Consider the following 70,785-nt stretch of genomic DNA (forward strand, 5'->3'; position numbering starts at 1 on the left):
CTTTTTTTCCTTCTCCTCACATGTCTCATTCAAGAGCTCATTTCTCTGCAACGCATCCCAGGAAACAGGCTTGGCCTTCCCAGATCTTCTACCAATAACAGAGACTTAAATCTCTCTTACACTTTCTTCTGCAAGTGTCCCCTGGGTGAGCCCATGATGTTTTAGTTTTCTGTTGCTGGAGATGTTGTGTTCCCAACGCAACTGCACTTTTTAGGCAGAGGTTCTCCCGGGTCCGTTGTTCAACAGGCCAGAGAACCACCCTTCTCCTGAACTAAAAACTTTCCAGGGGTCCTTCTGCTTTTGTGCATCTCTTTCTGTTATCTGTCCATCCTCAAAATTTTCTTGGAAGGGAATGAGAGCAACAGAAGACTCTAATGAAGTTATTGAATTAAGGATTATGTCATTAAGAAGTTGGTGTTCCAGAAGATGCAGCTAAGAGTGGACAAGGAAACTTAAAGGACTTCAAATAGGATTTCTTTGGCCTTTCAAACAGTCCACGCAAATGCAGGATTTGGAGCGTTCATACGCGTTTTTATTAATTCAACCATTCTGTGCCTTTCCTTTCAGGAAAGGACCTGCATGTTGTCAGAGATGAAGGCGTCAGTGGTTGAGGCTTGCTTAGCACACTACTCTTCCAATTCTGAAGTGTTCACGCAGTTAGGACAGCTCTTCAACTGAACAGTGTAAGGCAGAAGGAGAAGACAAGCACAGCTTCAAACCCAGCCCTGTGGGGACCAATTGTAAATTTGCAATTGGACTTTCTTCAGATGACCTAGATGTTGCTGTGTTATTTTAGAGACGTTCTCTGGATGGAGGCCGGTCCTTGTACACACGCAGATGGAAGCACGGTTGCCAAAAAAAGCCTGCAGAGAGAACACGTTCCTGGTTTAGTGTTCCCCTCCAGCCAGAGAGCACCAAGGCAACCCATTCCGCTTCTTCGTGAGAACGCAGAACAATTGTGCAGCCCTACAACTAGAACCACAGTGCTGTTGTGCCTATCACCACCAATCCGGTGAGGCTGTAGAGAAGAAAAATTCCGTGGTTAGAAACTAAAGGAGCAAGTCAAAGACACATGTTGCAGGTGACCAAGCTTGGGCAGCAGGGAAACGTAGAAGCAAAACCAATAAACAAGATGCTCTTTTTTTCTCCTGCTGTCGTGCACACGCAGGGTTGCAGCCCGGCTGGGACATCACCAAGTGGTGGAGGGTGACGTCAGCGAGCCAGGGACTGTGACATCGCCGAGCCACGGACTGTGACCTCGCAGCCTCGCTGCTTATCTGCGGGCGCCGGCAGAGCCTGGCTCAGCCTGGCTCGTGCCTGGACTCCTGCCGAGCAGCCTGCGAGGCGTGGACGTCAGAGCGAGGCTTCTCCTGGTGCTGGGTGGTGCTTTGGGGGCTGCTGGTGGCAGCTCTTGCTCCCATCCCAGAGCCATCCCCCGTGTTTGCCCAGCCCTGCCTGCTTCAGGCAGCCGGGCACCGCGGCACACACTTGCAGCAGCGCAGGTGAGCTGTGCGGGAAACGTCCCCGGGCTGGCTGTGGTGTGGCCGATGGGGCTTGCAGAGTCGGCAGGGTGTCCTGCTCCACTTGCCCGGGCATTCCTCGCTCCCTTTTCCTCCCCTCCACGGGACAGACAAGGACCGTGGCCTTTTGCAACTTTTGCAGTGCTCAAGCCCTTTGGCAGCACCGGGACCAGCCAGGGGAAGCAGCTGTTCCTCCTCAGCTCTCCCCAACGCGCTGCACAGCACAACCATGGCCAGCGAGACAGCGTGGAGCTGCCCCGTCTGCCGGGAAGCTCGGAAGGCCGTGGCCTTCGTGCAGCCCTGCCGGCACCAGTTCTGCCTGGGCTGCATCCTGCGCTGGGCTAAGAGGACATCAACTTGCCCACTCTGCAGAGGCCAGATGGAGGAGATCAAGATCTCTGTGCAGGGAGATGACTGCCTGTGTGTCAGCATGTCCCCAGCACAGCCAGCCCTGGCCAGCACCCAGGCAAGCGCAGCTCCCAGCCCCCCGGTCAGCAGCAGCCGCTCTGGCCCCGCGGGGTCCCCTCTGTTCTTTGTGATGGGGACGCCGTTCCCGGAAGAGCAGGGGGCTGTGCAGACGGAGGACACGGCGGCCGTGGACGGGCTCCTGCCCCACGTCTGGGCAGGGCTTTTCCGGCAACACCAGCACCTCCTGGAGCCCGTGCTGCCCTGGCTCAGCCTGCAGCTGGACGCCATCTATGAGGAGCAGTGGTGGCTGGCGGTGGCAACACAGAGGATGATCCTGTACGCCCTGTGCTGCCACGGGCTGGACGAGGAGGCCCTGGTCCAGCGCATGGAGCCCCAGCTCCAGGAAAATGCAGCACCGCTGGTGCGGGGCCTCATCCAGGCCATCGTGGAGCGCTGCAGCGAGGACACCTGGAGGCTGCTGTGCTCCTATGGGGCTGAGGAGGAGGACTACGGCCGTGCAACCAGCCCCAGCCCCAGTAGCTCCCGCGCGGGGACTCCCGACCCCAGGCTGGCCCCCACCAGCCCTGCGGGCTCCGACGTGGAGGATGAAGCCAGCCCGTCGGAGGCCGCCCTGCGCAGGGCTCCCAGCTGCCTTCCATCTGCGCCCGGGCCTGCGCAGCAGGAGCAGCCCCAGCAGGAGCCGGGGCAGGTGGCGCTGGCAGGTCCCTCTGCCCAGGGCTGCAGCCGCAGCCCCTCCGCTGCCGGCCGGGGCACGGACCGCTCGCCCGGGGGGCCCCGGCGCGCCCCAAAGAGGAGGAACCCCGGCCCCCAGGACTCTCCCCAGCCCCGCAAGAGGCCGCCGCGCCGGAGGCACTAGCGGGGTTCCAGCTTCCCTTAGTGGAAGCAAAAGCAAATAAACTTCTGTTTCCTTGACACAGTCTATGGGTGCTGCTTTCTCCCCCTTCTCCTGGGGCCTTTCCCTGTCCCCGCGCCAACCGTGGCTGGCACCTGCCTGCTGGGGGGCACGGCCATGGGTCCCCACAGCCCCAGGGCCATGTGGGTGGTGCCACCTCCCCAGGAAACCCTGATGCAGACGCACACCCACAGCGAGGGCAGAGCAGGTGTGAAGTGCCTACAAACCCCATCACACACATAGAGGAGCCACAGGGATGGTGAAATCTCTCTCTCTCTTGTCTCTTTCTTTCTTTCCTTCTTTCTTTACTTCCTTCCTTCCTTCTTTTTTTCTTCCTTTCTTCCTCTCTTTCATTTCTTTCCTTCCTTCTTCCTTTCATTCTTCATTTCTTCCTTTCATTTCTTCCCTTCTTTCTTCTTTCTTTTTTCCTTTCTTCCTTTATTCTGTCTTTTCTTTCTTCCTTTCTCTCTTCCTTTTGTCCTCTCTTCCTCCCTTTACTTCCTTCCTTCCTTGCTTCCTTCCCTCCTTCCCTCCTTCCTTCTTTCTCTTTCTCACTTTCTTTCTCTCTCTCTTTCTTCCTTTTCATTTACCAATTAGGCAAAGTGCAAAATAAATGCCTTTTTTTAATGGATCCTAACTATTGTGTGTACTCTTCCACCCAAGGGGACCGAAGAACCTGAGTCACCTCTGCCCTCACGCATACCTCTGTGCAGGACTTGACTCTCCACCAAAAAGTTCATCTCAGAATCACAGAATCGACTGGGTTGGAAAAGACCTCAGAGATCATCGAGTCCAATCCTTGGTTCAACTCTAGTCCGTTTACTAGATCATGGCACTAAGTGCCATGTCCAATCTCAGTTTAAAAACCTCCAGAGACGGCGAGTCCACCACCTCCCTGGGCAGCCGTTCCAATGCCTGACCACTCTCTCAGTAAAGAATTTCTTTCTAATATCCAGCCTAAATTTCCCCTGGCAGAGTTTAAGCACATGCCCCCTTGTCCCATTGCTGACTGCCTGGGAGAAGAGACCAATCCCCATCTGGCTAGAACTTCCCTTCAGGTAGTTATAGAGAGTGATGAGCTCACCTCTAAGCCTCCTCTTCTCTAGACTAAACGACCTCAGCTCCATTAGCCTCTCCCCATAGGTCTTATATTCAAGTCCCTTCACCAGTCTTGTTGCTCTTCTCTGGACTCGCTCCAGCACTTCAATGTCTTTCCTGAACTGAGGGGCCCAGAACTGAACACAGTACTCACAGTACTCCCATTCACCAGCACTCTCTGGGCCCGGCCCTCCAGCCAGTTCTTAACCCAGCGTAGAGTGCACTTGTCCAAGCCACGGGCTACCAGCTTTTGCAGGAGTATATTATGGGAGACAGTGTCGAAGGCCTTGCTGAAGTCCAGATAGACCACATCCACGGCTTTCCCCTCATCCACCAGGTGAGTCACCTGATCATAAAAGGCGATCAATTTAAAAATTCGCATGCTGCGAAGTGATGTCACAGAAGCAGCATACGTTTCTCCTTGTTCATGGTATGGAGCCCAGCAGAAAGGAAACCATAAAGCTGTTTCCTGGGGCTGCCATAGTTTGCCTCTGGATAAAAGACAGAAAGAGAAAACATCAGCAATTCTTTCCCTGTGAAAAGCTGATTTGCCACGCTGGAACTAGAGAGAAAGTCTGGATGCAAATCTCTGCCCCAGGCTTTGAATCTCTCTGTTTTCAGTGGTCAGCTCTGAGTTTTTTTGAGAGGCTCATGCAGGGTTGAAACAGACCCATGGCAGGTACCTGCTCCAGACAAATTTCCTGCCACCTGGCACTGGCTGTTCTGATGCCCTTTGATGGAAAGCTCACAGCTGCCACCTCTTTGGACCAACTCGGGATTCTCTGGGTGCTGTCTTCTGACACAGAGGAGTCAATATCTCTTGTACACCTTGTAGGCTCGTGATAGGGAAATGAAGTACAGAAATGGAAAACAGCGTATGGAGTACACCTCCAGCGTGCCACGGGAGCTGTAGAGCTCTTGGAGCCATCGCTTTGTGTCGTAGCTGTGCTTTCCTGGGGGTTGCCCACCAGCTCTTCAACATTCCTCCAAAAAGTGTTTCCATCAAACAGCAGCCTATCAATATGTTAAATGAAAGTCTGAAAGCATGAATGCCTGAGGAAATTGTGTTAGGAAATGCTGGAGAAGATGAAGGCAGCATGTGCATGGCCCGCCTGCCAGCAGCATGGCTGGTACACAGAAACCCTGTGGCCAAAGGCTGTCCAAGGCGCCTTTGGTAGAAGTGAAATCCTTTGCTCTGCTCAGTGGTGACAGGATCTTCGGTCCTGGTTCAGATCACAGAAGGAAATGCTGGTGATGTCACACAACTCCCCTTGACTCGCAATCCCACTTGGTTTCTTCCTCAGCGCTGGATTAACGCTCCTGAAACTGGTGATCACTTGCATACGTATCACCACAGTCCTCAGAAAGTTGTGAGGGCGAAGAATCATGGACTCCACACAATCCAATATGAATTCAAGCGAAGCCGTTTATTACCTGTTATAACTCTCCTTAAATATCTTTTTGACCTGTCCACGCGCTATCCACGCATCAGAAGGGTGCTTGTAATTGCTCAATAGCTGCTGTTCACGCGCCGCAAACTAATAGGTGATTGGATTATACAATTCTTACGTAAGCTCTAATATTAAACAAAATGTATCTATATTATAGCTGACTTGCTGACTCTTTTCTTCACTAGACAGTCTTTCTTTTGTTTTACCCAAGGTTGTATAAAGTCACGTAAGACACGTAGGCTGCTCGACTTTTGCTCTCCTGCTGAATACATAGGCCTCAGAGGCCTGTTCAGTTCAGTTCCATACAATGTCCATTAACTTCAAGAAAATCACTCAAATGTCCCACAATTCCCCCTTTTTGTTTCTGAGCCAACCATAGACCTTTCACGGATTTTTCTACTGTACGTTGTACACATTGTAAGATACAAGGAATAAGCATTAACATTACTAAAATAACTATCAATGTGATTAGACCATTTTTCAATTGATCCTTAATCCATCCTGTATTACCCCAACCATTCAACCACTTGTCTAAACCCCAATCCTCATAGGTTAACTTCTTGGTCATGTCATCTAACCTTCTAATTGCTTTGTGAATTGATTCAGAATGATCAGACAAATTCATGCAACACATCCCATCAAAGTCTTCACAACCATGTCCTTGCGCTAACAACAAAAAATCTATGGCAGCACGATTTTGAAGCGTAGCATGTCTAATTGAATCTGTGTCTGCTAAAAGTCCAGATAATGCTAAAGAAGTAGCGTTAGTCTGTTTTGCTAACCAGCATCCTGATTTGTTAAGTGTAGTCAAAGCTTGTGCTGCTGCAACTCCAGGTGCAAAAATAGAAGACGCTATAGTTTTATCTTTTCCCCAGAATTGTATATTATCTTTACAATCTTTATTATAGGCATGAATGCTTCTTTTTCCTCTCTTATGCATTAAAATGCTTGATGTATTTGGAGTCAATAGAGTCAATCTCCCTAAAGAACATGGTCCTCCTTTATGTAGGAAGGAATTCCTTGCCAAGCTCTATCTCCACAAATTAGAAAAATTCCTGGGGGTAATTTCAAAGGAATATTGGTAGCCCTAGATACATTTGGACTGGTGTAATTACACCAAAAAGTCTGATTGTGATATACAGATGATGAAGCATTTACCACTTGCACAAGAGAGATGTTTTTCCCTGAATAATTGAAATACCGACAAAAATCCATTTTTACTGATCCTAGTAACTCAATTTCTTGAGGTTCCAAACCTCCTTGTGGTAGTTCTTCAACCCAGATGTCCCAATTATCTGTCACATTTTTACCATCAATCAATTGTTTCTTATTTCCAGGAATAGGCCAAGTATCTAGTGGAACTCCAACTAAACATGTTGAAAAAGGATTGCTCGGAGATGCAGTAGCTAAACAGATTGAATCTTGACCTGTCATGTTGGCTAAAGTTATCCAAATATTAGTCTTTGGCTGAGAAGGAAGCCAAAAAGCATCACTTATGTTTAGCGCTATTAGAGTAATGCCTACTATGCATTGCAAAATCCATAACATCATTGAACTCTGTATGAATAAATGAAGCAATTATATTATCCCAACAGGTTAAAACCAGTCAGTCTTAATTTTCCCCCTCTATGTTAATTGTATGCTAGGTATCTAAGCAGTTTCACCACTAGATGACGCTGCTTCTGCTTCTTGAGTCTTGTTGCTGTTTCTGACTTCTGTGCTCTGAGCAGTGATTTCTAGCCAGGGTTTGATCCACTTTGCCGGAACCCAGCGCGATCCTGATCCTGTAACGACACAGGCATATCCCCGTCCCCATGTTATCAAGTTCCATGGACCTTCCCATTGTCCTGTAACTCCATTTTTTACCCAAACTTTTGCTTGTCCCTTTTTGACTTGTTCTAAACCTCCTGTTAAACCTGCACCGTGAGTTACCATAGGAGGAACCTTTTCTCCCTTGGGTAACCTAAGGTAGTTCACAACATATATAGCTTTTTGTAAGCGCTCTTGAGGTGCTAGGTTAACCTCCCCCTTTTTTTGTTTTTGCAACAGCTCTTTTAAGGTGTGATGTGTATGTTCCACAATAGCTTGCCCTGCTGGTTGATGCGGTGTCCCTGTCGTATGGGTAACACCCCATAAGGATAAAAATTGAGTGGTAGCCCGAGCAATATAGCCAGGACCATTATCTGTTTTAATTTCTTTTGGAATACCAAGAGCCGCAAAAGCTGCCCTTAAATGTTTTTGAACATATTTGCTAGACTCTCCTCCCTGAGCAGTAGCCCATATAACATGAGAAAAAGCATCAACCGAAACGTGAACATACTTGAGACGTCCAAATTCTGCAAAGTGTGTGACAACCATTTGCCAAACCTCTAAAGGTCCAAGACCTTGTGGATTAACACCTCCTGAAATCCCATCAGAGCAATTTTGACAATCAGCACAGGACAAAACAATGTTTCGTGCATCAATCTCAGGAATATGAAACTGTTTCTGTAAAACGCTAGCTGATGGAAAAAATCATGTCAGCGACGAGCTTGAACACATCTGTCTATAGAAGGACCCGTCCAAGCAGGTGCAACTAATCTATCTGCGCGCTGACTACCTTCAGCTAAGCTACTAGCAATGCCTGTATGACTTCTGATATGAGTGATAAAGTAACGATGTGTTCGCTGATTCAGTAAATCCCATAAATTTTTAAATAGTCTGTACTGTAGTAAAGTGTCAATATTCTTCAAAACTGCTCTTTCTAATCGCAGTACAACTCCTACAACATAAAGTGAATCACATACCACGTTCACAGGTTGTTTGTCCCACATCTTAAAGACTTGAATTACTGCTTGTAGTTCTAAGAGTTGAACTGAACCCTCTAAATCAGTTAGCACAAAATCTTTCCATTCTCCCTCTTCCTGCCATGTTATTGCAGCTTTTTGTGAAGGACCTCCTGCATCTGTAAAAACAGTGACACCTCTTACTGGATTCAGAGATAGAAGAGGCATTCATTCTATTTGAAATGTTGGCAACCACCCCATAAGCTTATGTGGGGGGTAATGCACTCTAATTGGTCCTGAGTAATCTAACACCGCAGACTGTAAAGCTATAGAATTCTGTAATGCCCATTGTAAATATTCAGCTGAAAAAGGTATGACTACATAATCTGGTTCTTTCCCGCTTATTTCTACTATACGAGATCGACCTTTTATTATCAGTTGTGCAAATGCTTCTATTCTGGCAACTACTGATCGTTTGGGTTGAATTGAAAGAAACAACCACTCCAAAATTCTGAGTGGATCAGATTCTTTTGCCCACTGCATAATCAAAGCAAAAGGATCTGCCGAGTTATAAATAATCATTAATCCTAATTCTTGTTCTGGATCCCATCTGTATGTATAATGATTGGAAATTTTTTGCATAATGTTAACTAATGCTTGTTGTACCTCAGCATTTGCTGAACGTGGAGCATCAACCCCACCTCCTCCCTGTAATAATTTAGCAATTGGCAGTAAATCATCATTTGTGATACCACAACAGGTACGAATCCAATTCAAATCACCCGTAATTTTTTGAACATCATTTAAAGTCTGAATGTTAGTCCTGATAGTCGATTTTTGCGGATGAACTGTAGCCTTAGTAATTTCCCAGCCTAAATATTTCCAAGGCTGTGTTTGTTGAATTTTTTCTGGTGCAATTTTTAAACCTCTGGTTCCTAACTCTTATTCTAGTTCTGTAACTATCAATTCAATTTGAAGTGATTTTCCAGGAATCAAAATATCATCCATGTAATGATATATGATCAATTCTCTGTGTTTGTCACGTAGAGGTGCCAATGCCCAAGCAACATATAACTGACACATAGTAGGTGAATTTTTCATGCCCTGAGGTAAAACAACCCAATGATATCTTTTCATAGGCTCTTGCTTATTAACTGATGGAACTGAGAAAGCAGATTTTTCATAATTGTCTTCATGTAACGGAATGGTAAAAAACAGTCTTTCAGATCTATTACTAACACATCCCATTCTTGTGGAATCATGTTAGGAGATGGTAAGCCAGGCTGTAGTGCTTTTAATGCTTCTCTAGCTAAGTTCATTGACTGATGTAATACTGGTGCAAGCAATCTAGCTTGTCTTTGTACATCAGCAAATTCTCCCTGACCTAAGAGCATATCTATTGTTGCTGCTCGTAATGGATCTCCATCCCCTCTTTCTAGATTTTGTAGTACTGCTTGCTGTACCAAATCATACCAACACGTTCGCCACAGTAACTGCTGAATTGGTGTTAGTATCATTTGCATCAACGTACACAAATCTGAAGGAGTAATAAGATTAGTAGTAAAAATATTGTCAATAAATGCTTGAGTAGAAGGTGACTGTAGCCCATGTTCTTTTACCAATTTCCTAGCCTCCTTAAGTATTTCCCAAGGAGAAGAAGCCCAATAGTTAGGTTTCTGTTTTCCATCATTCCCTGTACCCCCCAATATCACTGGATACGCGGATGCTAAAACTTCCCCTTCAAGCAATGCTTTTTTATAACACCCTGCCACCTCATGGTAGGATTACCACCCACAGCACCCTTTGCAGCTCCTGCACCTCCCCCAATTTCCATACCTCCCGTACTTCCCACCGCCCCCCCAGAATGCTTATCAGAAATTTTCTGTTCTAGTCTGTGTATTATCATGTCTTCTCTGTTCAGTTGATCTTCTAAATAGGCTTGTTGAATCTGTTGTTGTTTCTCCAAACCTTCCAGTATCTAAATAAGCTCTTGGGCCCATTTAGGCTTATCAGGAAACCCAGAATGAATCGGAGGTTCAGCAGTAGGCAGTGTAGACGGCGGCAAAGGAGGATAAAACAGTTTCTTCTTTGTCGAGTCAGTCGGTGTATTTTTATCATTTCCATGTCCTCAATATGTTGACTCTGTTTTTTCTATGATTCTTCTTCCAGGGGAGGTGCAGACGGTTCCTCTGCCAGCACTTCCTCTGGGAGTGAATATTGTGTTGGATCACGAGCAAAATCTTGCAACTTAATCGGCATTTGAGCTGGAAATGCCTGTTTTGAGTCACTAAGGCTCATAACAGTCTTTTCTTCTTTTATAGGACTTAATGCAGCAAATGCGCCTTGTGTAACAGTCTTTTCAGCTTTTAACTGTTTCAGTGCAGTAATTATCAGTTGCCAGGCGGTTACAAGGCCAAGAATATCTTTTTCTCCACTACTAACCGCCTCCCACAAAACGGTTCCCACTTTTTCCCAAGTTTCTATCTGAAAAGCTCCTGATGGATCAGCAGGAAACCCATTGTCCCTACACCAAATTAATAGTCTTTTGAGGTTACTCTCCTCATACTTCACCCATCTCCTAGAGAGGATATGCGAGAGGAGACGCAGTATTGCTTCTTCTTCTTTTGATATATTCTGCCCCATCTCCTCTCGCCCCCGGCTGCTCACCTCTTTGGGTGTCCGTTGCGCAACGATATCGGATCCTCTATTCCTCCTCCGTCACTTCCGCAGCGATCATTCAGGAGGAACGCAGCCCACAGACTGCGTCCCGGCACGGTCCAGCCACGCCGACTCCAGCCAGGGCTCGCTCCTCACAGCAGTCGTCCCCTCAACGTAAATTCTCCTTTTAGATCACGTTGGGGTCACCACTTGCGAGGGCGAAGAATCATGGACTCCACACAATCCAATATGAATTCAAGCGAAGCCGTTTATTACTTGTTATAACTCTCCTTAAATATCTTTTTGACCTGTGCACGCATCAGAAGGCTGCTTGTAATTGGTCAATAGCTGCTGTTCATGCACCGCAAACTAACAGGTGATTGGATTATACAATTCTTACATAAGCTCTAATATTAAACAAAATGTATCTATATTATAGCTGACTTGCTGACTCTTTTCTTCACTAGACAGTCTTTCTTTTGTTTTACCCAAGGTTGTATAAAGTCACGTAAGACACGTAGGCTGCTCGACTCTTGCTCTCTTGCTGAATACATAGGCCTCAGAGGCCTGTTCAGTTCAGTTCCATACAATGTCCAGTAACTTCAAGAAAATCACTCAAATGTCCGATAGAAAGTAAGGAATCTTTCTACAAGGCAGAATTCTTTTTGCAACAGATACATGAGAAAAGACAACGACCACACTGTCCACAAGGAACGTTCTTCTTCCTAGCTGGTTTTCTCTAGAAAAGTGCTCAAAAAACACTGTGAAAAATGGCACCAAACTAGAAAGTGAGGAGTAACAACAAAAAAAAAGATAGAGGAGGAGAGAGAGAGAGCGAGCACTTGGAATTGCAAGTGGAAGCCCTCTTTGACTTTGTGTCGTAAGGATAACTTTCTTTGTATTGTAAGCATAACTCCTTCGTTTTGCCCGGTGAGCTTGTCATTTATCTCATGGCACTGAAACGTCCCTGACTTCAATGGATCTCACCTCGATTTGTACCTACACCGGCAAAGAGATCACAAATGGCCTGGGCCCATCCTCCGTTATGATGAACGGCAACTGCACCATCTAGCAGTGGCAGCACCTCATTTTAAGGATTCTGCATGCATCTTGAGGCAAGCCCAACATTCCCCAGATGACCCGCCTGAGCCTTTTACTTGATGTCTTTAATGACACCTCTGGGAAACCTTCTGCAGAAAAGCAAGGAGCTGCTGAGGTGAAGAGGATGAGAGGTTTGGTTTGGTATGGGTGCAGTTGGCTGGGCATCCCTGCTCACACGGAGCCTTTAACCCGCAGTACCTTCCTGAATTTGCCAAGTCAGAGAAACCGCTCCTCAAATCCTACAAGCCCTGCCCTGATAGAGAACATGGCCTCTGTGCTTTAGTCCTCTCTATCTATCAGCCTCCTTCTCTCTCTTTTTTTCCTTCTCCTCACATGTCTCATTCAAGAGCTCATTTCTCTACAATGCATCCCAGGAAACACGCTTGGCCTTCCTAGATCTTCTACCAAAAACAGAGACTTCAATCTCTCTTACACTTTCTACTTCAAGTGTCCCCTGGGTGAGCCCATGATGTTTTAGTTTTCTGTTCCTGGAGATGTTGTGTTCCCAACGCAATCGCACTTTTTAGGCAGAGGTTCTCCCGGGTCTGTTGTTCAACGGGCCAGAGAACCACGCTTCTCCTGAACTAAAAACGTTCCAGGGGTCCTTGGCCTGAAATTCTGCTTCTCTGGATCTCTTTCTGTTATCTGTCCATCCTCAAAATTGTCTTGGAGGGGAATGAGAGCAACAGAAGACTCTAATGAAGTTACTGAGTTAAGGATTATGTCATGAAGAAGTTGGTGTTCCAGAAGATGCAGCTAAGAGTGGACAAGGAAACTTAAAGGACTTCAAATAGGATTTCTTTGGCTTTTCAAACAGTCCACACAAATGCAGGATTTGGAGCGTTCATACGCGTTTTTATTAATTCAACCATTCTGTGCCTTTCCTTTCAGGAAAGGACCTGCATGTTGTCAGAGATGAAGGGGTCAGTGGTTGAAGCTTGCTTAGCACAGTACTCTTCCAATTCTGAAGTCTTCACGCAGTTAGGACAGCTTTTCAACTGAGCAGTGTAAGGCAGAAGGAGGAGACAAGCACAGCTTCAAACCCAGCCCTGTGGGCACCAATTGTAAATTTGCAATTGGACTTTCTTCAGATGACCCAGATGTTTCTTTGTTATTTTAGAGATGTTCTCTGGATGGAGGCCTGTCCTTGTACAGACACAGATGGAAGCACGGTTGCAAAAAAAAGCCTGCAGAGAGAACAGGTTCCTGGTTTAGTGTTCCTCTCCAGCCAGAGAGCACCAAGGCAACCCATTCCGCTTCTTCGTGAGAACGCAGAACAATTGTGCAGCCCTACAACTAGAACCACAGTGCTGTTGTGCCTATCACCACCAATCCGGTGAGGCTGTAGAGAAGAAAAATTCCGTGGTTAGAAACTAAAGGAGCAAGTCAAAGACACATGTTGCAGGTGACCAAGATTGGGCAGCAGGGAAACGTAGAAGCAAAACCAATAACCAGGATGCTCTTTTTTCTCCTGCCTTTGTGCACATGCAGGGTTGCAGCCTGGCTGGGACATGGCCAAGCGGTGGAGGGTGACGTCAGCGAGCCAGGGACTGTGACATCGCCGAGCCACGGACTGTGACCTCGCAGCCTCGCTGCTTATCTGCGGGCGCCGGCAGAGCCTGGCTCAGCCTGGCTCGTGCCTGGACTCCTGCCGAGCAGCCTGCGAGGCGTGGATGTCAGAGCGAGGCTTCTCCTGGTGCTGGGTGGTGCTTTGGGGGCTGTTGGTGGCAGCTCTTGCTCCCATCCCAGAGCCATCCCCCGTGTTTGCCCAGCCCTGCCTGCTTCAGGCAGCCGGGCACCGCGGCACACACTTGCAGCAGCGCAGGTGAGCTGTGCGGGAAACGTCCCCGGACTGGCTGTGGGGTGGCCGATGGGGCTTGCAGAGCCGGCAGGGTGTCCTGCTCCACTTGTCCGGGCGTTCCTTGCTCCCTTTTCCTCCCCTCCACGGGACAGACAAGGACCGTGGCCTTTTGCAACTTTTGCAGTGCTCAAGCCCTTTGGCAGCACCGGGACCAGCCAGGGGAAGCAGCTGTTCCTCCTCAGCTCTCCCCAAGCCGCTGCACAGCACAACCATGGCCAGCGAGACAGCGTGGAGCTGCCCCGTCTGCCGGGAAGCTCGGAAGGCCGTGGCCTTCGTGCAGCCCTGCCGGCACCAGTTCTGCCTGGGCTGCATCCTGCGCTGGGCTAAGAGGACATCAACTTGCCCACTCTGCAGAGGCCAGATGGAGGAGATCAAGATCTCTGTGCAGGGAGATGACTGCCCGTGTGTCAGCATGTCCCCAGCACAGCCAGCCCTGGCCAGCACCCAGGCAAGCGCAGCTCCCAGCCCCCCGGTCAGCAGCAGCCGCTCTGGCCCCGCGGGGTCCCCTCTGTTCTTTGTGATGGGGACGCCGTTCCCGGAAGAGCAGGGGGCTGTGCAGACGGAGGACACGGCGGCCGTGGACGGGCTCCTGCCCCACGTCTGGGCAGGGCTTTTCCGGCAACACCAGCACCTCCTGGAGCCCGTGCTGCCCTGGCTCAGCCTGCAGCTGGACGCCATCTATGAGGAGCAGTGGTGGCTGGCGGTGGCAACACAGAGGATGATCCTGTACGCCCTGTGCTGCCACGGGCTGGACGAGGAGGCCCTGGTCCAGCGCATGGAGCCCCAGCTCCAGGAAAATGCAGCACCGCTGGTGCGGGGCCTCATCCAGGCCATCGTGGAGCGCTGCAGCGAGGACACCTGGAGGCTGCTGTGCTCCTATGGGGCTGAGGAGGAGGACTACGGCCGTGCAACCAGCCCCAGCCCCAGCAGCTCCCGCGTGGGGACTCCCGACCCCAGACTGGCCCCCACCAGCCCTGCGGGCTCCGACGTGGAGGATGAAGCCAGCCCGTCGGAGGCCGCCCTGCGCAGGGCTCCCAGCTGCCTTCCATCTGCGCCCGGGCCTGCGCAGCAGGAGCAGCCCCAACAGGAGCCGGGGCAGGTGGCGCTGGCAGGTCCCTCTGCCCAGGGCTGCAGCCGCAGCCCCTCCGCTGCCGGCCGGGGCACGGACCGCTCGCCCGGGGGGCCCCGGCGCCCCCCAAAGAGGAGGAACCCCGGCCCCCAGGACTCTCCCCAGCCCCGCAAGAGGCCGCCGCGCCGGAGGCACTAGCGGGGTTCCAGCTTCCCTTAGTGGAAGCAAAAGCAAATAAACTTCTGTTTCCTTGACACAGTCTCTGGGTGCTGCTTTCTCCCCCTTCTCCTGGGGCCTTTCCCTGTCCCCGCGCCAACCGTGGCTGGCACCTGCCTGCTGGGGGGCACGGCCATGGGTCCCCACAGCCCCAGGGCCATGTGGGTGGTGCCACCTCCCCAGGAAACCCTGATGCAGACGCACACCCGCAGCGAGGGCAGAGCAGGTGTGAAGTGCCTACAAACCCCATCACACACATAGAGGAGCCACAGGGATGCTGAAATCTCTCTATCTCTCTCTCATCTCTTTCTTTCTTTCTTTACTTCTTTCCTTCCTTCTTTTTTTCTTCCTTTCTTCCTATCTTTCATTTCTTTCCTTCTTTCTTCCTCTCTTTTATTTATTTCCTTCTTCTTCCTTTCTTTTATTTATTTCCTTCTTCTTCCTTCCTTCCTTTTTCTTTCTTTCTTTTTCTCTTTCTTTCTTTCTTTCTTTCTTTCTTTCTTTCTTTCTTTTCCTTCCTTCCTTCCTTCCTTCCTTCCTTCCTTCCTTCCTTCCTTCCTTCCTTCCTTCCTTCCCTCCTTCTGCCTTTTCTTGCCTTTCCTTTCCCTTTTCTTCTGAGGAAACTCAGCTTAAGAAAACGCTTTGAGAAACAGATTTTCCATAAAATGTTTCGGAATCAAGCACGGGCCATTATGATGTGCTTTTTCAGAGTTATCAGAGTGGGCCTCACCAAGATAAAGGAACCGATCCTGTGTCTGCAGTGAAACAGAAGTCACTGAACTTTATGTAAGTCTTGCGTGAGTGAGGACTCCAGGACGTGGCCCCTGGTCCTTCAGACTGACTCTGTGTCAGCCATCGCAACCCGGCCAGGCAGAAAGGGTCCCAGGGCTGAGGGGACGATCCAAACTCTTTCGTTCCCAGGGAAGCCATGTGAGGAATGGGCCACACAACAGGCATGCTACACAAATCATCACGCTGTTCAGGACACGGTGTAAGTGATTGTGTAAGGAAATGCTCCAGACCACTTTCAGTTGCCTGCAGACAGCTCACCTATAGGGAAAATCACTGCACAGGGGAGGCATTTGGTCATTTGTTACTTGCAAAAATTAAACATCAACAAGAAGTTCAAAATCAAACATGATTAAGAAAAGCGACTCAAAGCCCCGAGTATGAATCTGCTGGTATTTGTGAAAGATGTCTTTAGTCACTGTGCCTTAAAGATCTTATCACTATGCCTGAGATTCTTGCTTTAGTGTGAGAAAGAGTAGGAGGCTGCGCCTGCCTGAAGCCTTGAAATACAGGTGAACGCAGCAGACCCAGTGATCTTCTAACCAGGGCTAAACTTACCAGTGCCTGCGTCCCTGCTTGTGCATCCCCGCTCCTCTGTCTGGGAGCTTAGGTGCTAATTTGGAGATTGCCTAGTAAAGAGGTAACTAAAATAAAACTTGCTCTTTGCAAATGCATTCTTGGCCTCTGACTCTTCTTGTGACGTGCCTGTGTTTGCGCACACAGCATCTTACTCTTCATCAAGTGCTAATCATAGGCTCATCAGTTGTACTGCCAACATGTCCACCTGCTGGTTTCACTATATTCTACCAGTTTTACTCACTCCATTGGTAGAACAGAGCTGAAGAAGAGCTGAGAAGGATCACAACTTCTGAGAAAGTCCCAGAGAGCAAGATGCTCCAATTCCATCATGACGCACTGAGGTTTAATAGATAACACCTGCCCTCTTTGAAAATCTAATCAGAAATGCTGCACATAATTCCAATGCAGAAGCTATCTTTCCTGCTGGCAAAGATACACAAATGAGGGAGACACCCAACCTCTGATTTTTATGGACAACAAGTTATTCGCAAGCTTTAAAAATTGTTTTCAGGCACAAAGACAACACTGATAGAGAGAGAAACTGGTGAATTTCATACGTCCTTTTTAGAACCCTGAGCTTGGAGGCTGAGCTTAAGTGACTGGATGGCTAAACCCATGAAAGAGGTGGCGGCCACAATCACCTGCAGTTCCAGAATGAGGAAACAGGGTTGCTTACAGTATTGTCACTGCAGTTCCTCTTGCTGATACTGTAGTGCGTTTATAAACTTTCTGGATCTGGAATCAATTCAGACTATCAACAGGCTGAGGCTCAGAGTGCTTTACCTTTCTGTTAACAACTACTTTACTCCTGTGAGGTGTCCTACAGGGAACAGCTCAGATAGACAGACCTTCACTCAAGCATGTCACAAATTCCATTCTTAGAAGCTCTCCGGCAAAAACACCTCAAGTCCATTCATTGTTCATCTTCAAGAGAACTGATAAAAGTATCTGGTCCAAAGGAAACCCCTCACTTGTTTCCAAAAGGTTTGCACTAGTTCAGGGCAACAGACACAGTTCTCTGTCCCTTGGAGCCTTCTCCAGAGTTGGATGCCCCATTATGGAATCTTATTCTAATAAGAATAAGAAATGTCCAAAGAAATGCACTGGACCCCTGTTGCCCTGTAATGGTTGTGACGAAAACAGTCTCTGACTGGTGGAACATCTTCAGTGAATATAACCGGATTCTTTGGGATTACATTTTTTCATCAGAGAAGTGTTTTCTGTACTTAGGTAAGTTGCGGTCAACATTCCAAAGGGATGCTGAGAGTCAGAAGAGAGACGACAACCCATGAAGCCAATCCTGCATGTTTCTCATATACTGCAGGATCAATTTTCAATCGCAAATCCACTCCTGCAAAAACTCCACCAACAAATCCATTAACTACACAGAGTATTCGTCTACTTAGGTTGACCGCAAAAAATGGGCTTCCTTGTTAGAAAACATCAGTGCTGGTGAGAAAAAGAAAACAAAACCCAAAACAAAACTGAAGAACCCCCCACTGTTTGATTTTATCAAGAATTTTGTTCTTCGGTGTTTGAGGTCAGAGACTGTAGGAAGACAGGACAAGAGCACTTGCTATAATGCTCACCAATAAACCATTGCTTCTGCTGGCTGATTTTTATGCATAACACTTTCTGATAGAAGTTCCGTAGCTTTTATTTCTCTCCCTCCTCTGCTTCATAACTGAGGGTGAAAATAAACTCTTGCATTCTTAAGAGAATTGCCCTGTGACATTGCTTGGGGAAAAAGATGGGGCTTCCAGTTGAGGGTGGCAGTTAAGTATCTCTGGCAGTAATCACTGTTTTACAGTTTTTCACCTCCACTCAGTCTCAAATTCCTGCTAAACAAGTTTATGACTGGATATTGAAGTTTCCCACTGCTACAATTTAAGTATAAACAGATTAGCAAATGCCATTCCAGGTGCTGAGACACACAGTGGGCCACAGCACGACAGGCAAATTTAGTGGAAATATCAGCTAAACACAGAGAAAATAGTGGAAAATATCATCTGAACGGTTGGGGTTTAGTGATGTAAATTTCTCCAGCTGCAGTATCTGGCCCTATATCCCTGAATACACTTTTAAACTTGAAACTAATTAGGGAGTTGTGAGTCACATGCCTCCTTACAGCATCTGCCCAATTTGTGAAATAACACAGTCACTAGAACCAGAAAGCAAAAGGAAATGTTAATTTGATCTCTACCTCTTGCACAGAGCAACACTGATTCATTCATCCTTGTTCATACATTCCCCTTCTTTCCTTATAGTGGTTCCTTCAGGGAAATGCAAGACTCACAGAGACTTGTAATGTTGTTGTAACTCCAAACTACATACAGATGCGACCAGTTAGCAAAACAAAGGGAAATTGCTGCAGTGAAATGGAGGGCCTCATCCTGAAAGCCTGAGTCATGCAAGATCTCTTACCACTGAACTCCTACGAGATTATTAATCATCACAGTCTTCTTGTTTGGGCTGTGCTTCAATCCAAAACCTTAGAGTAAGAGCAGGAATTCTGTCACTTCTGCCTTCTGAGGTGGGCAATTCCCACTCACAGCCTGTCCAGAGGTGGGAGGAAGCATCCATGACTTGGATTTATAGCCCCTCCCTTGACTGTGAAATAAATAACTCAGGCTTGGATTTGTCATTGTGATAAGAACCAGTGACAGATTGAAATAGCCTTTTGTAAGCCAATGCTGAACAGCAGAAGGTTGCAGTAGCCTTTCTGGACGACAGGAGGGAAAGAGACGGGCGGACTGCAGGGAAAAGTGATGTCCTATTGAAATAACTGTTATTACTGTAACCAGAAAAAGAAAACAAATAGAGTGATTCACCAGTTCTCTTGTCAATGACAGCGGGTGCATATGGACGCAGCTGTGTAGTCCTTTGTTTCTGAGGTACGCAGTGCTATTTACATCTATATGTTTTCTTCTGATGCTACGGACATCACTGCTGTGCTCATTCACAAATGGAAATCCAAAACATCCCTTCTCGCCTCTGTTCTGCTACACTCCATAGCAACAGAGCATCCCTGCACTTGGCCAGCCTCGTCAGGGAGGTAAGTGGCAACCAACAGCTACACGAGTGTATGTATGGATCGAGGGTAGGATGGCAGTGAAATGGTCAAAAATCCTGACATGCCCGCAAGGCAGGGAACCAGGACACGCCGTCAGGTCAGCAGCACTGGCCCTCGACCTGTGATGTTAACACTCCCAGAAGCAAAGCGCTGCTTGGTCCATGCTGAGGTGAGGGGATTTCACACCCTCTCGTCCATTTTCTCCCAGCTGAGATCCACACTGGCATTTCACCTGTTGAAAGAGATGCAGCAGTCACATCTCAGTTCCACTCTCCAGTGACATCATTTGATCCCTCTGGGTGCGTTATTTCTCAGGGCTCATTCCTCACATCCTACAAACACCATCGTATAAAATCATGATGATCCCTTCATCCCCCAACATCAAATCTCCAAACAGGGACACACACAGGAATTCCTCTTTTCTCCCTCTTTGCCTTCAGGCTACTTATTTCTTCCTGCCATTGTCTTTAGGTTTTATACTCACAGGGCAGCTCTTGCACCCTCTCCTTTATCCCCACCTCCTGTTGCATTACTGCCCTCCAGACTTGTTCTGTTTTCCACTGCATTCAACACTCTCTTCCCTGTACACCCATGCTTCCCTATCTCATCCTTTCCTCCAGCCCTCTCCCTGTATTCCCTGACAACTTCCAGTCAACTGGGACTGCCCCAGTCAGCCAGGACTGCTGATGGGAATGTGGCTTGGTGAGCACCTCCACCAGCTCCCTCAGCACCGTTGGGTGAATCTCATCTGGCCCCATACACTTGTATGTGTCCAAGTGGTGCAGCAGGTTGCTAACCATTTCCCCTTGGATTATTTGGATTTGGATTTGGATTCTGCTCCCTATCCCTGTCTTCTGGCTCGTGGAGCCAGATACCTAGAGAACAGCTGGTCTGACTATTAAACACCGAGGCAAAGAAGGCATTTAGTACCTCAGCCTTTCCCTCATCTTCTGTCACTGTTGCTCCCCATGTCCACCAGCGGATGAAGATTCTCTAGAGCCTTTCCTTTGTTGCTGATGTATTTATAGAAGCATGTTTGTTTCCTTTTACAGTAGTAGCCAGGCTCAGCTCTAGTTGGCCTTTGGCCCTTCTAATTTTCTTCCTGCATAACTTCATGCCATCCTTGTAATCTTCTTGACTAGCCTGTCCCTTCTTCCAAAGTCATATATTCTCCTTTTATTCCCAAGTTCCAGCCAAAACTCTCTCTTCAGCCAGGCTGGGCTTCTTACCCACCGGCTCATCTTTCGGCACACAGGGACAGCCTGCTCCTGAGCCTCTAAGATTTCCTTCTTGAAGAGCGACCAGCCTTCCTGGACTCCTTTGTCCTGTGGGACTGCCTCCCAAGGGACTCTGCCAACCAGCCTCACAAACAGGTCAAAGTCTGCCCTTCGGAAGTCCAAGGTAGCAGTTCTGCTGACAATCCTCCTTACTTCTCCAAGAACAGAAAACTCAATAATTTCATGATCACTATGTGAAAGACCACCTCCAACCAATACATTACCCACGAGTCCTTCTCTGTTGACAAACAACAGGTCCAGTGGGGCACCTTCCCTAGCTGTCTCACCAAACAGCTGTGTCAGGAAGTTGTCTTCCATACACTCCAGGAGCCTCCTAGACTGTTTCCTCTCTGCTCTGTTGTATTTCCAAAAGACATTTGGTAGGCTGAAGTCCCCCAGGAGAACAAGGGCTAGCGACTGGGATACCTCACGCGGCTACCAGCAGAATATTTCGTCTGCCTCTTTATCCTGGTAGGGTGGTCTGTAACACACGTTCACCAGGATTGTGTCTTGATGGCTTTCCCCGATTCTTACCCACAAACACTAGTCAAGCTATCATTCCCCTTGTCAAGCTCCAGACAATCAACACTCCCTAACATACAGGGCTACCCCACCTCCTCTCCTTCCTCACCTGTCCCTTCTGAAGAGTTTATAGCCATCCAATGCAGCACTCCAGCTGCGTGAGTCATCTACAGATGGCAATTACATGCTAGTTTTTCTGCTGCATGATGGCTTCCAGCGTATGCTGTTTGTTGCCCATGCTCCAAGCATTTGTATAGATGCATTTGTATAGATGCATAGATGCATTTGTATAGCTGCAGTCCAGCTGGGCTACTGATCCTGCCACCTTTTCGCAGCAAGAAGCCCCAGTTCCTTTGTGATCATTTTCAGGTGCTTCTGTGGTTTCTAACACATCTATAACCATTGTGTCTTTGCTACCACATGACTCTCCATCCCATGCCTCTACTGAGACAGCTGACTGAATGCGCTCGGTAGCACCTCATCCCCCAAATGCTCACATGCCACGACTGGGTTGCCTCTACCACATCTGGTTTTCTCCCCTTCCCCCTTCAAATCTAGTTTAAAGCCCTTCTTATGAGCTCTGCTAACTCCTGTCCAAGGATCCTTTACTCTCTTTGAGACAGGTGTGTTCCATTTGTTGCCAGCAGGCCAGGTGTCATGTAAACCAACCTATAACCAAAAAACCTGAAATTCTGCTCATGACATTCAGGACTATGATTCTATGACACCAGTCCCACAGCCAGGTATTGATCTGGTGGGTCTTCAATATCTTTCTCATCATACCCTGCAACTGGAGGAAAACACTACTTGTGCTCCTGATTCCTTAACCTGTCATCCTAAGGCCCTGAAGTCCCTCTTGACTGCCTTTGGATTTCCTACTGTAGTCTCATCACTGTCTACCTATCATACAATGCAATATTGGTTAACCAGACCATATATTTCTAAATTTCTGTTCTAAATGTATAGAAAGTATTCTTGTATTGAGGAGAGCTTTCTAACAGTTAGTTACTTTTTCTGAAATCTAGTATTTTCTATACCTGCAATTTATGCACAAACCCCCAGATTATCATGTGAAATAATGGCATTCCTAGTTTGTAGAGTAATTACAAGAACTTTCTGAATGAATCAATGCAAAATTGAGTCTGCAGGGAGAATGCTACTCTTTGTTCAAAGCTATTCTAAGCTGTTATGGACTCATCAATAAAATCAAAGTCAGTTTTATTGCTTCTTTTGCATAATCCAATCCATAATGCAGTGAAACAGATGAAAATGTAATCATTTGAGGCTGCTACTGCTGCTTAAGGAAACAATGATCCCTGGCAAGAACAGGCACTGGAAAGATTTACAAATATATGAAAATGAAAGACCCCCAAGAGATGAGTGAGAACAGGCAGAGTGAAAAAACAAGACCTGAGAGAAAGAAAATGGACAGAAAGCTGACATCCTCAAAGGCAATTGGTACAAAGAAACCTGAAAAATCTTCTAAGTGCCTGGCCCTTTCACAAACTCTGTGGGTGGAAACATGTAACTGAACATAAAGTTTTGTTATTAAGGCTTCTAACCTGCCTATGCGGAGAGTTTATTCTTACTGTCTGACTAACAGATTTGTTAGGAAAGCACCTACCCAATGCATTCTCTGAGGCACTTCCATATTCAAAAGAGCATGAGCATCTCCCTCTGCTCAAGAGGACCAAAAGGACAGTCAAACTCCAGTCCTCACAAAGTTGCTCCTAAGTATGTGAATTCCTTCCTTGTCAAACACATAGGATAAGTACCAGTTTTAGGCAACTCACTGGGAAATGAGTAGTTTTCATCAGTAATTCTCTGCTCACATCAGGATATGCAGAAGTCAGCTTCTGCTCTGGGAACAGAAAGTCTTGTGCATTCTCTCCATAAAATGCAAAGTCACCCCCTACTGAAAGAACAAAAAAACCATTCACAAATAAATAGCTGTCAGGGTTGTTACATGGAATTTTTATTAATAGGTGTGCAATGAAAACTCTATAAATTATGAATGTCCTTGACAGAATGCTGCATCTCTCATGCATAAAGATGCTGTCAGTAATAGGCAGTGGTTGGACACTAGTGGTACAGGAATGGCACACATTCCGCATGATTTAGAACTACCTGACACTGGAAATGTTTAAGACAGATGTCCCTTTTTAGTATATTGTCCTCCTCTGTGTCAGGGAACCTTTCAGCTTGAATTCTTGAAGGCCACGGCAAACAACACAGAAAAACAGCAAACCCAAACCACTTGATTCTGTATTTATATATAAGAAATAACACAGCAACATCAGATTTTTTTTCCTGACTGACTGAGAGAGTAACTGCTTCTCCAGCAAATGGCTCACTCACTTTATTTCCAGTGCTTTGACTATGTGGCACCTGATTACTTTGTCTTCTGAACATGAAATGAAGTGCCAAAAGGGAGGAAAAATATTTACATTTTTATTAGTTTTGAAAGATTTGGCTTAGTGGAGCAGCACTGAAGTTTGATGTGTCATTAACTTTCCAGCTGTGACAAGTGCCCTGAAATATTTTGGGGGTGAAGATGACTGCAAGGCTTGAAGGCAGACTACCTAGTTACAGTGCAGACAATGTCCAAAGCTATGGCAGAGGATGTATACATAATACATGTGTTTATACACAGCATTCTAAATATGGTCCAGCTGATTTCTCAGCACTATCAGTATGACCAGGAGTAATCTCACTGGGCAAACAATTATTCTAAACAGCTGCCTGCATGAATAAAATAAAAAAGGTTGATATGCGATTACAAGATTTCAATGCTTGTTCAGCAAACACATCATCATAAAAAGGTGTTGAAAGACAGTCACTATTACTTTTGAAATGTATTCCCTCCAGAGAGCCAGCATGTAGTAAACAAACATCAGGTCATTTGGCCATCCCACCACACAGCATGAGATCACTGTCCTGCTAACTCAGAGCGTAAGTATCCACATGTAACAAGCAAAAAGCAGGTGCGAATCCCTCAGGGATGAGGCACAACTTACAGCAAGTGAAAGCTTTGGCTTTAATGAAAGTGTGGTGTTACCACAGTGGGAGCCCTGGTACACCAATGCTAATGGAACAGGGAGCTGACGCAGTGGAACCCTGCTTGAGAGTGAAGCTCAATGGAAAGCACCAGCGGGGTGGATAACAAAACTTTCACTGATTAACATATCACACATATCATGCAATGTCCCGTTTTGCTCACTAGCAAACTTGCTGTAATGCAGGTGCTGTTGTCCAAATTCTGAGTTCTGAAGTTGGCCATCACACTGGTGCCTATGCAAAGATGGGTGCAGATGAGGAGGAAAGTGAACTATCCTGGGTTACCATCACAACGACACAAAATGTGCTTGGGACTCTATATAAGATGCAAAGAAGCAAACCATCCCAGGTTACCATGACAAAGTGCTTCGGACTCTACATAGGCGGACAGGGGACACAAACTATTCTGTGTTACTGTAACAAAATCTTCTCACACTCTGCACCACACTGGTCTCTAGTTCTTCTCTTCCTTCAGAACTTCCTTAACTGTGTTCTGAGTAGACGAAGAATCAGTCAGCACTGCTGTGTATAGGTAGCACATCCCGAGATAAGAGATATTTTCATAAGCTCCCACCAGCTGCCCACAATGGATACTACGCTATAAAAGCCGCTACTGCCTTTACTTGGTTAGGTTCTGTCTTTAGAGGGGAAGGACACTTCTAATCAGACTAAAACCAAACCCTGCAATTTGGTGATTTCTAGAAAAAACAATGGCACAAGGAAGAAAATTTTCAGAAAAAGTTAATAATGAGAGTAACACTTTGATCTTATTCTAAGTTTCATCTTTTCTAGTCACACTGCTTGCAAGGACTGTCTTTCTAATGGATCTCAGCTTTACAATCACCAGGAAAAAAACTCTTTGTGAGCTTTTGACTCTACAAAAAGAAAGCAAATAGTCACTTTTGCCATATGAGGTCTGGCTTCTGGTGTGATAAGGACATAGGCAGGCACTGCTTCCTTTCATGAGGCATATACTTAGCTTTTCTGAATATTTTTTTAATTCAGGCAGTTGAAAGAGGAAAACATCTACCACTGCCTAAAAAGCAAGCAAAATCTCTAAACTGCATATTTCTGCAGAGTTGTGAAAGGCATGTAGGTACTATACAGAATAAAGAAAAGGTATTCTAAAGGGCCAGAATATGCTGAAGAGACTGTTATTCTTTAACACTTTTGAAAACAGTCTCATGCCTCTTAAGGTTACCACTGAGTAGTCTTCTCTGTCCTAACATGCACAGCAAAAATCTGCTCTGCCCAGGGGACAAGCAAGCACTATATACCACACCTAGATATTAATACATGACAGCATGACATCCTCAAACCTTGCATGAAAGTAATCATACGAGAAGATGAGCTGTCTCTGGACTAACACAGATCAGATTTTTTTTTGCCTTGTTTAGGCTTTTACGTAGAGGTAACAACAGATTGATTTGAGCCTTTCCATCTCCTTTTTCCACTATCAATGAATGTTTTTGGACCTACAATGACATCCCAAATAACCCTTTATTAAATTAGCAACCCTTACAAGTAAAAAGCAAAGAAGAAAGGGAAAAGTTAATATCTGAAGCTAAGCATTTTGAAAAGTTAATATGAAATGTACAAGCAAACATTTTTTACACAGAGAACATGAATTATATTTAAAATTTGCCATAACAGAACAATAAGCAATTTTAACAAATTGCCTGCAGTTTTATAATACATACAAATGCTCAACAGTCAGTGACCTTTAACAACAGCACTCATCTGCCACCCAGTGTCCATTTGCGTTTTTTCCTGTCTTATAAAACACACAATATGGAGTCTGCAGAAGACCAACAGTACTATTTGCCAAGATGAATTCTACATTTTTATTTGTGTTCTATTGGAATGCTACTAGCAAACTAGACTACTACTAGAAATAGGAAAATCAGGGTAAAGAAACTAAAGCAATATGAGCAATCCTAACAAATTATTCAATGAGTTTAGTCAGAAGAGGGATTTTTTCTACTCAAGTGTGTACCCAAGAATAAATGAGAAGTGGTGGAGTAGAAGGAAGTCGTGTTGGAGAAGGTCCTGAAATTTATGAGAGAGAGAAAACTGGGGGTCATGGCACCAACTACTGTCTTTTCCCATCTCAAATTAACTAACGTGGAAAAATATTTACTTGCCTGTTATCTGAAGACACAAGCTGAGTTACTTTAAACTTTATTACATTACCTGGAAGATGAAAAATAAATTATATCAGTGTGGCTGAATAATTAGAATAGTTTTACTGTTTGCTCCTAAAACTAACTTTACAGGAAGGGATGGAGGAAGAACAGCAAATAAAACAGAAGAGTGGACAAAAGACAGAGGAGGAAGAAGATAGATGTAGAGCTAGTCCATTATAACTGACAATATTCTACTTTGGTTCCTGGAGTATTTATTCTAATATTATTAATATTAGAATAAAGACACACAAGAAAGAAGTAATGGCACAAGGTAACTCTCTGTGGTTGACACCTGGTGGATTTACAGGACAACAGGACAGTCAGTGGCTTCTGGTTTGACCTTCTATTGACCTTACAGGAGTGGCTTGGTCCAGAAGGACAAAAACTTGCCACTCAGCAAGGACAAAGGAAAGCTAACTGAATAAAGGCTAAGGGATGAAAACTTTTTAAAGTAATAAAACACCTGCTCCTCTAGGTATGACTGAAAAGTCTGGCCCAAGGTTACTTGCAGTGATGAAACAGAATGTAGACAGATCATTGTTAAAACATATTTTGTTTTCTCTCCCCCTGCTCGCCTAAAAACAATAAATAAGATTTGGGGTTCTAAAAGACTGCCTAGTTATTAAGCTCATGATTTGTCACAGACTACAAAACAAAGAATCACTGACAGAAAAAATGAAAAGCAGAACAGTTTGGTTAGTCTGGTGTTACACTAGGTGTCAGAACACAGCCTGGCCTAAGAATGGAAAAATCGTGTAATTCATTCAAGGGTCGGTTGTAGAGCCTAACACCCAAATGGGTCAGTTCAGAGCAACACCTAATGGGAATAATGTGTACCAGGTCACGTACTTCAGAAAGACAGCCAGACAAGCAGACAGACTGACAATGTGGATACATGGGCCCACTTTGTCATTTTTAGTTATTCAATTATTCAAGCACTTAAAAAACATACTTACTTTCAAACATTACAGTTACTGCAGCAAGATGTATGGCACTTTAAAACACCTTCAGGAAAACAGTAAAAAGTAAACTAATCCATTATAACACTAATTAATTTAACAATCTAGCATTCATGGGAAGATTTTAATATCTATACAAAATAATTCCCCTATTATTTGTCAAGCTGCTACTAGGCAAAATCAAACTTAACTAATACTATGTCTGTTTATTTTAAGATGTCATTTACATTTTTTTAAGTTCTGCAATATTTTGGGGAAAATACTTTAGAGCTGAAATTGCATATTTATCCATGTCTGCATCAACTTCAGAACAGTCTGTATTTGTAGGAAAAATTGCCATGTTTACAGTACCATAAGTGCGGCTGTGTGAACTGTAAAATAGCAGGACCACAAGTACAATTAATATATTTACATTCGGAAAACACTTGAGATCTTGGCCAATCCTACAGGACACACCCCAAAAGAAAAAATTAAAAGCCCTAACTGCAAGCACCTTGATGCATAGGTAATCTTCCACAGGGATTACAGACAAATGAGAAGGTGTGAGGAAGCTTTCCTGTATGTTTCTATGTATTATGTAAAGATTGTCTGAATATCTTATGAAAATACAATGTATTAAGATACATATATCAATTTGATACATATATCAAATGTCTCTTAAGGGAAAAAATTCAAATGCATTTGCCTGTATTTAGCTCCTGTTTTAGTTACAATGAATTATGTCTTATTCAAAGAAACTCTTCTTAGGCCTTGGAGTAAAATTCTGACCCCTTTGAAATAGATGGAAACTTTACTACTGATTTTATTTGGGCACTCATGCCAGACATTCTGCCTATCTAAAGAAGCTGCCCTCAGCTGCATCCCACTTATTTTATCAGTATTTGCTTTTTTTTTCATTTCTCTTGAATGTGCCAATATCTTTCTTCAAACAACATCAGTGTTTTCAGACACTATTTTAGCAACAGTCTTTTTTGAGAAGGCTGTGCAAAATCATGTTTTTCCTAAGAAAAAGTATTGCTTTGTGCTAGTCAACACCTGCTAACAAAGGTCATAGGCACAAAACTGCATAACTGTCAGGTAAAACAAATGGTTAACCTATCTAACAATATCTACTTCATGATAATTACTTTGATGCTCTTCTTATAACTAGGTAAATGTAAGAGAAACTACTCTTCTACAGAAGTGGGCTTTTATTGCAGAGACCGAAGAGTCATGTGTTCAGAGCTGTGTTCACCTTGAGACAGGCCAAGTGCCTTAATGAAAATTACGCTTCGTAGCTTGCAGATGTATTAACTACGTAGCTTTTCAGTTGTGTCAGCAATAACCATGAGGGAAAGGGAAAGGAATCAAGTCCTCAAGGAAAGGCCTTTTGTGAGCCAGATGCAAAGAATTTTAGAGAAACAGACATGTGGAGAGTGTGGTTTAAAAAGGACTGGAGAAGAGTCTGAAAGAAACGGATAAGAATGATACTGTTCCTCTAAACTTTGTCTATTCCTGTTTTGAAATGGCATCAGCATGGTTTTGCTTGTAAATAGACATAGTCATTCTGCTTTAAGTCCATTTTTTAAAAAACAGTTTTCAAACACAAAATAGCATTCACCAGAACCATAACCAAAGAGCACAGTTCAGGAAAACCACGCTGAAGACTCCTGTCCTCACTAGTTCCAGGTGTTAGTGTGCCACGTAAAATGACAGGAAACCCATTTGTCTATCATTTATTTGGATCTTCATTTACATCACATCTGCTGTAATGACAAAAACCTTGAACACATGACAGCCACGTTAGAACTGAGGTATCACATTCCTTCCAGAACAATCATATCTGAAATGGAATAAATTCAATTATCCTCATGTACACTGTTGCCATTACTGAGATTAGGTAAGAACTGTCCATGTGAGAGATGACCTCACATAACAACTGCTGTCAAAGCTCCAGACCATAAAATCCTAAAGAAATGTTAAAATCTATTCCATTCCAGGAATGGGCCTAACACTTCATCTTATTATGTTGAAATGTATGTGCGACAAGAATAACCTATCAGTTACAAAGAAAAATAAGTTTCTGCATTAATTACAGCTTGTACAAGACTTGAGACATCAGACTTTCTAGCCCGAGGCATCTAACAAGTGAAAATCACCTTTTCAATGCACATTTTCTCATGAAAGAAGAGAGGAAAAACAGGAGGAAGGCAGTCTGTCTCTTTGTGTTGATCCAAGATGTAAGCACTGAGAAAAACATGTTTCTCAGGCAGAAACACACCAGGACATGTAACCTAAGGAAAGAAAAAAATAGGTTAATGCGAGACTCCTTAGTCCGGTCTTACACATGTGTCAGTCCACGCTCGTGGGACCCTATCTCAGAAGGGACTGAGTAGGCCCTTAGCTTCCCTACTGATAACCTAAAATAGGTGCAAGATTAAGACCTATCATCACGAGCTCTCTCATTTTGTATTACAGACTTCTCCTTTTTATCATCTCATGTAACAGGGACAGATGTCATACCCTTAGTATTACAAACAAGAGAAACATTTGATACCTACAAAGAAATCAATGACTGAAACCCACCACTTTTTTCTTATATCTGAAGACAACACCTGTTATGAACAATGTATTAGTATTACCCATTTGCACAAGAGTAGTAATCCTTTTCATCAAACAAACATCATAGAGCAAGAAAAACATCACCTTTAAACTAACCTTTTCCTTGTGTATTCCTTCTAGCAAACTTTATACCTGTGACCCGAAAGAACCTGTCAGTGTCCCTGGTTTGGAGGAAGAGCTAAATAATCCATGGATGAGAAAATACAGCTAAAAGCAGTGTACGTATTAATCTCCCATGGGGGCTATTATCACTGCAAAGGTAGAGTCTCATTTTTCGTTAACTTCCATTTACAGATGAGAACCAAGCTGTCAAAAATCAGAGAGCTCCCTGGGAGCTCTTAGAACTGAAGGTGCATTCACAGATGTACATACACAGAATGTTAGGGATTGGAAGGGACCTCAAAAGACCATCCAGTCCAATCCCCCTGACGGAGCAGGAACACCCAGATGAGGTTACACAGGGATGTGTCCAGGTGGGTTTGAATGTCTCCAGAGAAGGAGACTCAACAACCTCCCTGGGCAGCCTGTTCCAGTGTCTGTCACCCTCACTGAGAAGAAGTTTCTTCTCAAATTTAAGAGGAACCTCTTGTGTTCCAGTTTGCACCCACTGCCGCTTGTCCTACCATTGGTTGTCACTGAGAAGAGCCTGGCTCCATCCTAGCGACACTCACCCTCTATATATTTGTAAACATTAATAAGGTCACCCCTCAGTCTCCTCCAAGCTAAAGCGCCCCAGCTCCCTCAGCCTTTCCTCATAAGGGAGATGCTCCACTCCCTTCATCATCTTTGTTGCCCTGTGCTGGACTCTCTCCAGCAGTTCCCTGTCCTTCTGGAACTGAGGGGCCAGAACTGGGCACAATATTCCAGATGTGGTCTCACCAGGGCAGAGTAGAGGGGCAGGAGAACCTCTCTGACCTACTAACCAACCCCCTTCTAATACACCCCAGGATGCCATTTGCCTTCCTGGCCACAAGGCCGCAGTGCTGGCTCATGGTCATCCTGCTGTCCACAGATACTCACACACAGTACACCTACACACATCTCCTCATGTATGTGTGATATTGTATGGTGCGGCAGCTCAATCTCCCGGAATACCCGCGGTGACAAGTTGCTATCCCCGCGCCGCTTGTCTGGCCTCCCCTGCCGCCTCGCTCTGCCCGCAGCCTCGCCTGGGCCTGCAGCTCGGCGATCCCGTTCAGCGGCCCCGCGCGGCGGCGCCGGCCCGAGCGGATCCCCGGCCCGAGCGGATCCCCGGCCCGGCCCGCGCTGCCCTCGCGACCGCGGCGCCCCGGCCCCGGCCCCGCCCCTCTGGCGGCGGCGCTCGTGGTGCCCGCGCGCCCGGCAGCGCCCCTCACGGCAGCGCGTGGCAGGGCCGTGCGCGCGTCATCTTTCTTTTTCTTTCTTTCTTTCTTTCTTTCTTCCGTGTATTTTATACGGAGATACATATGCAGACACGCGCAATGTCGGAGTGTCCTGCGGCAGCCCCCAGGGGGTGTCCGGCCCCCCGCCGGCACGGAGGGGGCGCGACACGCGGTGCTCCGAGCAGCGCCCGGGACCGCCCCGACCCCACAACCGCCAGCCCCGCGCGCTGCCGGCGGCCGGGCCTCCTCCCCGCGGCGCGCGCCGCGCGCAGCAGCGACGCTGCCGGGGGCGGGGGCCGGCGGCCGGCACGGCCCAGCTCTGCTCCGCCCGGCGCTGCCGACACCCACAGGCCCCGCCCGGCCCGTCCCGCCCGGCACTCACGGGCCCGCCCGGCACTCACAGGCCCGCCCCGCAGCGCCGGGGGCGGGAGCGCGGCGGCCCGCTGAGGTTGCCGGAAGTGGTGCGCCGCCTCACTTCCGGTGAGGTGCGTAAGCGGCGGGGCCGGCGGGGCTCGGCGGCGGGGATGGCGTTGTGGCTGCCGCGCTCCCGGGACGGCGGCGCTCCGCCGGAGGAGGACGAGCAGCGGGGGCAGGCTCCGGCCTCCCGGCAGCGCCTGCCGGAAGTGCAGGTACATGCGTGTCCCCCACCCCCGGCGCCTCGCTGGCGCAGCTCCCCGGCCGGCGCGGAGCGGGTCGGTGCTGCGGGCGCCTCGGCTGCCCCGAGGCAGCCGCTCGACCCCGCCGCGGGGAGGCGGCCGCGGCGGGACGTGAACCGCGGCGGAGGCCGGTGGTGTCGGGGCGGGAGCGTGCGGAGCGCCCGCGCCCCGCCGGGCCGCTCCGTCGCGCTGCCGTGGCGCGGGGGCCGCGGCTGCCGCCGCCCCTCAGCAGTTCCACATGTGACAGGTGATGTGGCAGGAGTTGCGCTGGAGTTACCCCAGCGTCCTTGTGTCTGAAAGGCAGGTCTGTAGGCAGCGTGCTTCTCTGCTGGTGAGGGCTAGTCGGCGTTCTATAAATACGTTGCCAGGAATTCTAGATGCTCTTGCAAGAAGCTGCCATTACGTTGGGTTTCCAAATGCTGCAGTTCCAAAACAAAGTTGGCCCCAAAACTTTGATGTATATGCATTAAAGTTTCCTTCAAATAATCTTTCACAACTTGCGTTGTCCTTCATGTCCCTCTGCCAGAGGTTACCAGCACCGCAAATTTTATAATACGGCACTGGACGGCTGATGAATTAGGTGCATGGACCCTTTTTCTCTGCTCTTAGTGGAAAGGCAGAGCATATGCTTTAGAGGATAATTTCTCAAGTTACGAGGTGTGAATTTCCAGCACACACCTGGAAGTAATATAAGCGCTGTTGCTTGAGAGGTCACTTTTCTGTCCCAGTTATGAGTAGTGACCTCCTCCATAGATTTGACCAAAAGGAGCATATGCTTCTGCTGGACCTCAGCCACTTCATAACTTAAATTCCATTTTCACTGTCAGTTCAAGAGAATATGTTTGCCATCTGTTATGTACTAATCCATACTGGAATGCAGGCAGCAGCAGTTACTTTACTCTTGTGATCTGACATCACAAAACTGATACTTTATTTTCAGAAGTATATATTCAGAGTATTCTCACACTTGGCTGTTGCTAGCATTGCAGCTCAAAGATAGCCAGAGGGGTTTCAGCTGTGTCAAAAGTATTTTTGCAGTCTGGAGTCTACTGCTGATAGCGGTACATGATTTGTGGTTTTGCAAATGCACTTGAAGTTAAGACAGCTTAAATTAGAAATCTCTGTCTTCAAAACATCTAGCTTCATCATGCTTCATCACTCCTGCAAATACAATGCTGAGTATCTGATGTACCTTCCAGGTGCATTAGCTTTGGGATTTAGGCCTGTCTGCTCCTATACAAATGGTGAACTGTCAGTTTTCCCTTCATAAATAGCATGTCTGACTTTTCCTCACAGATATACAGCCAAGGGATTGAATTGGCCTGCCAAAAAGAAAGAGAGTTTGTGAAGCATTCGGTAGAATGCACATGGAACCTAGCAGAAGCCCAGCAAAAACTTGGTAGCTTAGCGCTGCATAATTCAGAGTCCTGTGATCAGGAATCTGCTCAAGCAAGGACTGAAGCTGCAGAGTTGAAATGGAGAGAGGAAGAGTGGAGGAGAAAAGAAGAAGCACTGAACCAGAGGGAAAGACAGAGTCTATGGAACACAGATCCTGTTAGTAAGGAGGTATTTAATAAGGTATGACCTATATCAGTGTGCATGAAAACAAGTGTTGCCTCTTCTTCTCATTCCGCTTGTTATTAGTCTTGAATGTCTTCTATGTCCAGTACAGCACAAAACTGCAGTATGTGTTAAATGTTGGGGCTATTTTCTTTGCCTTGTGAAAGGGAGCAAGCTGCACTCATACTACAAATCTAGATGACATTTCTCTAGCAGAAGTGTGGATCAGAACTTGCATGGGTCATCTGGGTATTGGATATGATCTGACAATGTGCACTCGCAGCCCACAAGGCCAACTGTATCCTGGGCTGCATCAAAAGGACCGTGGCCAGCAGGTTGAGGGAGGTGATTCTGCCCTTCTACTCTGCTCTGGTGAGACCCCACCTGGAGTTCTGTGTCCAGCTCTGGGATCCCCAGTACAAGAAAGACAAGGACCTGTTATGCAGGTCCAGAGGAGGCCACAAAAATGATGAGAGAGATCAACACCTCACCTCCTGTGAGGAAAGGCTGAAAGAGTTGGGATTGTTTGGCCTGGAGAAGAGAAGGTGCTGGGGAGACATTATTGTGTCTTTTCAATAGTTAAATGGAGCTTATAAGAAAAACAGAGATATTTTTTTATCATGGCTTGTAGTGACAGGACAAGGGGCAATGGTTTTAAACTGAAAGAGGATAGGTTTAGATTGGATATAACTAAGACTTTTTTTTATTATGAAGGTGGTGAAATACTGGAACAGGTTGCCCAGAGAACTTGTGTATGCCCCATCCCTGGAAGCAATAGAGGTCAGGCTGGATGGAGCTTTGACCAACCTGGTCTAGTGAATGATATCCCTGCCCATGTCAGGGAGGGGTAGAACTAAACAATTTTTAAATTTCCCTTCCAACCCAAACCATTCTATGATTCGATGTAGTGCAAATCTTGCCGAATGTGCTGATTAATCATTTTGTCACACAAAAAGTTTACTTCTCTACTGTGCCCGCTTCTTAAAATGTGAAAGTTAGCTTGCCTTTAGTAATGCCTACTGTAAATCAGATTATTTAGCACAAACCATTTTTTTAATAGTTGAATCTCAGCTTTCATTTCACACAGCTATCGTATCTCCTGATTTCACTGATTTAGCTGCATCCAGGCTGCAATGTACATGATTCTCATTGTTGACAGATCAGTAGGTTCCTACCTGAAGACAGAAGTTTCTCAAGAGTTCTTTGGTCAGTAGTCTATAATGAGACTTTTAAACTCTGTTATTAGCTAAGGCACTTTTTAAAAGACAACCTTCTCAAGTATATGACTTGACTCTAAACTTAGAACATAGCCCTTTAAATAGTAACATATTGAAATATAATAGTCCTATATATCATGAAAAGGTGTGTCTGGAATTTCTGTGATAGTACTATTTTTCTCTTCCTCAGAGTTTTATTAATCAAAAAAGAAAAGAAGATGAAGATGTGTCTGAACCACTTATGCAAAAACATGAACAAAAGATTAGGCACTTTGGTAAGTGTGCTTTTTCCATATCTTGCGGCTTAAACTTATACAGAATATGTGTAGGTTTGCTCCTTATTGTATGGAATTAATGCTAATGGATAAAAGACCTGGCTAACAGATGGTTCAGCTTTATTTTGTCACGACAGATAATAATTTCAAAGCAAAATAAGGTGTAAACTGCAGAAGTTTGTTGGTTCCTGTGACCAATAAGAACTTTACCAAAAAACCTCAAATGATCTTAAGACCTGAAAAATAAAGTTCTTGCAACTTTTCGTGCTGCTAAGTGCAAAAAGGCAGGGACATTTATGGAAATACAAGTTGTGTGTATCAAAGTGCATGGGATTGTCCATAGCTGTTTCCTTTTAAGAAATATTTTTCTGGTGGCTATTAAGCTGCAAGGGTAATGACTGATTAAAGGAAAATGTGTATAAATGCCTGCTGAGAGTATATGTGCATTTAACATTGTATTTACTTATCCACTAGGTGTCACTAAAATGTCGTAATTGTTGAAACCAATTAAGCACAAAGCTGATCTTGTAATCTGAAATTTTGATGGTTCTCTGAGGTACTTCACATTCTTAGTTAAAAGCTGGGTTCAGGCTATGTGGAATTTCAGAACAGTCAAGAACAGGACTGCGTTTGCAAAATTCAGTTTTTTGTACTAGCTCGTGTTTACTAAGCCATTTGACTTCTGAGGATCTTAAACTGTTCTAAAGAAAGGATTTCTAGCCTTAGCAAGCCTTACAAGTACCAAGCTGAGGTACAGCACTTGTCAGAGTGTGCAAACAGCCGTGACAGGCACAGGTTCTCTGAAATACCTTAATTGCCAAGTGTAATGACAGCAGAATCAGAACACATCTCCTCTGCTGGGCATTTTGGCAGGTTTCCTAGCTAAGAGTTGGGCAAAATTACTTTGTTGTCTAAATTCAGATTAAGCTGTTACAGAAACTACCTTATCACAGAAGGCCATCAACTTTTTTTCTTACTTCCCAAGTTCAAAGCCATGTTGTTATTTTAATTCAAAATATGTAAGTCCATTGTAAAAAGGGACAGTGTGCTAGTGCTCTTTCAAGTCTCTCATTCTGTGCTAACTGCTGCTGAAGGGCCGTGTGAACTTCACTAGCCCTGTTGCCTGAGTCCTGTTTCTGGATCCTGCTCTGCCTTCAGGCAATAAAGACCTTATGCGGAATAGCTCTCTTGAAAACAGCCAAAAGAAGTATGGGCCATTGCTTTCTCTTTAGGCATTTGTTTGCTAGAATTAAGATTAGCTTAGGTCATTACCACTGAATTATCTTTAGATGGGTAAAGCTGCACATCTAGTACCTCTTGCCAGTAATTACTTGACTGTCAGTGATACAGGAAGAACAGTTTTAAGAAGCGTTCTGAGTATTGAGCTGTGATTTTTAAGCTCGGCTCTTTACATGAAGGTATCTTCATGCTATCACCATTCAATCTCCTAGTTAACTCTGCAATACTGGTGCGGCTTTGCTTTCTGAGATCAAGCTGTTCCTGTGAGTACATTCAAATTTCCTAAAAACCTAGCAAATCACGTGTTGGAAGCAGTTTCCTTTTTGAGAGATTACACATTATTTTCATTGCGTTCTTACTTGTGAACGTTTAAAGGATTCATGTTGGTGGGAATCACTGAATGTAACTCTCTATCCATAAATTTCTTAAACTATTTGATGATACAGCTAATAGATACCTACACCACTTTGTTAGTGTGTATGAGAACTTATTCAAAATAACTTATCAACAACACTAGAGATGCATTACAATATAGGAAATTGTGACTGTTGAAATCTACTTCTTGTATTTCTGGTAACGCTCTCAGCGTTGGTTAGATGTATAAATAAAACCCACAAATTTAGCTGCATGCTGTCATTCTGAGGTTAGTGAATTACAAAGGTGTTATATATACTGGGGTATCAGTGGAAGTGACTTCTTTGCTGAACTAAATAACTTACCCATTTAGAATACCTTAACTGTGTTTCTCTTAACTAGGTATGCTGAGCAGATGGGATGACAGTCAAAGATTTTTGTCTGATCACCCATATCTTGTATGTGAAGAAACATCTAGGTATCTCATGTTGTGGTGTTTTCATCTAGAAGCTGAACAGGTATGAAGATAATGTTTAAATTGTTTGAAAGCATAGAGTTTCCCACTTGCGCTGTAGAAAAGCTGATCAACTTGATTAGCTGTTTAACTGTTCTTCCTACCCTCCCTCTACTTTACTGAAGAAAAACTCTATTATGCATTATCATATATATGTCTAGTTAGAGCTAATTATCACTCCCCTTGCTTCTGTGAGCATCAGTTCTCATCTGTGTAGGAACTATAACAAAAGCAAATCATGCTGAAATCTATAAATATATTAACAGGAAATATCTTTACATCATAACTTTTAACTGTTTTTCAGAAAAGAGCTCTGATGGAGCAAGTAGCACACCAAGCAGTTGTAATGCAGTTTATTATAGAAATTGCCAGAAGCTGCAATGTAGATCCAAGAGGTTGTTTTCGTCTCTTTTTCCAAAAAGCCAAAGTAAGTCAACTTGGGTAAGGGTGGGGTAAACTTTTGATGCTGTACAGGCAACCAGTGTTTTAGAGAAGGTCTCTTCCTAACCACGAGAGACTAAATATTTTATTGACTGACTTAGGCTTATGAGAAAGTGCTTTGTTAGCAATTAGACAGAATACTTTGGTGTAATTCCAATTCTGAAAATGAAAGTTTACTGGATTTTGCTAATCCCAGAGGGAAAACAAGATACAAGAGGAGGACAACAGTGGTGTTACAGACAACTAATAACTACGTAACAACAGCAAACACAGACGAGTTTAAGGACCGATTTAGGCTAATTACACCTTTGTTTTCCTAATGTACCAATGTATAGTCACAACTTTCCATTTCATCTGCACTTCACAGTGGGGCCCAAAATAGTGTCCCTTTTTCAACACTGAATTAGAGCCATCCAGAGCTACGCAGGAGAAATGCGGGAAAACTGAAACTCTGGTTTGCTGTAGGCTATATTCAGTTATTCAGGACTCTGATGGATCTCAGTATTGCCTATAGGAGTTCGGTTAAAGTGTGAGTCAACACATACATTGCTTTTGACCAGAGTGCTACATCAGGCACCTGTTCTTCTAAGGGTATGGCTCTGAGTTGGAATAAAGGAAGGGCTAAAATTAGATTTATTTTTACATGTCCTTAGATAAATGAATTACTCCTACACATATAAATACTATAGATTGCCTTAAAAAGAAATCTACTTGAAATTTCATTTTGACTAACACTATTATTGAGTTATTCACAGTCATTATTCCCCAAAGGGTATAACATGAATTACTGCATGTTTGGTGTTCTTTTCAGCATTGTGTATGCTTACAACTCAAAAGTAAATGTGGCTGAAGTTCAAACGTTTCATTTTTCTTTTTGCAGACAGGAGAAGGCTATTTTGAGGCTTTTAAAAATGAGCTTGAGGCATTCAAAACAAGGGTGAGAATCTCGTCACAATCACCTGGCTTTCAGTCTATGTTACTACATGATCTCAGTGTCAATCCTGGTCTTGTAGGAGAGCTGACATCTTTCTCACAGGTAGGTTTATTACTTTTTGAAATTGATTTAACTAAAGTAGGATTAGGTCCTGCCTTGACAAACTGCATCTTTCTTAAATATGGAGAGGATTATTCCTAGAACTGCTAGTCCTCAGAATATAACGTGCAGTATTATCAATACACAAGGCATGTGTTTTTTACTTGGTAGAATTGAGAAAGCATCTGCATAAGGTCAAAGCATATGTTAGCTCAGTGCCTTTATATTTTCATGCTTCAAATAAACACTGCATTGTAAAACTGATCAGATGCTAGAACTGTATTTGCAGTCTTTAGCACAAGCAGTGAAATGAACTTCCAATGTAAAATGACTAATCCTATTCATGAGATCATTCAAGTAAGTCAAGCCTAAGGAAAGCCTCCTGTTGTGCTAAAAGGAAACTGAAGGTACTTACGTCTTCTGTTACAGTACTAGTGATAGCCACATTCTAGAATTAAGAAACTACTTAAAAGATTGTAAAAAATTATGTATTAGGGAAGGAGTCACAATTCAAACTACTTATTTGAAACAATTTGGTTAAAGTAAAGTAAAGTAAGATCCAACAGCTGAATTTTAAGTAAACAGAGAGTCAAGTGAAAGAAATATTGAGACCAAATATTTGGGCTATGTCAGAAAATTCAAAGAATCCTTGACACAGTGAGATAATATTGGTTGATGAATTTTTCAGAGCTTATTTCCTTACATTGCAAATTTTTCTCATCTTAAGATGAACAACACAAAGAGTCCAACTTAAAATAAAATCTCAGTTTCTCTCTCTGCCTCCATGTATATAGTTATGGAGAATTAAGCTGTCCATTTTTCGTGTGTTGCAGAACGCAGGTGATGTACAAGGTTCCATAAACACAGATGTCTGCAGCTTGAGCTCTGTGATACAAAGAGATGAAGAAGAATCCAAAATGATGGACACAGTATAGTACTCCTAAGACTGAGGCCAAGTACTCTTTTTTTTTTTTTCCTTTTTTCTTTTTTTTTCTTTTTTTTTTTTCCAAAGAAACAAACATGGCTATTTTCTTGACACTTATTTTTTTTGTGGGTACTGCACTTTATTTTTGGTGTCAGATTTTTGTTGTTTTTATTGTTGTTTGGTTTGGGTGGGAAAGGGATTTTGAAGGGTGGGTAACAAAGAGAAACTTAAAATATTGTTTGAAAATGTGCTGCTAGGTTTTTGGTTGTCTTTGAAGAGCAGGGTTCTCATATTGCCGAATGTGAAACTGGATGTGTTTTCTGCTACTAACCTTGCCTTTCATGACTTTAGAAATTAAAGTATGAAAAGAAAAAAACAACTGCACAAATACAATGTTTACAAGAAGTGGTAGATTCTTGGTAGAATCTGCTATTGTCTTACTACAGAGGTGGAACTGTTTTAATCTATGAATTTTGGAGATTACAACTGTATTCATGCTACCTTGCTGACATTATAAGCTCTCAAATTTGGTTATCACTAATAGCAATAAATCAATATCTGGTATCAGTATTTTAGATCTGAATGGATTAGATTAAAACACTGGCTTTCTACCTCCACTAAGGGGATTTAAATGTTACATTGTGCTTTCATTAAACGTAACTTGGTTTTGTCCTAAAGTGTAAGCAATGCTTGTCTATGTATGAGTGCTGGGTTGTATGATTTCTGAGAGTCTGACACTCTTCTTGTTCATAAGACTGACTTCAGGGGCTTTTTTAAAACCAAGTCTCATTTTGAGGGGAAGTATTTGATAGAGGGAACTTGAGGTACAAGGGTTAGGCTAAAACTTCAGTTTAAACGAAAAGCTCTGTCACAGATCATATAGCATGTCATGTGGGGTTTGAAATGTATTTCATATGCTACTAAATTAAAGTGAGTTTCTGACATTGCAAACTCAAAAATTGAAGTGGAAAATCATTACAAGCTTCCTGTTTGAGGAGCTGGAAATCCAAATACTATTTGTTAGACAAGGCCTTCCACAGAACCTCTGCAATCCAAAATTCTACTGTGCTTTTCTAACTTGCTGCAATTACAAGAGTTTTATCTATAAAAATGTATACTGCAGTTGGAAGACTCCAGAGAAGACATATCTCAAATAATGGTATTGGTACACACCCTGTCTTTTACTGTATTGTTCTCATTGGAGGTAAGGTCTGGGAGGTACCTAGATTTCAGTAGTTCGATGAACACAGTCTGCTTGCAGTTGCTAACTGAGGCAAAAGCTGTGCTGAGATCCAGTGATTTTCAGCTTTGGCTATAGCAGAGATGGGGAAAAGTCCAAGTCTGCAGTGTATACCAGAGTATTAGTAAAAATGCAGTAGCAAAACTAGGAACACCAGATCCACTGATATAGTAGAAGTAGCTTTTCTTGTGCCTTCTGTCCTCTACTTTGTTTGCAGACAGACTGAGGATGAAGGAGCAAGCAGCAGCTCTGTCCCAGATGCAAATTAGAGATTTTAAAAATATTACTACTGAAACTGGTTAAGTTTGACGAATACTCCAGAGAGGATCAATAAACACTGCCTCCTCCTTAATAATTAATTATTAAGGGAAACTAGTAACTTCAGTTTGTTTTTTAACTGAACGTTATGGACAAGGGTAGGAAGAGTAGCATAGCACAGTGAACTTGCAGTTGCTACCATTAGCAGTACAGCCATATTGATCTAGCAACCTCTGATATACTGGAAGTTATTTTTAAAGTTTCAAAGGGGGTAAAATTGGATGGTGTGGGAATAAGTGTAAAATCATAAGGAGATTCCCTCACCCTTCTTCTGGCTAGCTGAAACTTATGTAACCTAGAAAGAAAACAAGTGTAGCTGTTTTTTGTTGAAATCCAAAAGCATAAATAGAAGCAAGCAGCACATTGGGGTTTCTCATTGTGATTTTCTAACCATGACGTTTTTAAAGAAGTTGTGAAGGTTTAATTGCAAGGTGACAATAACCCGTGGGAGATGCTCTCTGTTAATCCCCCCCACCCTCTACCCTCTCTGCACAGGAAAAAGTTCTCACTAAGTGAAGGTGATAGGAAGGAAAAAGGGAGAGAGGCTTCAAGTTGGAAAGGTTTTAAAATGCTTTACTAATGCTACTAATAAATAGAGAAAATAATACAAAATGTACAAACCCCAATCTTGAGTATCCCAGGTAGCAGCGTTTAACCCCTCTGGTGGTGGGTGGAGCTGTCACGGCTCCAGCAGCTGCAGGGCAGGCACCCCAAGTCCTGGGTGGGACTTCACAGCAAACTGGAGCTGGATTCAGGGATGCAGGGTCTCAGGCCTTGGATTGCAGGGATGGCAGACAGGATCGTCTTCAGATGCCAGCCCAGCCATAGTTGAAGAGAGTGAGATCCTTGTGATCTCCCTCTTTTATAGGGTGTATGATGTGTATGGGATGGAATACACATTGGTCAGTTTTAGTCACCTGTTACGTCTGCCCCTCTAGCAACAGGACATTCAAAGTCCTATCAGTCTTCTTGGTTGTTATAGCAATATATCTAAACATGGGGCTTCTTCTGCATTCCATTGGTTGCCCTTATCAGCTTTGGAGCACAGTGTCCAAAAAACATGTAGCTAAATTCATAAAAGTGCAGTTACTTAGAAGAACTTAGCTGAAAGGAAAATTCAGTAAAAGAGAACTGGTCTTGTTTTTAACAAAACCAGGACAGTGCATGTCTAGACTCAGTCTGCAGCCTCCATGTATATACATATAGACATGTCTGAAGATTAAAGTACAAGTGGTCAAACTGGAACACAAGAGGTTCCACTTAAATTTGAGAAGAAACTTCTTCTGAGTAAGGGTAACAGACACTGCAACAGGCTGCCCAGGGAGGTTGTGGAGTCTCCTTCTCTGGAGACATTCAAAACCCACCTGGACACCTTCCTGTGTAACCTCATCTGGGTGTTCCTGCTCCAGCAGGGGGATTGGACTGGATGAGCTTTTGAGGTCCCTTCCAATCCCTGACATTGTGTAAGTCTGTGGTCAGCCTTTTACCAAGTTTCTTTAATATGTTAGGAAGGCTGCTTGCAGTGATAACTGCTGCCCATATTGTTCATTTGTAGTACTGGGACAGCTTTACAAATTCTACAAGGACCATCTTTTTTAGACTCAAATATGTCTCTATTGATAATGTTAAAACTAGACATGCATATGTAGTCCAAGGTGTGTCAGCACTGCAGCACTGTAGTTGTCTACAAACACCCACGGCACAAGGAGATTGGAACTTGCATTAGTAGGACACAGCTACCTCAGACATTGCCTACACAGAATTATTTGTTCCTCAGATTTTGCTGACTTTTCTTGAAATTCTCAATCTGGTGTGCATAAAAAAAAAAGGACTAGGAGATGTCACTGAAAAATAGTAATGTCTGCATTTCCTGGGCTGTTAAAAAGTGTGGCCTGAGGAGGTTTGTAAGTGCAGTTATCTAGTGAATAAATAAACAGAAGAGCTGGTCAGAGACATGAATGATTAGTATGAACTCATGAAAACCAGTCCAGTTGCTACAGTAAAACCTGCTACAGTAATATGGCAAATTAAGAATTTGACCACTGAAAATCCTGGCACTGGCATCAATAAGCAGTTTGTTGGTTTTTTTCAAAGATAGTAGAAAAGACACGTTCACTAGTTGAGATCATTTAGCTACAGGTTTACCAGATTACACATAATCTGGTCAGTTTCTGCTGTCATTTTACTAATAAATTCATATACAGCTGCACAAAGACAGAGGCCTTACCAAATGTGTTGCATATCATTGAAACTTCATTTCTCATTGCTGGAAGACAGCTGCTCTGAGGGCTGAAATATAAACATAGTAATAAGCCAATCATCCAAGCAAGTGTTAAGGGTAATTTAGGCCCGGCCAAACCAACTACCATCTGTGCGAGCAAAGCTAAAAGAGGGTGAGTGACTTCTATGAGATCAACCTTATGTATTTGCCAGTTCTGGTCTGAAATGGCTCTTTGAAGAACGGTGGTCATGGCTCCCCTCAGCTTCTGGCTGGCCCCAACTAATCACACACTCAAGAAATGTGCTTTCATGTCCTTATCAGTTTCACACTATATTCCATGAGTACGTAAATCCATCACTGTGCTTTGTAATTAAGCTGTATTCTGAAATGTGTTTCCTTCACCAATCAGTATTTGCAAATATAAATATTTTCTAAATAAGAGACACAAGAGCAGCTGCTTTTGTTATAGTCAGTTGCTATATTATAAAAATAACATATATTTAATATAAAAAATTACAGCATTAGCGTGAGAACCACAGGCAACAAGGTTTTTTCATAGTGTAAATTAAGGACAACATTAGACTTTTATTATTGATCAGTCTGGTAGACCAAGAGAAATTCTTGATAGCTGAATCTCATGTTAATCAGTTGTGAGCTACGGCAGATGAGCAGAAGTTAGACCTGTTTTCACCTGGGAGTGGCAGCATCTTTCTGGCTCACATCTGGCAACTTGGTTTGGAGGAAAGTATAGACATGTGGCCAGATCTTATTGGTCTCTGTTCCAGAGAAGGATTTCAATAATCCTTTTTTCCTAAGGAAGAAAAAGAACAAAGCACGACAGCCATCAAATTCCTTAATTGTTCCAGGTTCTCCACCTCACCTCAAGGTAGCCCTGGCAGGAGTGTGCAACTTAACACCAACAGCCATAACATTGGGAACGCAGGCTGGACATGCATTACTCTGTTCCTCAAACAGTGAGTTGTTGGCCACATCAGTTCATAAAGCTGACAGCTGTCCACAGAGTACTTAATAACCGTGAAGGGTGAAAATAAGCAGCAATGCAGTTATGTAGCACATGTTATACAGCAGTCATCCAAACAACTGTGACTAACCCAGGGATTGTAAAGTTACACCTCAAGAAGCAAAGAAGGTGCATCAGGACAAGCAAGTGAACCAGACACAATCAAGTTATTCTGAATTAGCTCTAGTAGCTAGTTTTATCTGTAAAAGTGTTGTTATTATCGGTCATAATAGCTTAGGCCTATGTCTTACTGTGGTGCTTTGAGGCATTTTCACTTCAGAAAGCTACCAAAGTCAGGAAAATCATTTTCAGTCCAGAAAAGGTCCTTCTTTAAAACTTAACCACCCCAAAGACGGAGCTTCTAGTCTTCTGCTCAACAGTTTTGGTAGAGCATAATGAAGGGTGGTAGATGTGGAGACAGAGGAAGGTCAGTCACTTCAGGACACTGTCATAGAGTCTGATTTTTTTGTCTAGGCAAGATAAGACTACAAAGCTCTACACCGTGGCCACCTATTATCTGTGTATTAGCAATGTGGTATTTGCAGCTTTACATTAAGAGAAACTTAATGTATAATTTTGGCTTCTAAAAGAACTAATAATTTGTTATCATTCCACAGTGCAAATGGCAGTATTTTCAAATAGCCACTTATTTCTCAAGAGTCTTGCTGGCTGTGCCCATCACAGTCCTGTTCTTAGAAAAGCCACTTTTAAATCCTCATTAATAGCTTTTCTATTTGTGTATCACTTCTTGACATTTTGCACTTGTTAGGAGGGCTTGTACTTGTACATCCAGAAGAGAAAATATTGATAAATCTTACGAAAAACCCAAAAAACAAAACTGTCTTTGTTACCTTACTAACCAGAGAGCTATGAGAGCTATGTTGCTCAGAACACTAATGTATTGAATAATGCATAGCGCTCCTTGTAAAGCCAAATATGGCAGCAGTGAAAGGCTCTTCTGCTAAGCAAGCTCCTGAAGAGGTTTCAACAATGGAAAATGTACTCAGTTTACCGGGTTGATTTCTTATTGAGTTGATGAAAGATAGACAGCTGCTCATAACACATTCAGTATTGCAGTATCTCTGTAACTGAAGAGATCTGTTGTTCGCTATGCTAACGTAGAAGAAGTTTTAGCCTCCAGAAGAATAGATTTTACTACTTACCGATAATATTCTAGAACAGGTTTTGTTTGTGCATCGTAAGCCTGCAGCCTCTTGGTAACCGTCTCTGGCTTATCATCATCACGCTGAACAAGTGGCTCTCCGGTAATATCATCCATGCCCTAATCATGGTTCAAAGCAAACACTGGTGTATGTTTCTGATTTCTGTTTGGTTTGTGTCATTTTATATTGTGGTCAGTTTCCAGTTGGCCAATAAATGCTTATAAAGAGGAACACTACTGCCCATATCTTACATGGAATATGAGATGTTGCCTTTGCAGTAAAACAGTCTATCAGTTAAGAATATTTTCTCAGTATTGGCAATGAACATCAGGTCATAGTAAATTGACTGATTTGTTCTCCGGAACATTTGTTGAGTATGGGAAATACATAGACAAAGGCTTCATATGTGAAGGAAAATAATATTGTTGGTAATATGTTCCAGCTAAAAGGAAACAATCAAGTGACCAGCTGGATTTTTGTTTGACAATATAGAAATGGGGAAAGGAGTTAATGGCCCTTCAAATCACAGAAGAGTTCTCATTTAGCAACAGCTGTACAAAAATGACATAAAAGCCAGCTGAAGTTTTTCTAGGATTCAGTAAACAGAGGTAGGGACCAAATGTTATGACAGCTCCTACTTTACTACCCATTTCACCTCTCATTTACTGAAGTGCTTTAAGTGATTACAGAGCTGTTAAGCCTTGAAACAAGCAATGACTGAAGAAATTATTGACCACTGGTTTATCTTATGAAGGCCTAGCTAGTGGCATAAAAAGTTGGTTCCTTCTTAGGTGCTTTGAATCATTCTGCATCTAAGGACAGAATATGACTCACCACTCTTAGCTCCTTTATACATATTAATTAAATCCTCAAGAATTCTGATTTTCCCTAAAGACAAGTTTAATCTGACATTTGGAGTGGAAACAAGAGTGATCGTCTAAGTACAAAGCCAATTAGACCACAAAAATGTTTTCCTTTCCAGCTTGCATTCTGGCAGTCAGTTTCAGAAAATCAATAACCATCTATGATCAGTAATCTCCTCTGTTCATAAAGGTGTGAAGAAAATCTGCTCCAGAACATCTGTATCATATTAGAGTTGGATTAGTATGGTCAAATTTAGCTTGTCTACATAATACAATCATTTAAAACAGTCAGGTGTTTAGCATCTGTACAGGCAGCCACACTAGTGCCTTCCTTGTACCCATCAAATACTGAGCCTTGAGCTTTGTGTTAACTCCAAAGCCATAATCTGTTGGCGCTGCTGAGTAAGTAAACATTTTGCAGTTCTATGAGATAACAGAGATAACTGTATTTCAGCTGTTAAACTCCATTCCATAGTTCCACATAAATATTGCAATCTACTATGGTGTGATATGCCTGCTAATTAGTGGAAGGCAGAGTGGAGTGTTCCGGTAGCAGAGCTGTTGCAGCTGAAGCCTGCTGTTTGGTAGATCAGGTAATTCTCTGTTGCAGCTTGCCTATATTCTTCTGGAATTAAAAATAATGATGACTTAAGCCACCAAGTTTTAAGCACTACAAAGGCAGTGTTTCCAGTTGCTCGCTTCCAGTGCTCACCTGTTATTTCAGCTGGCCTCTTTTCCTGAAACACTGAAATCCCAAAACTACAAGTCCTGCTGTGCTTCTGATGTAACTTAATAGAGCTTCCAGGTGAAATGTGATGCTACAGTAGGTAAGTTATTTAGAGTTAAGAGTGAAACACAACTTAAACTGAGTTGCACTAACGCTAATCCAAAGTTCCTCAAAAATCTTATGGTAACAATTTGCCACTATCATCTGCAAGTTTAATGTTCCTCTTTAGGCTATCTCAAGCCATAACCTCTGATCTGTTGAGAAGCTTCCTTGACTGGCAAGTTTCTACATTTAATTTTGCAATATGACATCTGTTCCCGTGAAAATACCCATCCTGCTTAAATATAAACACAGGCAAACCATTAAGGCAAACCATCTGACTGATGATTTGGTGCACTGCGTAGATACAAAGTATGAGTCCTCTGGTACATTTAGGACTGTGCAGGCTGCAAACATGCAGAACAGGCTAAGACCGGGCCCAACTCCTATGCCAGCATGCAAGGTGGAGAGTATTCCAGATCAGAGAACAGCCTTAACAAGAGCTTACAAAACACCACGGTGTTTCATTCTGCAGGGGACAAATATACTGTTCTTCAGCTTGAGCTTCTACCAGGTCACTAATACACCTTCAGTGTCAGAGTGTCACCAGAAAGGTTCTGTGCTCCTAAGAGATTAAATGAGCCTTTTTCCTCTGAGCTATGGTGTTTTGCAACAACATAAGCAAAGAATATTTTACTGCAATTACCAAATGCAATGCAACATTTATTTAGTGTCAGCACTGATGTGTATTGCTTACCTGCACTTTGGGAGGACTAAATTCAAGATTGTAGACTCTGCCACTAGCAGGGTGGATCCAGCGTGCTGTGAGACGGCATTTTATGGTCTCAAATGGCACATCCAGGTCAATCACAGTGTCTATTTGACATTGTTTATCCAGAGCTTCTGCCTGAGCAACCGTTCTGGGGAAACCTTTTTAAAGGAAACAACTCCATAAAAATCCAGAGTTATAATGAGAATTACCTGGATACAGTCATTAGAGAAAATAATTACCAGACAAGAAAAAAGCATTGTCATACTATAAAGTTGAAGAGACATCATATTTTCCAACTATTTTTCAGTGTGTCATGACACGTAACTTGTTAAATGCCTCCCAGCTTCCATTTCCTCATTTCAGTTAATGATCTTCCCAAAAGCCTAACAAATGCAAAAAGACTGCATACTCATATATAATGCATACCGTAATATTGAATAAAAGCGTTGTATACACATTTCAAACAATAAAAGCTACAGGCAGTTCTCTCAGAGGTCTGGAACAAACTAGAAACATTTGTGTAAGTCTGGTATAAAGAGGTGACCATTACAAATCTGTTTTATTCTGTTGCAGTAATCCCAATATAACTACCAGAGGCAGTCTTGGATTAATTTTACATAAAAAGAGCAGCTTTAGAAAGAGTTCTGGCAAGTCTAGTGTATCAAACTATCCTCAGGGATGGTGACTGTGACAGTACTCAGGATGAACAGGAGTCTGTCTCCTCACTTAAAGACATGGCATTTTGCCCCGTGAACTCTATGCCTCCAGTAACATGGTCCAGAGGCACATGTTCCTCCTAGGGAAATCTAGTGAACTTAAGAAGGTTGGGGAGGTGAGGGGCAAATAGAAAACAAGCAAACCAAGGTCTCCACACAGAATTTAAAATTAAAAACTGACCACAAGAACTTTAGAGGTCAAAGCTACTGCAGAACATGCTACTGCACCATAGATTCACTAGAATAACACCTCTACTTGCTCTTCAGTAGCTTGAAGTTTTCATACTGTGCAAGTAAACTTCTCCATAAAGGCAAATGATAGGTACGAACTTAAGAAACTCTTCTTTGCATAACATTAATTGATGAGTCCATTGCCTGAGTAAGGAACCAGCCAAGAACTAGCCTTACAACAGAAAAAAAATAGTATTTTATGATCTTAAGGCTATTGTGTCTTGTCTAACATATCACAAAAGGAAAGAGTTGATTAATGCTTGTGCGTTAGGTCTGATGCATCTGGTTTGCATCAGAGTGATCAAATGCCGTCGTGATGTTTCTTTCATGTTCATACCACCTCACGGAAGTGCTTCTCAGTGTTAAGAGCAGAGGGAGAGCCAAGACTCCTGCACCACTGTTCTTTCTTACTATTGACAAGCCAGTCTGCCACCTCACATCTTAGTTATGCAGCTGGAAATTGGCTTTGCTTTGGGACTTAGTAATGAGAAACTTCCTCAACAAATTGAAGTGCCTTTACAAGTGTTTGCTGCACACAGTATTCTCTCCATACATAAAAAATAAGTGACAAGATATGGTGAATGATTAAAAATCTGGGAACACAGAGAAAAGTGCCCTAATTATACAGCACATAAATCAAAGTGGATTATACCCCCCCACACACAACTCAGACTGCTTCATCTGCTATGACTTGCAAAGCCACCAACCTATTGTAAGGCAGTGGAAATAGGTATTTGGCTAAGTGAGCATGCAAGCAGCTCAGCAACTCTATTTAGTTTGACCTAGCGGGCCTCAGCTGTTTGTTCTGAGTTGTTATCATACTGAAGACTTTCTGCTTAATATATCGTCAACAGAATAGTATTGTTTCTGCAGAGCTGATTATACCAGAGCTACCTCTAGTGTAATTTACTGAGTCTCACTAGAAATCCTGATGCAAACAAAATTTCTGCTCCAAAAGCTTAAAGAAGGCCACTAAGATGCAGCAGAAATTGATTTATTCTCTGCCGGTCTCCACACCATCCTCCTGTAAGGAGCTGCCAGCGTGCCCAGCTGCACTGATACACATCCAGATCCACAGGGGAGGAACTGTGCGTGCACAGGACCTGCAACTAAAGAAAACACAAAATCTGCTGCTCTTCCCTTTACTGATTAGGTTTCATTGTGCTGTTCGCTGTGGGAATCAAGCCTTTGTCTTCACTAAGTGAGCAAAGCCACCAGAACAGGTCACTGTACTGGAAACATAATAAAGTGCTAAGGGACAGACAACGCTGTGGATTTTTCACTCCAAATAAAATGCTGCACCAACAACTTTTTAGTTTTATCTACTGGGACACATTGTGACTAGAATCCAAAGCCACACACATCCAGCCTAGACGCTATCTTTGTGCTGCACATCCAGCTGTGCTCCCGTGGGCTGGGGTAACAAGAGCTGCTCAGTTAATAAAGACAGTAGCAAATGCACTTTCTCTCTGCTGTGAATGCTGGAGCAATAAGCGTATGCTGTAGAACTGCAGAACAATTCACCCGAGAGAACAGAACCAAAGAGCAAATTAGAGAGGCCTTTTAGAGCACTGAAGCAGTGCTTGTGTTAGTGATTTATTGCACACTGCACTGCTGCAGTACTTGCTTTCTGTACTTACCTTGTTGCCGCATCACATACCTACTTTTCTATTTAAGTAATTCCTCACCCCTCATTCTTCAAAAGTGGTCCATTCCCCAAGGACTTTTAACAAGAAAGGACTTTAAAAAAAGAAACTTCTCCATGCATATTTTAAAGGGGAAATAAAGCATAAGAATTGCCAGAATTGTCAGGTTTTAAATGTTACTGCAATGTTGAACTACCCTTTCCAACATGAATTAAACACCCCAGAAGGCAGGATACATCCGAGTTAAACATGCCTCTGACGGCAGGATGCATCCAAAGCACTTTACAGCCAAAGAAACTGGGGCAGACCAGCTGCTGAGCGTTTGACAACAAGCTCGCGACAAGTCCCCTCTAGTTGCTACGACTCGAGGATGGCTACTGGAACGTAGCTACACACAAGGGACTAAAGCACTACTCCAAGCTTTCCAGTGCAGATTTTCTCTCCGTATATAGTGATACTCAATATGCTAACTCACCGTCCAATAGCCAGTTGTACCGATCTAGACCTTTTAGCTCATTCAGCATTAGTCGTGTCATGATGTCATCTGGAATAAGCCGCCCTTGGTCAATGTAGGACTTGGCAAGGATTCCAACTTCTGCGAAAGTAAAAGAAGTCACGTTATACTATCTCTGACCTCCAGCAAGTGGAAAAAAAGCCCACAAGCCTGCAAAAATAAAAGTTTTGCTCTGGACAGTGCAGCACAGTAACCTGTAAACAACACAGACAGTGTGCTCGCTGCAATTCAAAAGCAGGTGATCACTTAGGATCTGCTCATGCAAATATGTATCAGATTAATTTGATCGGTCACTAGTTCTACAGATGGCAAAAGGATTTCCAGCACACCTTTATCCCCAAACACTCAGAAAAATTTTACTAATAAGTATTTCAAGTATTAGGTTCGGAAAATCAAGAGAGCCTATTAGGTAAAAGAGTCTTCAAAATAAGAAGTGCACAGAAGTTCACTAAGATATCAGCTTCAAGATTTCCTGCCAGTAAAGTCATTTTCTCAGTTTAGTGACTAGTTATTAACGTATGACTTTACTATGAAGAGAAATGCCTTTGGTGTTTAAGAGAGCAGTATGCAGCAGGACATCCTTGCCAGGTATCTGTTTTTACAACTACTAGAGTTACAAGAGGATGTTTATAGATGTTGTAAACTAATTACGGGAGTGCGCAGACACTATGACTTTCCCCTGGAAATGACTAACCTTTAACTGCACTCATTTAGCCCACCGGGTGGCTAAAACGCCACCCGCACACCACGGTTCCGGATATCACGCCACGCTCCTGGCAGCAGCATCAACATCATGGGTACAGCCAGGGAGAAATTCGTCTGCCTGGTTTGTGTCCTGGGTGCAATGTCTCCATGGCTTTCACTTATGAAACAATTACCCAGTTATGTAAGTCACCCAGAATAGCAGCTAGATCAGTATTGCAGGCCTGCAGAAGCCTCTACTTGCAGCCAACTCAGATCTAGTTACAGTAAACTAAACAGAAAAGAAGTTGAGAGGGGCTGGCATACAAGATATAACCACTTTTAGCAGAAAGCAATGAAGAACGCCAGTCCCCCTCACTTGATACGGCACTGCAACGTGCAGTAGTACAGAGGCCCTTCTTCATACAAGGCAACTGAAAAGCAATAGATGCCCTCAAGTAATGCAAACAGTAGCTTTGGTGCTGGGGGGGGAGAAATTAATAAAGGAAAATTTGCCATTATTTGATGTTCACATCTATAGTCAGACTTTGAAAAGTCTGAAGACCATTTAGAAATTGCCACTATGCACCTCAGTCAGACTTCAAATAACCGTCAAAATGTGGGAGTCAGACTCTGGTGCTCGAGCCCTCCAGCACATCACAAACTGGAAAGAAGGTGAGAGTCTCCTGGCTACAAGGCATCCAGCTTTTCTCCATCTCCCTTCTGCACGGTCAGCAAGTCGTACGTATTATTCTAGCACACTTTGAACTATACACCCTGCAGAGGTTGGCTGGGAGGGGGAAGAAATCACATCTAGAGAGTTTAACATGCACTGGAGGCTTGGATCTGTTACTGATTTACAGTGCAGCATTGCTCTACACAGTGATCTCAGAGTGTGCACAAGGCAAAGGTGATAGAGAACAGCACCAACATGCTTTGGGAAGAGAGCTGAGCTTTTGGGCCCAGACAGGTTTAGAGTACAGCAAGCTGTAAGGTCCTGTTATTAGACCAGCAGAGCTGGAAACACGTTACCTCTCTGTACAAACCTCAGGCTGTTCAGAAAGTCACTAGTACAGAAAATAGGCACAGCTGTACCCATAGTTATTAGTTAGGACAAAAAGTTTGTATGCTAGACCATAGCTGCTTTTCCCCTGGCCCATTGTTGGGGGTTGGATTTAATGAGGTTTTGTTGCTTTTATTTTGTTCCTTTTCTTTTTCTCCAGCTTGCGTCTGAAACCACTGCAGGCAGGGCAATCTCACAAATTAAAAGCAACACGGATTTCTTTCCTGTCTAGGTAATAACAGGTATCCACGTTTAAAGGTGTTGCAAAAGACAGCATGCCTTAACCACATTAGAGCATACAAGCTCCAGCCACATTCAGACAACACGTTGCTAAGCACTAGAGAGGTGGTCACGGACTCTCCAAAAGCAGCACAGCACAGCAACAACTGCAAATTGCTAAGGACACTCACATGTTCCACAGGACTTTTCAACAAGTCCATTTTTGCAAGGCAGCAAATTGCTAATGGTATTTACTTTTCCAACCATTTTAACTGCCCAATTTGCAGGACTCTGCTATTATAATCAAAATGCATAAACTCTTCACCTCCACAAAACCTGTCAGAGCTCTCTTAAGTTGCCTCTCAGTCCCCCTCCCTCCTTCAGTGTAACACTCACTCCTATCTCAGTATTCATCTCAAATCCTTTGGAGACCGTTTCTGCAATGAGTGACTCACTTTCAATAAAATTAAAACAGATCTTCATCTGGCTTAATTAGTGAACAAAAAACTCTGTAGCAGATTCCTGTAAGTTCTATGCTAGCTAATTCAAACTCCATCATCTCTTACAACCTTCACAGGCTTCTCCCCTCACATTCAGGGTTTAAACGTGTCTGCTACATTTTGATTTCACATCTTGGTTGTGCTTCCCATTCTTTCATCTGTGCAACCCACCTAGAACACTTTGCCAAATCCTTTTCTTTCTGCTACTTCATGGCTCCCTCTCAAATCAAGCTATGGGATATTTCCACTTGCAATCTTCTATTTTCACACATCCTTCAGCGTGATCTTGCTCTTTGATCATGCTTCTAAGACACTGAAAAAGCACAAAACCTAAAGTATTTAGTAAGCAAAATATTTCCTTTAGCTTCTGGAATGCCCTCTTTTCTCACTAGGTCTTACACTGAAAGTTCGTAACACCAACAGTTTTGGTTTTGGGACGCTCTGTAAATAAAAACTGACATGTGTGCAACCAAACAGACCAAGCAAGAATGTGATCAGATATGCCTGCGCAGGTGGTGCTCCTAGCAAATGTTTAACTTCTAGATATCAACTGCAGTAAAGTCAGTCAACTAAGCCAAAGTCATTGTTCTTACAGAGCAAACAGATTCGTGTGAAAAGAGATGTGGAAATCCCATCACAACTTATTGCACAATACAGATAACTTTTCACCTTCAAAAATGCTCAAAAGCTTCCAAACCCCAGACTGCCAGCTACCTAATCACAATACTGCAGGGACACGAGTTAGTGTAGTTCTCTGCAGCTTCGAAGTGCTGGAAATAACAATATTCTCACTTCATCACATGCAACCTGAAATGGTTCTTGCAAGGTTTTCAACCCCACCGTGAAGAAAAGCAGATGCAGAAGTCGGGAGGGGACCCTTCATCATCGCAATCGTCTACTGGAGAAAGGCTGTGCTATCTGAACAGAGAGCCAGACGTCAAGCTACATAAAATATGTTATGATTTTAAAAAAAAAGTTATGATTTAAAATAGAAACACAAACTTTTAAAAACCTAATTTCAGTTTCCCATCCAAACTGACAGCAAAGTAGTAAAATATGGTAAGTATAATTCACATCTTTACTTAATACAAGCAACTCAGTGTGCAAACACAGGCCATGCTGAAACCTAACCACAATATGAACCTGTTGTAAGGTAAGAACAACATTAAACGCACAAGGTAAGCAGCCGTAAAGCTGTGCCCATTGTTTTTGGAATGCACCACTGGGGCTAGGCCGGCCAGTCCAGGACAAGGCCTTCTGATTTTGGAACAGCTGCTAAGTGCCTGAAAAAATCAGATTGCCCAGAACTCCTCTGCTCGCTCCGTCTGTTAAAAGCACAAATATTTTTCCCTTTCAGAATGTTTCAGCTGGAAGGCTATCAAACACGTACAAGAAATGCTGGGTGCTTATGAAAAGCAGCAAGGCAAGGAACAAGTAGGTGTTACAAAACGGCGAAAACGAGATAAACCTCAGATACACAGAGAAAGAGGACGCCGAGTGACAGCGTTCAGACACCACCGGCTGAAGCGCCGAGGCCCGCTCGGGTGCCCTGCGGGCAGAGCCGCGGGCGGACGCCCGGACCCGCGGGGGCCGCGGGGAAGGGCACAGAGGGCAACAGCGAACCCCCTGCGGGAAGCGCCCGCGGGCCCCCCGAGCGGGGAGCGGCGGCCGGAGCAGGGGAAGGCGCGGGGCAGCACCGCCGTCCCCCCGCCCCGGCCGAGCGGGGCCGTGTCGCACGCACAGCCGCTTCCTGCCGGGCCGCTCCCGCGGAGGGGACCGCCGCCCCGCTCCCGCTCCGCTCCGGGCTGCCCCCGTTCCCACCTGTCTTCTTCTGCATGTTGTCCCTCAGCAGGTCGCCGCTGGAGAGGTGCTTCATCCCGAAGTGTTTGACAATCCGAGCTGAGATGGTGCCTTTCCCGGAGCCCGGGGGGCCCATGATGACGGCGCGCACCACCGGCCGCACCACCATGCTGCCGCTGCGGGGGCACGGCCCGGGCGGAGCGCCGGCAGGAGCGGAGCGGAGCGGAGCGCCGGCAGGAGCGGAGCGGCGGGAGGAGCGGTGCGCGGCCCGGCAGGAGCGGCGGGAGGAGCGGAGCGGAGCGGCGGGAGGAGCGGTGCGCGGCCCGGCAGGAGCGGCGGGAGGAGCGGAGCGGAGCGGCGGGAGGAGCGGTGCGCGGCCCGGCAGGAGCGGCGGGAGGAGCGGAGCGGAGCGGCGGGAGGAGCGGTGCGCGGCCCGGCAGGAGCGGCGGGAGGAGCGCAGCGGAGCGGCGGGAGGAGCGGTGCGCGGCCCGGCAGGAGCGGCGGGAGGAGCGGAGCGGAGCGGCGGGAGGAGCGGTGCGCGGCCCGGCAGGAGCGGCGGGAGGAGCGGAGCGGAGCGGCGGGAGGAGCGGTGCGCGGCCCGGCAGGAGCGCGGCGCCGCCTTCCCGGGGAGTGCCGCCTCGGCCGCCCTCCGCAGAACCGCGGAGGAGCGGCGCGGGAACCGTGATTGTGGCGGGGTGGGGGAAGCTGAGGTCGGTTTTCTCACGGAAAAACAGTGGCGGCTTTTCTGACTGTCAGCCGGGGGCAGGAAGGTCAACGTCCATTACACCGGGCGGAAGGGAAGGTAACTAAGGCAAGTCGCATTTTAGAAAGTAAAGCATCAGCGAGCATCACTGCCCGAACTGGCCGCGACCGAACTCCGCACACACATCTGCCCAGGAGCCCCATTTCGGCTGCTCCAGGGGCCCTCAGTCCCGGCCCAGCTTGTTCCCACTGTCGATCCTGAACTGTGGTAAGGATTTCAGCAGGGAGCAATGCTGAAAAGTCGTCAAAAAGACCCTCTAACACTGTTTTGAAAGTGTTAAAAAGCAGACACTTCTATTACAGCACGCCAGACGCTCGGAGGATTGGTCCTTTGATCGAGCGTGCACATCATTCACACTTCTTGCTATTTATTAAATATAACTATTGCATATTCATTTGCCTCGCCTGCTTAGTTAATGTAGTAAACAAACTATTTACATAACCCCGCCCTTTCCCGGAAGTCCATCTTTGGTATTGCGGAGTCTTCCTCAGGGCTCTCTAGTGGTGCCCGGGGGTCTTTGCAGCCTGGTGCCCCCCCGCCCGGGTCAGCTTCTTGACGTAATTTCTTAAACAAGCATATTGTCATTTTGTGCTGCTACTCAGCAAAAGTCACGTAGCTCTTTGGAAGGTTTTCTTGCAGAGGCTGACAGCAGAGAGCCAGAGGAGAGCCCAGAGCACTCTGGCTGGAGGGGAAGAACTGGGATGGGTCCTGCTTCAGGCTGCTGTCCCAGTGACCAGGAGGCTGGCCTGTGCCCATGGGCAGCGCTGCTGAAGCATCAGCCCAGGAGCTGCAGGGGGACAGCGCTCAGTGTGAGTCCCCTGCAGAAACATGTGCTGCTCTGCTGTGGTGGAGCACCAGGGCTGGTTGTGTGCTCCGAGTGGAGCTCCTGGCCACCGGAATGGCCTGGGGAGTCCAAGCAACAGTTTTTATCAGCAGCAGGCTGCCAAGTGAATATTACAGGTGCTCTGACCAAAAGGCCAGCCCCTCACAAAAAATGGCAAGATGGGGGACAGTCCTTGTGCCAAAGGATTTTGTCAGGGAACTGTGGCAAGGAAAGGCTATGGGAGCATCGTCTCCTTTTGCTCAGCTAGGAAACATCCCCATGGCGGAGGGAAGGCGGAAAGCCGGAGGAAGGCGTCAGCCTGCAAAGGGCAGAAGGTGGCAGCTTTGAGAGGGCCTGTGATACAACACTGCTGTGCACCAGACTAACAGCCACATCATCTGGTCTGTTTCTCCATTTGCCTTTTAATCGTCATTGGGGCAAGGCGTCCACCCCTGCCTGGCTGGTGTCATTTGCTTCCACGATCTTCCCATGCACCTGCACTCGATAAATGCAGGTGTATCCAGGTTTACCCCAGTTGCTCTGAATGATGAGTTTCAGAAACCGAAAGGCTCTGGGGATCCCATTCTGCAAAGAAACCACAGCAAAAATCAGTGTCACTCCTGGGGTGTACCGAGCGAGAGCAGAATCCACACGTCTGCCTGTGCCAGCCCGTCCCCTGCTCCAGGACCAGCTCCCGCCCTGGCTGAGGCGGCAGCTTCTCCTCCTTCCCTTCTCCCACGCGGGCGGCAAAGGACCCTGTGCCTGCAGAGCAAACTCTGGGCCGCAGGGAGCGTGGTGGGCAGCTCCGGAAACCTGAGGCTCGCTGGTGCTGGGGCCTTTCCTGGGGAAGGTCCTGCTGCCGGAGTGAGGTGCTGGGTGTCCTCCCTGCCACCACCTGCCCGGTGGGTGCAGCCAGGCAGCTCCGGGGACCCCGATGGCTGTGGGGCCAACATGGCCCTTGCTCTGCTTTTGCGGCCCTGCCGGATGCCACTCTCCCTCCCGATCCAGCCAATGCTTCTCTGACCTGGGGTCAGGCCCTTGCCCTGGCAGGGACCGTCCACACTCCTTGTGCATTGCGACTTTGCTGCCAACCAGTGTTTCTGCCCTGGCCTCTTGCCCACACGCGCTCACTGCACCTGCAGAGGGAAGGTCTGCGGCGGGTCTTTCTTCACAGTGTAGGTGAACCTCCCCAGCACAGTTTCCTCCTCGCCTTCCTCATCCAAGCCCTTGGAGATAAAGCACAGGGGAGCAGGTCACACTCCACCCGACCACGAGAAAAGGCTCGTGCCAGACCCAGGCCCGTGATCCGAACCACATTCCTGCGGCTCCAGCACAGTCTGGCACAGGATGCGGTGGGGCTGAGTCTCCTCCTTGTCTCGTGCTCAGGGTCCTGGAGGTGCTGGGCCAAAACACGCTGAGCAAATCTTAGGGGGGTCACTGCCCCATGTGTCCCTTGCAATGTCCCCTCAGGGAACAGCAGAGCTGGGAGCACAGCAATCTTGGCTAATGCGCAGAGAGCGCCAAGTCCCCATTACAGCTTTTCCCCGTGCCCGGTCCCAGCTCCCAGTGCCCGGCAGAGACTTACAGAGACGGTGAAATCTCGGGGGGCACTGCTGACAGTCCCCGGTGGAGAGGCTGCCTTTGAGGTGTGTTGTATGACCACAGCTGTTGGTTGTATTTGTGTGGGCAAGCGGATTAGCACCTCACTCCGAGACCCTTGGAATGGCCAGCAGTATCCCGGGGATGTGTCCAGCTGAAAGCAGAGGCCAAGAGCAATGAACATGAGGCCGTGATGGGCCCCGCTGGGCTCCTGTGCAGCCAGCAGCACAGTCAGCACTGCGCCCATGGGCTGGGCTTGTGCTCCACACGAGCGGTGTGTTGGGAAGCGGGCAGAAGCGCCCGGCTGTGCTCCTGGTTCTGAAAAGAGGACAACAGCCAGCCAGTGGGAACCATCTGATACCCTGCACCGGAGTCAGGGCTTTCAGGAAACCTCTCGTTTTGGCCAGCAGCTCTGCAGCCTCCCCCACCCTGCACTGCCCCAGTGGGAGAGGGACAGTCAGAGCTGTGGTGGGGAAATGGGGTCCCGAAGGAGAAGCTCCTTCAGCCAGCAGTGACCAGGGATGGAGAGCAGCCAGCTCAGCGCAGCTCAGGCCCCTTGTGAGGGCAGCTGCCGTGTTCTAGGGAGCCAAGCCCTGTGTCAGACCTCAGCTGTCATGCACCGGACCACTGGAATTGGCCTTGAGGAACGCCAGTGGCCTGAGGGGAGACACCCCAGAGCTGGCCCCCAACTTTATCAAATGCAAGAGAAGCAGCACTGAGGGTTTTTTCTACTCTACCTGCACAAAGCTATCCAGACGCGGTGGAGCACACAGGAACCAAAACACACTACAGAACCCTGTGCAGCGGTTGGGTGATTTCTGCAGGTCGATGGCAGCCCCTGAAGGCAGAAGAGAGCAGCTGACTGCAAGAAGCCTCAGGCTTGGAGGAGCTGGGTGGCCGCAGGACACTTGAGGGGCTGCCTGCCAGCCCTGCAGTCAGCACCGTATGCTCGGAGGTGCCCCAGGAAAAGGAGGGGATCCCCGTGCCTGCTGATGGTGTTTCTCTCCCATCAGCACAATGAGAAGGGCTGCGGGTGCTGGGAGGCAGCAAGCCCCACAGGAAGGGCAGCAGACCCAAGGCAAGGCCTCGCTGTGTGGACAGCAAAGAATGACCCATCCACTCCCTCTTGTTCCCCAGGGAGGCTCAGTGCAAAGGCAGAGGGCAGAAATGCTGTCCAGGGCATGGCCGGGGCTCCAGTGGGCGCTCTGACGGCAGGGCTGGGCTGAGCATGTGGGAGTCGTGCTCTTGGCCCCTGTGGTTTCGTGCCACCTCCGTGTGCCCCAGAGAGCAGAGCCTGCAGCACAGCCTGTGTTTGGGAGCGCTAAGCATGACGAGCTCAGTGTGATGAGAGCCCTGCCTGCCTGCGCCCATCCGCACCTGGGGTTTTCAGAGCCCAGTCAGACATCCCCGTGTTCGCAGACTTTGCGTCTCTCATTTGCTGAAATGCCTGGGAAAGACAGAAAGGAACAGGGAAATGACCACGTCAGACCTGGCAAGGAGAAGGGGCTTTACAGTGGAGCAGCTCAACCAGCAGCCCCTGGCAAGGGACGGGTGTGTGGGCTGAGCAGGAAAAGACCAGACGCTGGCCCAGGAAGGGCCTTGTGTGGAGCCCTGCTCATCCCAGCCCTCCTGCCCAAAGTGCAGGATCACCTTCATCATAGTACTGATCTCTGCAGCCAGCCGTGCCGTCTCATCCCTCAGCTCTTGCAGCTCTTGGGCCTGTTCCCTCCACAGAGCGAGCGTGTTCCTGCAGTCAGCAGGAAAGCAGATCTTGTCAGAGAGCTGCCTGGCCCAGCCCAGAGGCTCCAGGCCGGGCAGGAGCAGAGACAGAGGTGCTCCAGCCCCCTCTTCTTTCCCCAGTTTCCAAGTGCTTCCTTCCCCCTCCAGGTTTAGCAAAAGGCCCAGGCAGCAGCGAAAGGCACGAGCCCTGGGCGCTGTGTGGGTGAGCGCAAGAGCGTGGGCTCATCTGCCGGTACCCAGCAAAGCTGCTGCAGGTCAGGAGAGAGGAGAGGGCTCTTACCGCAGGGACCTCAGCTCGGCTGCAGGCAGCCTCAGCAGCATCTGAAAGGGAAAGGCCCTCGTCTGAGTCCCAGAGCTGCCGGGACTTTCCAGAGCCAGCGGCTCTAGGGAAGCACGGCAGATGCTGGTGCTGATTTTGAGGGTCACTGCCTGGAGCCGGAGGATGGGGCAGTTTACTCAACCCCCCCACCCCCGGCAGAGCTCCTTTGCAAGACTTTCCTGTCCCACTGACCTGCTGCACATTCATTGCCTGTGCTGACCACATGAGCAGTGACATCCCACAGCAGGCACCAGCTGCAACCAAGACAGACATGCTTCACTAGAGTTTCTAAGGATGCCCGTAGCCACGCAGTCTCCTCCCACACCAGGGTGATAAGACACGGGCTGAGCACATGGGGAAGGGATGCAGAGAGACTGAGGATCCAAGGAAGGACTCTTTCCTGGGGCTTTGAGGCTCTGCAGAGCCCCGGTTCCTGGACATGCTGTGCACCCCAAAGCTACGCTACCCTTCCCCTGCATGCAGCAAGCACCTGGTGACCTCCCAGACCTGCAAAGGCGGGAGGTTTGAAGGCCCCCACTGGTGCTGCAGCTCCTCAGCCTCTCACTGAAGCTCACAGCCCACGTGCCTCTGTGCCTCTGCTGGCACTGGGCAAATACTCACTGAAAACCGCGAGGCTCATCACAACGATGATTGCAGAGTCCGTTTCCATTTTCAGGGTGACCACCTCTTTCCTGAAAAAACATCCTGGTTTTAGCAGTGCTCAAGGCAGAGTCCTGCAGAGAGGGCTTTTCTCTTAGCAGCCAAGGAGCAGCAATTTAGACGGAAGCCAGGGGATGTCCTGGTCAGGAGCAGCTCCAGCCTCCCCGCCGCTTGCCCTGAGCCACCAGCACCCCCCGTCCTCATCTCCATGTCCACACCAGACACGTGTTGTACTCACAGAATGGAGATGCCTGTGCAGATGCATCTCTGGAGGGAGAGCACGGCGGCTGCCAGGCGGTAAGCAATGCTGAAGACCAACCCTGGGCAAAGAAACCGGAGCAAAGGCTGAGGACCCTTCTTGAGGATGCCTGGCTGGGCATGCGCCAGAGCCCTGCAGGGAGGTGGGCGCTGGTTGTCCCTCCCTGGGGCAGGAGCAGGGCCCGGCTTATGGGTGCTGGTTGCACCCTGGGGGTGGAGGACGAAGGGCCGGCAGGATCCCCTGGCAGGCCGGGCACCGGCGGCGTGGCTGGGGAGGGAGGGAGGAAAGGTGGATGATGCTTTGGCCTCTCAGCTTCTACCATCCTGGGGAACCCCGTGGTTTCGACAGTATCCCGCAAAGGCATGGACGTGTCAGCCGGCTCCCCGTGGTCACGCAGGCCCCAGGCCTCCCTTGGGAAGGGACGCCGCCAGTCCTGCAGGGCTATGTGTGCTGGCCGAACCAGGCACGCTTGGTGTAAACACGGGCTGAAAGGCAGCTGTGAGTTACCTTCATTTCCTCCAGCACTGCATCTGCAGCGTGGTGGCCGTCTGCAGCTGGTGCCCTGGTCCTCCTGGGAGGGGATGCACCTATGGAACGGAGAAGATGGGGCCAATCTCTGCATCAGCTCTGTGCCACATGAGCCAAGAGCCTGGCCAGAAGACAGGCTTTGGGAAGCCTCCCAGGAGACGTCCCTGCCGTGGTGAGACAGGGCAGAAGCAGCAGAAAAAGCAGCAGCAGCAGCAGAGGGGCAGCACAACCGCTTCTCAGCACAGATGCCCCCCAGCCCCACAGCACCAGCCTGCCACTGGGGAGGCCGCTCAAAGGCCTGGAGAACAGCAGGAGCTTGTGAGTCTCCTGGTGGGACCCTGCACAGCAGGACCGTGGGGTTTGGCACTGGGGGCAGAGGCGCTTTCAGCTGAGCCTCTTCCCCACTCACAGCGGGTTTCTCAAGCTCTGCCCGCAGCCCTTGCCGGCTTCTCCATACTGTCCCCCAAGCCACACGTTACGCTCTGGGTGTCCCTTCCACCAGCTGATGTCCCCAGGAGGAGCAAACTCCTCGTACCTGTTCTGCAGGACCTGAGTGGCCCCAGCTGCACATATGCCCTCCATACTTTGAGCAGCTGGCCTGCTTGCCAGGCCAGTGCTTTGCAGTCTGGCAGGAGCCCTTCTTCTCCCCATCTTGGGGAGAAATTAAGGTCTCCTGCAAGCCTGTGGGTCCTCCTTCTGTTGCAAGGCTATTGCCTGCTCAAGGGAGACCACTTGGGCGAGAGCCTCAAACCGATTGCCGGGAGCTGAGCGCCTGCCACGGGCACACAGCCAGCAGGACAGGGCGAGCTCCTGACAGGCACGAGCTTGTGGCCCAAAGTGCCGTGGGGCAGGGCAGCCAGCCTGCACTTCACAGGGGCCTGGCCCCGCACAGTGTGACCTCACAGCTGTGACATCACAGATGGAGCTATGGGGGGCCGAGGGGGCAGGGACAGACCCCATAGCCCGCTTGGTGCTGTGTTTTTCATTGTTGAGCAGACACCGCTCTGTTTTCACTCCTGCCGAACGGTGCTTGCAGAGCACCGAGGCTTCCCCAGTTGTCTGATTGTCCCCATGCATGTGCTGCCTTAATCTTCTTCAGCATTTCCTTACACAATTTCCTCAGGCATTCATGCTTTCAGTCCTTCATTTAATGTATTGATAGGCTGCTGTTTTATGGAGATGTCTTTTGGAGAAATGTTTAAGAGGTGGTGCGCAACCCCCAGGGAAGCAGAGCTATGATACGAAGCAATGGCTCCCAGAGCTCTACAGCTTCCGTGACACATGAGGGGTGTAATAAATTTCTGTTATTCAAGTTAATTTCGAGTCAAAATTTATTACAATTTGGTGTCGTGACTCAGATGAAGGATATTCGGTGGCAAACCCTCTAAGGGAGGTGCCCCACTTCTTTTTTTCTAGCGGCCCTTGTGGGCCTCTTGTCACCGGATCCTTCACCCACGAACTTTCTAAATTGCAATAAGCAAAGTAAATGCCGGCAGCCCCTTAAACTTTGTGCACGAAGACCCGAGTGAAGATGCAGGACGTGTGAGCATAGGCCGGTTATCCACTTGGTTGGGGCTGGGATTCCTGAGATACAGCGGAGGGTATCTCAGAAGATGGGAGAGAAGAAAAGTAGGCATTCTGTTCCCATGGGAGGGCAACTGCAGGAAGGGCTTCCCCAGTTCCTCCAGAGAGTCTGTTAGGATTAATGATTAGGTATCGGGATGATTACCCCTCTAGGTGGGGTAAAAGCAAAACGAAAATGATACATTATTGTATGGAAGTTTGGGATGGTAAAGAGATCCGTAGAGACCGCCTATATTGGCCAGTTTTCGGATCATTTGAGGACTGGATCTGTCAGGCTTTAAACATTTATGTTATTCAAAGGAGTCTTTTAGTTCAGAAGAAAGCGAATATGCATTATTATGGATAAGGGGGTTAATCTATACCCGTTAAAAGAAAAGGGGCGTGATAAACATGGCTGCCAGAGAAATAAGCAGCATGAGCAAGAGATCCCGATGACACCTTATGTACCACCACCGCCAACCCCGTACCAGTTCCTAGCCCAGTCCCTAGTCCACCCCTTCGGCACCGAACCCAGAGGGTTTGGATGATAACCAGTCCACGGGGCCTGTCACGCGTAGCAAGACTAGACAACAGCAACAGCAAACACCAGGGCAACCATATCCGCTGCGAGAGATCGCAATGGGAGGGCCTCAGGCGGGAATGGGGTATGTGGTGGTACCTCTTAATTCCGGGGATGTTAGAGATTTAGAAAAAAAAAAAGGAAATGGGGAGTTTGCTAGAAGACCCGTTGGGGGTAGCGGAGTGGGTTGACCAATTTTTAGGGCCCAATGTATACACATGGGATGAGCTGCAATCGATAATAGGAATATTGTTCACTGCAGAAGAGAGGGGAATGATCCGTAGGTCCGGTATGCGGATTTGGGATGAACAGCATCAGCAAGGTCCTGCAGCCGACACAAAATGGCCGCTGCATAGACCTGACTGGAACAATCAGGATCACATGCAAGACCTACGGACTATATTAGTCCAAGGCATTAGAGAGTCTGTTCCAAGGGGTCAGAACATTGGCAAGGTATTTAGTGAACACCAAAAGAAAGATGAAACACCTACAGGGTGGTTGGAACGGCTCAGGAAAAACTTACAGTTGCATTTGGGTTTAGACCCTAGTACCCCTGTAGGAGAGGCGCTGTTAAAAACACAATTTGTAGCTAGATCTTGGATAGATACTAGGAAAAAGCTAGAAAAATTAGGAGATTGGCAAAATCGTGGGTTAGATGAACTATTGAGGGAAGCTCAGAAAGTGTATGTTAGGAGAGAGGATGAAAAAGAGTGGAGGACTGTACGAATGATGGTTGCAGCAGTCAGAGAAGGTACAGCCCAACAGCAATGGAAATCCAGAGACCGAAGCGCACAGTATAAGGGGCCTAGTCCTAAGGCAAGACCGTTTAATGACGAGACTGCCATGGAATGGGGTGAGCCGATAGAATGCTTTTATTGTGGAAAGAAAGGGCACATAAAGCAGAACTGTAGGAAGAAAATGGCGGATGAGAAAATGTTTAAAGTGGAATAGGGGTGTCAGGGGCTCTTTTTGCTGAGGACCCAAAAAGGAATGGAGCCCTTATTAAAACTAAAAGTGGGTCCTCAGCAACAAGATATTGAATTTATTGTAGATTCTGGAGCAGCACGATCTACCATACAAACTTTACCCAAGGGATGCCAGATATCTTCTGACACTATGCAAGTAATTGGGGCAAAGGGAGAGCCATTTTGGGTCCCTGTTATAAAAGGAGTAGTTATTGAAACCGATCTCAAAATAGGAGTGGGAAATTTACTTTTAGTTCCTGAAGCTGAATATAATCTCTTGGGACGGGATTTAATAATTGAATTGGGTGTTAATTTAGAAGTAATGGGGAAAGAAATTCGGATAAGATTATGTCCTCTCAGGGTGGAAGATGAAAATAAAGTTAATCCTGAAGTACGGTATACAGAAGACTCAGTAGGGAAGCTGGACATAACACCCTTTAAAGTTAAAATCTCTAGTCCAGAAATACCCATTTGTGTAAAACAATATCCAGTATCCGAAGAGGGCCGAAGGGGATTAAAACCAGAAATAGGAAGATTACTAGAAGAAGGCCTACTCGAGCCCGGCATGTCTCCCTTTAATACCCCCATTTTACCCGTAAGAAAGCAAGATGGAAAATGGAGACTAGTACATGACCTGAGGGAGGTGAATAAAAGAACTGTGAGTCGATTCCCTGTAGTGGGCAACCCGTATACCCTCCTGAGTCAATTAGGTCCGAATGATCAATAGTATAGTGTTGTAGATTTAAAGGATGCCTTTTGGGCTTGCCCGCTTGATGAAGAGAGCGGAGACTATTTTGCCCTTGAGTGGGAGGACCCAGATAAGCATAGAAAACAACAACTGTGATGGACTGTGCTTCCCCAGGGGTTTACAGAGTCACCTAACTTGTTCGGGCAAGCTTTAGAACAAATTCTGCAGGGATATGAGCGCAGTCCAGAAGTGGTACTAGTGCAATATGTAGATGATCTCTTGTTAGCAGGGCAAGACGAAGAAGTGGTTAGACAAGAAAGTATTAAATTATTACATTTCCTTAGTCTACAGGGGCTCAAAGTGTCAAAGACCAAACTCCAGTTTGTTGAGCAAGAAGTGAAATATCTAGGACACTATTTAAGCAGGGGGACCAAACATTTGGACCCAGAAAGAGTAAATGGGATCTTGTCATTGCCAGCCCCAAAGTCTAAATGACAGATAAGACAAATATTAGGACTAACTGGATACTGTAGACAATGGATCAAAAATTATACAAAGAAGGTAAAATTTTTGTATGAAAAATTAACACAGGAAAAACTGGTACAATGGACAGAACAAGATGAGGAACAATTTGATTGCATAAAGCAAGAGCTGATAAGTGCCCCTGTGTTGAGCTTGCCAGATATACGGAAACTATTTTATTTGTTCACTAATATAGATGCAGGGACTGCTTACGGGGTCTTGGCACAAGAATGGGCTGGACATAAATAAAATGGTAGCTTATTTATCTAAATTGCTAGACCCCGTTAGCAGGGGTTGGCCAACATGCTTACAAGCAATAGTATCAGCTGCATTACTAGTAGAAGAAGCACAGAAAATAACATTTGGAGGAGAATTGCATGTTTTGACACCACATAATATACGAGGGGTTTTGCAACAAAAATCTGATAAATGGATAACAGATTCTAAGCTGTTAAAATACGAAAGTATTTTAATTGAATCCCCTAAATTAACTCTAGAAATTACTTCCTTGCAGAACTCTGCACAGTTCTTATATGGGGAATCTAGAGAACAATTAACACATGATTGTTTGCAAACAATTGAAGAGCAAACAAAAATAAGACCTGACTTAACCTGGAGATAAGGTACGCATAAAAACATGGAAAGAAACATCATTAACTCCTCGATGGGAGGGACCTTATGTCATTTTACTCACTACAGAAACAGCCATCCGAACTGCTGAAAAGGGGTGGACACATGCCAGCCGAGTTAAAGGTCCAGTCAAGACTAATGCCTGGACTGCAGAGCCCACAGACGACCCTCTAAAAGTTAAACTATGGAAACAATAAATGGACTTGGACTTGTTGAATCATATCACGCAAGTACAGAAAAACGATAAAGTTGTTTATGAATATCTCATTTGTAAAAATCATAGTTAGATGTGTTAATATAAGTTGTAATTGTTATCCTTTTTATATGCTTTAGGTGCATAGTGTGCCGAAACAATTGGTGGTTGCATTGTATAGACGGTATTTCCCTAGAGGAATATGCAATCAATGTTATAATATAGAATTAGAAATTACAGATTTGGCATTGAAATCAAAAGTCGCAGGAAAAAGAGATCCAACCCGACAGTCCTGACTGGTGGTGTATATACACCCACGAAATATAGCCTGAGCGGTTTTGCTCTCACCCTAATGAACCAACCCCTCTAAAATACAAATAACAAGGGTGTGCTGTAGAACTACCATAAAGAAAATACCGTGCGACCCTCCTATAGTCAAAGACTATAATTGGGAAGCGTATAAACAAAGGCATGGAGAGCAAAAGCATTCAGGGTTTCCTGAAGAATATTCTTGCTGCCGAGAAGATGGTTTACCCTATGGCTCGAAGCAACCGAGTCGACAGGCGAGGCAGAGGAATAAGAAACGGTGGAAACAAGAGCCTGAGTGGAACTATGCCAAAATATTGGCCGAGCTACCCCAATGTTAAGCGGCACACCCAGGCACTAACTAAAAAGCAAGGAGGAATGAGCCAGAGTCAATGCAGCCCAATCTGGTACACTATGTTGATGTTGCTATTATTGCTGAGCTATGGAGAGACAGCACGTAGACCGCATAAGTGGACTTTAATTCAAACAGAGGAAAGTCGTGTGATTGAAGAAAATGTAACCGTAGGTGCACCTTCATTTAATGTAACCATTTGTGATCTATTAGGACATTTAGGTTCTGGGGAAGACTGGAATTTTGGTCACTGCAAACCTCCACATAAAAGGGGAATTGCAGTATCAACTTATTGGTGCCCTAGCTCCAATCCAGGAAAGGGATATTGCAACTATCCTAACCAGTATTATTGTGCTTCTTGGGGTTGTGAGACAATAGCCACAGTGTGGAGCGTTGCCAATCCAGATAAATACCTCCAAGTCAACTGGTGGCCTAGAGATTGTCGACAATCTCTCCCATCGCTTTATGGTAGTTCTGACCCAGGGAATTGCAAAACATTAGAAATTACAGTCTTGCAACTGCAAGACCAGGGGTGGTCAATTGGCAAAACTTGGGGTGTAAGGATCTGGGAGACTAGGACTGATCGAGGGACACTTATAAAGATACAAAAAGAACCTGCCCCAGAAGGGAAATCTCAATCAATAAGCCCTAATGCGATAATAACGGGGAAATTAGAGATAAATAAAACTTCTAAGATACTTAATATAACAATGACAGATAGCTCTGATAGAGATGCATTTACACAACCGGATGAAGTAAACCCACTTTGGACTCTAATAAATGCGAACTATCAGGTGATTAACAAAACACACCCAAATTTAACAGCAGAATGCTGGTTATGCTTAAACACCAAACCACCATATTTTGAAGCTATTGGACTAAGAAATATGCCAAAGCTCACTAATGGATCAAATCCTGGGTCTTGTAGGTGGGAAAATAATACTCAAGGAATATCGTTGCAACAAGTCCAGGGGCAAGGAATATGTATAGGTGAAATACCCCCTGGAAAACAGTATCTATGTATAAATGGCACCCTTAAAGCAAATAGGCCTGGTGATTGGGTAATACCTGCCAATAATTCTAAGTGGATATGTTCAAAAACTGGACTTACACCTTGTGTTTCTATGAATTATCTAAAAACCATGAAAGAATTTTGTATACAAGTGGTCGTAATCCCTAAAATTACTTATCACCCGAAAGAATATGAATATCAGCTAGAAACTGTCTTTACACACGATTAATGAAAAGGGAACCAATCACTGCTCTGACCTTAGGTATGATAATGGCCCTCAGTGTAGCAGGTGCAGGAACAGGAATTGCCTCAATAGTCAACCAAAACCAAGAATTTGTGGCATTGAGAGTAGCTGTCGATAAAGATCTGCTAAGAATAGAGCAATCTATTACTGTGCTAGAAAAATCAGTCAGATCCTTGTCAGAAGTGGTCTTGCAAAACCGGCGAGGATTAGATCTATTATTCTTCAAAGAAGCAGGCCTTTGTGCAGCTTTAAAGGAGGAATGCTGTGTATATGCAGACCACACAGGTCTAGTAAGAAATACCATGAATAAGCTACGAGAAAATATAGAAAAATGAAAAAGGGAATATGAATCTTGGGAGAGTTGGTACGAAACCTGGTTTAGACAATCACCTTGGCTTACAACCCTCCTCTCTACTATAGCAGGGCCGTTGATTCTCTTAATGCTAGTGTTGATATTTGGACTATCTATTTTTAATAAAGTAATAGCTATTGTAAGAAGCAGGCTAGAAGCAGCACATTTATTATTAGTTAAAGCAAAGTATGAGCAGTTACCCAATCAAGATGATACTGAGTTATTTGTATTAAGTAGTCAAGAATTACAACACTTTAATGAACAAAATAAGTAGAAAAAGAAAAGGGGGGAATTGTAATAAACAACTCTAAGAGTTAGAGATGTTTGTTCATTAAAGCTCCTTAAAAGGAAACGCTCAGGGGTTATTGAGTTAGAGATGTTTGTTCATTAACACTTCTTAAAAGGAAACGCTCAGGGGTTATTGTGCAACATGGGAAGCCCCTGCCCTTTGTTATGCAATTGCCTTAAATGTTCGATCCTCTAAAGGTGGGAAGGGGGGCAGGGGTAGGTGAGAAGATAGGAGATTAACCGCCGGACAACAGAGGACACATTCGCAGAAAGAACGAATGACGTGGCACTCTGAGCAACGAGCCTGGGACCGTATAAAAGGCTGGAAGAAGATTTTTCCCGTGCACGCCACTGGAGAAGTGAATCTCATGGCCGCCCAGCGCTGTTTTTGCTTATTGCGTTGAAATCCATCGGGAATAAATTTCTGTTATTCAAGTTAATTTCGAGTCAAAATTTATTACAGGGGCTGTACTCCATATGCCGTTTTCCATTTCTGCCCTTTATTTCCCTATCATGAGCCTACGAGGTGCAGCAGGGAAAATGGCTGTGACACTCGCTGCTTCCATACACTGGCAACACCAAAGGATCGGAACGCTGAGGTGGTGTCAACAGCTGTAGAACACGAGAAGCATTAGTAACGGGAATTCAGTGGGGTATTCAGCCCGTTCCTTGACAGGTCACTCTTTTCCATACCCGGCTTCACCTCTGCTTCCAATGTTGCCTGAAACTGAGCTCTGCTCACACATACAAGAAGACCTCAGCACTGGCACCGACACCTCTGATGTCCAGTTGTGTCCCCATGGGACCTGTGGCAAAACCAGCTTCCGCTCCTGCCTGCTCTGCCCTCGCTGCGGGTGTGCGGCTGCATCAGGGTTTCCTGGGGAGGTGGCACCACCCACATGGCCCTGGGGCTGTGGGGACCCATGGCCGTGCCCCCCAGCAGGTTGGTGCCAGCCACGGTTGGCGCGGGGACAGAGAAAGGCCCTA

General features: G+C 45.8%; 3 protein-coding genes across 5 annotated transcripts; 1 reads left to right on the forward strand and 2 right to left on the reverse strand.

Annotated features, from left to right (window-relative positions):
* Positions 1-16,979: 16,979 nt before the first annotated feature.
* SPATA6L (spermatogenesis associated 6 like) lies at positions 16,980-31,209 on the reverse strand (the record flags this gene model as incomplete). The annotated part of the gene is made up of 4 exons (XM_080362538.1): positions 31,124-31,209; positions 29,628-29,775; positions 23,094-23,215; positions 16,980-17,069 (listed from the first exon to the last, which is right to left on the reverse strand). The coding sequence occupies exons 1-4, from the start codon at positions 31,142-31,144 to the stop codon at positions 16,980-16,982; spliced, it is 381 nt and encodes a 126-aa protein (XP_080218664.1). The 5' UTR covers positions 31,145-31,209.
* Positions 31,210-31,935: 726 nt separating this feature from the next.
* CDC37L1 (cell division cycle 37 like 1, HSP90 cochaperone) lies at positions 31,936-40,483 on the forward strand. Its single transcript, XM_080362792.1, has 7 exons — positions 31,936-32,093; positions 33,417-33,698; positions 35,088-35,172; positions 37,168-37,283; positions 37,584-37,706; positions 38,601-38,756; positions 39,587-40,483. Exons 1-7 carry the CDS (start codon positions 31,989-31,991, stop codon positions 39,686-39,688), a joined length of 969 nt encoding a protein of 322 aa, XP_080218918.1. The 5' UTR covers positions 31,936-31,988; the 3' UTR covers positions 39,689-40,483.
* Positions 40,484-43,301: 2,818 nt separating this feature from the next.
* Positions 43,302-55,758, reverse strand: AK3 (adenylate kinase 3). 3 transcript variants are annotated; one of them, XM_080362794.1, is made up of 6 exons: positions 55,434-55,758; positions 51,111-51,230; positions 48,028-48,200; positions 45,642-45,760; positions 44,149-44,268; positions 43,302-43,525 (listed from the first exon to the last, which is right to left on the reverse strand). In XM_080362794.1, exons 1-6 carry the CDS (start codon positions 55,579-55,581, stop codon positions 43,414-43,416), a joined length of 792 nt encoding a protein of 263 aa, XP_080218920.1. In that variant the 5' UTR covers positions 55,582-55,758; the 3' UTR covers positions 43,302-43,413. The 3 variants fall into 3 exon arrangements, with proteins under 3 accessions (XP_080218920.1, XP_080218922.1, XP_080218921.1); XM_080362796.1 differs by lacking the exon at positions 55,434-55,758 and adding an exon at positions 53,784-53,879; XM_080362795.1 differs by lacking the exon at positions 55,434-55,758 and adding an exon at positions 51,844-52,007.
* Positions 55,759-70,785: the final 15,027 nt, after the last annotated feature.

Source organism: Nesoenas mayeri, assembly GCF_963082525.1.
Source record: "Nesoenas mayeri genome assembly, chromosome: Z".
NCBI classification, from domain to species: domain Eukaryota; kingdom Metazoa; phylum Chordata; class Aves; order Columbiformes; family Columbidae; genus Nesoenas; species Nesoenas mayeri.

Bases quoted from the DNA above. Each gene is read 5' to 3' on its own strand.
- AK3 (XM_080362794.1), bottom strand. From the start codon at position 55,581: ATGGTGGTGCGGCCGGTGGTGCGCGCCGTCATCATGGGCCCCCCGGGC. The intron at 45,761-48,027 runs GTAAGCAATACA...AACCATGATTAG, and splicing joins TTAGTCCTCCCAAAGTGCAG to GGCATGGATGATATTACCGG. The intron at 43,526-44,148 runs GTGAAAACAGGT...TTTATATTTCAG, and splicing joins AAAGATGCTGCCACTCCCAG to CCCTCAGAGCAGCTGTCTTC.
- CDC37L1 (XM_080362792.1), top strand. From the start codon at position 31,989: ATGGCGTTGTGGCTGCCGCGCTCCCGGGACGGCGGCGCTCCGCCGGAG. The intron at 32,094-33,416 runs GTACATGCGTGT...TTTTCCTCACAG, and splicing joins AGCGCCTGCCGGAAGTGCAG to ATATACAGCCAAGGGATTGA. The intron at 37,707-38,600 runs GTAAGTCAACTT...TTCTTTTTGCAG, and splicing joins TCTTTTTCCAAAAAGCCAAA to ACAGGAGAAGGCTATTTTGA.